The 72089-nt window shown below is 38.2% G+C and overlaps 7 protein-coding genes across 7 annotated transcripts in view; 6 read left to right on the top strand and 1 right to left on the bottom strand.

The window, feature by feature from the left end:
• The window catches only part of LOC124370605, a 9040-nt gene extending 5527 nt beyond the window's left edge, over positions 1-3513 (top strand). The window contains exon 4 of the mRNA XM_046828897.1: positions 1310-3513. Coding sequence (XP_046684853.1) covers positions 1310-3307 — 1998 coding nt within the window. The 3' untranslated portion in view covers positions 3308-3513. The remainder of the gene's footprint in view (positions 1-1309) is intronic.
• A 4309-nt stretch (positions 3514-7822) lies between these two features.
• Positions 7823-12506, top strand: LOC124370612 (piggyBac transposable element-derived protein 3-like). Its single transcript, XM_046828902.1, has 2 exons — positions 7823-8804; positions 12442-12506. The coding sequence occupies exons 1-2, from the start codon at positions 7823-7825 to the stop codon at positions 12504-12506; spliced, it is 1047 nt and encodes a 348-aa protein (XP_046684858.1).
• Positions 12507-12986: 480 nt separating this feature from the next.
• On the top strand, positions 12987-14055 carry LOC124370604. The gene is made up of 2 exons (XM_046828896.1): positions 12987-13172; positions 13581-14055. The coding sequence occupies exons 1-2, from the start codon at positions 13148-13150 to the stop codon at positions 14015-14017; spliced, it is 462 nt and encodes a 153-aa protein (XP_046684852.1). The 5' UTR covers positions 12987-13147; the 3' UTR covers positions 14018-14055.
• Positions 14056-16125: 2070 nt separating this feature from the next.
• LOC124370603 lies at positions 16126-19005 on the top strand. The gene is made up of 2 exons (XM_046828894.1): positions 16126-16603; positions 18146-19005. Exons 1-2 carry the CDS (start codon positions 16390-16392, stop codon positions 18841-18843), a joined length of 912 nt encoding a protein of 303 aa, XP_046684850.1. The 5' UTR covers positions 16126-16389; the 3' UTR covers positions 18844-19005.
• On the bottom strand, positions 16945-19291 carry LOC124370602 (protein ALP1-like). Its single transcript, XM_046828893.1, has 2 exons — positions 18999-19291; positions 16945-18003 (listed from the first exon to the last, which is right to left on the bottom strand). Exons 1-2 carry the CDS (start codon positions 19289-19291, stop codon positions 17118-17120), a joined length of 1179 nt encoding a protein of 392 aa, XP_046684849.1. The 3' UTR covers positions 16945-17117.
• Positions 19292-35796: 16505 nt separating this feature from the next.
• On the top strand, positions 35797-38399 carry LOC124370609 (zinc finger MYM-type protein 1-like). The gene is made up of 3 exons (XM_046828901.1): positions 35797-36072; positions 36297-38195; positions 38280-38399. The coding sequence occupies exons 2-3, from the start codon at positions 36807-36809 to the stop codon at positions 38397-38399; spliced, it is 1509 nt and encodes a 502-aa protein (XP_046684857.1). The 5' UTR covers positions 35797-36072; positions 36297-36806.
• On the top strand, positions 38387-41321 carry LOC124370601 (zinc finger BED domain-containing protein 6-like). The gene is made up of 2 exons (XM_046828892.1): positions 38387-40700; positions 40920-41321. The coding sequence occupies exons 1-2, from the start codon at positions 38958-38960 to the stop codon at positions 41163-41165; spliced, it is 1989 nt and encodes a 662-aa protein (XP_046684848.1). The 5' UTR covers positions 38387-38957; the 3' UTR covers positions 41166-41321.
• The last annotated feature ends 30768 nt before the right edge of the window (positions 41322-72089 follow it).

Below are 72089 nucleotides of genomic sequence, written 5' to 3'. Positions count from 1 at the left end.
AATCAACAGATAACTATGAATGAAAACAATCAACAATAACAATAACTAACGACAACAATAGAGCTCTGAAATAACAACAACAAAACTTAATAATAATAATTAATTGTATAATATATACTGTGACTTACATGTTTATTTAAGCTTGTTTAGTTCATCGTACGAGTCCACCTTGATACAGCGGTCCCCCTGACATTTCCTGACAAAAAACTTCCCCTCCTTACACCAAGCGTATTGGTACCCTATTTCTCTGCACTTAACTTTCAACTTAGAGAGAAAAATTTTGTTATCAGGAGTCAGGTGCTCGTTGACGTAGACGATCTTATCCGGGAAGGCGGAATTTATCTGTCGAGCAGTTAACCCTTTCTTGTCCTTATACTTGCTTAGTACTGTGTCCCGGATGAACCGTCTGGAGAACTGGACGATGAGGGGCGGTGGGCGGTCCTTTCCGAAGGACGGTACTCGGTGGGCCGTCGAGATGTCGCTCTCCTGGATCTCCACTCCCAAGGCAGCACCAACGTCTCTCACCAGGCCGACCACATCCTCCCTAGGAGTCTCAGGAATACCGTTGACTTCCACATTGTTCTTCCTAGAGTACTGTTCAAGTGCTCTAACTCTGTTCTTGAGAGAAGTCACCTCGGTATTAAGGGTGCTGTTCATAGCTGTTAGGCGCTCGTTTTCTTTCTTAACCAGTGCTAATTCTTCTTTAATAGTTTTCATTAGGTTCGTAGACTCGTCCATTTTATTAGACATGAACTTTACAGATTCAGCTAGGGTATTTATCTCATTTCTTGTAGTTTTCATTTCTTCAATCATCTGCATTTTAAAATCTTGGAGAGCACTGATGAGGTCGTTATTAGAAAATGTAGCCTTTCGACAAGTTTTACATCTCCAGTCTTTAAATGAACGAGTCTTTGTTCCCACGACGTCATCTTGGATGCACTTAGAATGAAAATACTTTTCACAACTTCCAGCGCACTTCACCCTCTGATCTCTTTCGACATCATTACAGTCTATACCACAGATGCCACAGACAGACGACATATTAAAAACAAATACCAAATATATTCATTAACACAACAGCGAACGGTTTAGGTTAAACACAGTCAGTACGGCACTACGAGTAGAAACACGCAAGGCACACAGTAGGTCAGAGCGTCTTATCAGCTCGCCGGTTGGAGCTAGCATGTGATTGAGCATCCAAGTAATTAAATCCATGATCTCTTAAACTTAAGTCCAAGACACTAACCATTAGACTAGCAAACTGCCTATTATGACCCTGAAGCTAATAATCTGTTTTTTTTTTTTTCAGAGTATGCAAGATGATGACCCACTAATTACTGGAAATCAAAATAATTTAATTAATGTTGGTGAACTAAATACTGAAGAACCGAACATTGAGGATCAAGTAGTCGAAGTAATTGCTGAACCCCAGATTGATAACAACAGAGCAGAAGTAGTAGACGAAACGCCTAGCATAACAGATGATAGCTCTTCTAGTGGTTCTGATTTTGAAGAAATTGACAGTTCAGGAAGACCAAAGAAAGGTAGGAAGAGAAAGTATGCACATCAATCTAGAGATATCAGAAAAAAAAGGAAAAATAGTAATAAAAAATACATTTCTCAAACAGGAAAAGTTGTGTACCCTAAAAACTTCAGGGATTTTCATTGTGCTTGCAAGTGTAATGAGAAAGTGTCACTTGAAGTAAGAAAAAGCACTTTTAAGAAATTTTATGATTTGGGGGACTATAATGCCCAAAACATGTTTATTTGTGCATCAGTACAGGAAGAAAAAACAAAAAGACCAACAGTACAACTATCTAAAAGACAGTTTACAAGGAAATATACAATTAACAATACTGTTATTTGCAGGAATATGTACGTACAAACCTTAAGAGTGTCCACAAAAAGAATTAATACAGCTCTTAAAAAGCTTAAAAACGATAATGTGAAAGATGAAAGGGGGAAATGTGGTGGCAGTAACAAGATTGAAGACAAACGGATTGAAGAAGTCCGAAACCACATTAAAAGAATTCCAGCATACAAGTCCCACTACTGTAGAACGACAACAGAATCATGCTGGTTACCCCCTGATATGACATTGCCACGTATGTACAGTTTGTACAAGGCTGAAGTAGAGCATCCTGTGTCCCAATCAAAATATAATCAAATATTTTATGCAGATTTTAACCTAAAACGGAAACCACTTCAGAAAGACACCTGCAGTACCTGTGACACACTACATGCCCTGGAAAATTCAACTACCAGTGATATAGAGAGAGATGAAATTAAAATAAAACATGAGGCTCATCTGAAATTAGTCGAAGAAGTAAGAGCTCAGTTCAAGGACGACTTACTAACGGCAAAAACTGTTGAATCAAAACAAACGCTGTCTTTTGATCTTCAAAAAACCCTACCATTACCTCGTCTGCCGACAAATGTCATTTACTATAAACGACAAATCATGCTTTATAATCTGGGTATTCATTCGGGGAAAACTGGTAAAGGTCATTTTAATGTTTGGCTGGAGAATACTGCTGGCCGAGGTACTCAAGAGGTTGGCTCTTGTTTGAAGAGGCATATTTTGGAAAATTGTCCTGGGATTAAGGAATTGACCTTGTGGTCCGATTCATGTGGGGGGCAGAACAGGAGCATAAAAATAGTTCTCCTCCTCAAACATGTCCTTAGCTTACACCCGACCTTGGAAAACATTGTCTTAAGGTACATGATTCCAGGGCATTCTTACCTTCCCAATGACGCAGAGTTTGGGGATGTCGAGTGCCACTTGAAGACACAACAGAGAATGTACACAGATTCAGATTACATAAGTGTGATGGAGAATTGTAGGAGAAAGAACAAGTTTATTGTAACAAGAATGGAAAAAGAGGACTTCTTTAGCACATCAGATTTAGAAAAGAAAATAACAAACAGGAAAGAAGATGTAGATGGAATAAAAGTTGGATGGCTTAAGTTCAGAGAAATTGAAATCTTTAAAGATAAACCTTTCTCAATATTTGTAAGGACAAGTCTAGGTGGACTGCAACAAGAAATTGATATAAAGAAAAAGAAGAAGGTAGGAGCTAATACGTGCTACTTGCGATTAGCAGAAAATTTACCACTCCTATGGCCCAATGGAAAAGGGATTTCATTGCCTAAGTTAAAAGATCTCAAGTCAATCATGAGTTTAATCCCATCAGATGCGAAGGAATTTTACAAACAATTTTCCTCTGACACCAACGTACAAGATGATATTGATGGTTTCAATGCGAATCTGGATTTTGAACTAGAGGCTGAGGAAAATATCAATTAAGTGAATATAGCATTATGTTCTAGTTTTTTTAATTTGTTCTACTATAAAAATAAATACTAGTGATGACGTATGAGAGATGAAAAGATCCAACTTTCATCAACGATGTAACTGATTGTTATAACGTTTTCCACACACTAAAAAATAATACAAATAGATATTATGTAATTTTATTAGTAATAGATTTTTTAATAAAGTTATTTTTAAAATGAGGTGTATTTTTAAACCTTTAATTATTTAGATTAAACAAGATTGCAGGATAATAACAGACATTTGTATCAATTGGTTCCCTTGTGTTATAAAGCTCAAATCATATTATTTGAATTTAAGCATAAGGGAACCAACCAACAATTTCCTTAATATATCAACCAATATTATATTTCTTGCTGTGGTATTTTATTTAACAACTTAATAAAGCCTTTAATATGTTTATTAAACACATCTGGAATATATTTCTTTGTTACTGGGAATGGGGACCCACGCTAAACTTTTAACCTCTTTTTCTCAGTTAGACATCATTGTGGGTTGGTTCCATTATGCATACATACGTCCAACTAATGGATTTAAAATAATTTGTTGTAATTTACATTTTTAATCTGCAGTCAAAATTTTTTCAGATAAGTTCAAATTAAGTAGCATACAAATCACATGTGTGAATAACTATTGTTAATAATGTAGGAATTGCTTTTAAATTAAATTCTGTTGGCCAGTTCTGATACTATACTGTAATTTTAAATAACTATAATGAAATTCAGTAGTTTAGATAGGTTAATCAGAAATATCAATAACTTGATTGTGATGGTGGCCGCTTATTATACTTCAGCCTTTTAAATAACTATAATCTAATTCGGATCGTCATTTTAGTAGTTTAGATAGGCTATTCAGATATATCAATAATTCGATTGTGATGGTGGCCCCTTATTATACTTCAGCCTTTACATAACTATAATCTAATTCGGATAGTAGTTATATAGGCTATTCAGAAATATCAATAATTCGATTGTGATGGAGGTCACTTATTATACTTCAACCCTAATGGAAAATCATCTAATTTGTTTGTTTATACTCCTGAAGGATTATAAGTGGCCACCATGCCACTTACTGTACTTCAGACCTGTAGGGAATACTTATTTACAGTGGCGAACAAATTAATCCGAACAAAGGGAAATTTTGGTCTATTGTTGGGAATTTTTCCCTCAGTGGCAGCCTGCTTACCCAGAATGCAATAAGTTCATGTTTGGTAATTGAGGTTATGTTGCTGATATGTACACATACTGATTTAAGTGTTTTTATCTGGTTATATAAGTGGATTTATATTAGTTTCTGTGTATTACCATATTTAGTGTATCAAGTCACAAAGACGTACAGTCTACAACAATGGATATTACTCCACGGAAACGCTTAAAAATTGTTGCATTGTCTCAACACACACAAATGACTCAAAGACAGATTGCTAGTGAGTGTAGTCTAGGGTTAGGTACAGTGAATTACATTATCAAACGTTTCCATGATACAGGTTCCTTCTCACCAAAAAGGAAAGGAAAATGTGGCCGAAAAAAGAAAACTACGCCAACACAAGACAGATTACTGGTAAGAAAAAGTAAAATAAATCCGAGAATGACCGCTGCGCTGTTGATCTTAGTAGGGATTTAAGAGCTAGTGGGACCAATGTTTCTGACATGACAGTTCGTAGGAGATTGCTCGCAGCTGGGAGGGTTGCTATCAAACCTAAAAAGAAACAGTTATTGACCAAAGCCATGATGTCAAAAAGACTCCAATGGGCAAAAAATCATAAAGACTGGACTATTGAAATGTGGAAAAATGTGATTTTTTCGGATGAGACGCATTTCTTTGTACAAGGCGAGAAAGTACCCTACGTCCGTAAGTCAGCAGATGAGAAGTTGTCGCCTGCCCATTTGCAACAAGCTCCTAAATACCCACAAAAAAATGTTTTGGGGTTATTTTACCCATGAGGGGACAGGAGCACTTGTACCTGTAGAAGGAATGATGAAATCGGACCAGTACATGGACATATGCCAACGTAGAATCGTCCCACTCATGCAAAGGAATCCAGATCTCATTTTCCAACAGGATCTTGCGCCATGTCACACTTCTAAGAAAATGAAAGCATTCTTCAGAAATCAACATATTGAGGTTTTGTCGTGGCCAGGGAACTCTCCCGATCTAAACCCAATAGAGAATCTTTGGGCATTATTGAAGAAAAAACTTGGGAAAATGGATTGTTGCAGAAAAGATGAACTAATCAAGTCGGTAATTCGGGTCTGGTTTCACGATGAAGACATTAAAAACCATTGTTCTACACTGGTGGAATCAATGCCAAAGAGGGTTAATGAGCTCATCAAAAATAAGGGAGGTCATATAAACTACTAATAGCGTGTAAGTTGTTTCATTGTATACTATACATGTACAAATAAAGTTTTCTGTCAAAATTCATCTTGTTCGGATTAATTTGTTCGCCACTGTAGTATATTAGATAAAATAAATTCTGTTGGCCAGTTCCGATACTATACTGTAATTTTAAATAATTATAATGTAATTCGGTAGTTTAGATAGATTAATCAGAAATATCAATAATTCGATTGTGATGGTGGCCACTTATTGTACTTCATACCTATAGAGAATACTTATTTAGTATTATAGATACCGTAGTCTATGTTGTTATACATTTTTATCTAGAAGTTACTTAATTAAAATTACATATTCAATAAGTTACTCATATTCATTGTGTACTATTATACAAAATTTTATTTTTACAGAAAAATGCCACGTCTTCGTGGAAGAGGACGAATAGTTATTCAATCATGTGATTTATATGCTACATAATTTGAACTTATGTGACCAAACTGTTAACAAGTTATTCACACATAGAAACACAACCTTTTGATTTGTATGCTACTTAGGTTATGCGACCAATATACTCACTTCGTTCAATGAATTTTCAAAATTAGTTCAATAACTTCAATAAATAACTATAGTTTTTTATGTACTTCAAACATCTTCAATCTCTATTAATGTAATATTACAATTAGCACTCACACAATAATTATACGATGTTACAAAACAACACACATATTTGATAGCAGCACAAACTGTCAGGAAAACCTGGAATTAAAATAGAAAACATTTGAACTGTGATCGTAGCGCATTCTGCTGGATACAATGTAAAACATTCCAAGATGGTCCACCCATTTAGGAGGAGTTCAGCTCCATACACACACACACACACACACACACACACACACACACACACACACACACGCACACACGCACGCACACGCACGCGCGCGCGCGCGCACACACACACACACACACACACACACACACACACACACACACACACACACACAAGAAATATAAATATAAAGATAATGAAATTCGGTAGTTTAGATAGGCTAATTAGAAATATCAATAATTTGATTGCGATGTTGGCCGCTTATTATAATTCAGCCTTTAAATAACTATAATCTAATTCAGTTCGTCATTTTAGTAGTTTAGATAGACTATTCAGAAATATCAATAATTCGATTGTGATGGTGGCCCCTTATTATACTTCAGCCTTTACATAACTATAATCTAATTCGGATAGTAGTTATATAGGCTATTCAGAAATATCAATAATTCGATTGTGATGGAGGTCACTTATTATACTTCAACCCTATTGGAAAATCATCTAATTTGTTTGTTTATACTCCTGAAGGATTAACAAAAAATATTGTACATTCAATGGCATTACGATAAATTAAGTTGTAAATTGAAAAAAATATACCTGTTATAAAATAGTTTGTTTCAACTTTTTTACCTTCAGATTAAGTAAGTTTTCATTTAAAACATCCTCTCTACATTTCACATCACTCATGTTATACTCACACACTATCGGTTGGTCGAAGTGTGATTAAATGTACATGTGATGAAGTTAGATATTGTAATAACTTTTTAATAGACATTTTTATCAAAACAGCCCAGATTGTTACAGATTAACCCTTTGAAGCACAGTGGCATCATAGTGAAACCACCTATGTTTTTATTTCTATTCCTTTCCCGCATAGTGGTGCATATACGAAACCACCTTCCAGAAGTGATTTAGGACGCATTCTAGCGGCAAATTACGTAACCGCTCCACTAGATTCGCCCAAATCCCGGCAGGAGCGTTGTTTGCCACGACTGGGTGAAAGAAAAGTCCATGCCTTGACTGAGTGTGACATATTTGTATTTCTTTTGTGCTTTGATCACTTTTGGTAAGTACAAACATATATTTTCAGTATAAATGTACTTAAATATATACATATAAACTATAATAATTAGATTTGAGATGCCAGGCGAATAAATATTAGGCGTTATTGTGGTGGTTTCACCACATGACCACCATGCATTTGGGGTCGGCCGTCGTTTATACTACGTACCAGTTGCTAAACCTGTTTTATATTGTTATTTTTACTATATAAAACTACTTATTACATTTTTTACAACTGCTTATTGATTTCAGGGGGTACTATAACCATGGAGAACAAATCCATAGAGGCTTGGCTGGCGGAAACTGAAGACATCCCATCTGACCCTGAATCAGAGGACGACGAAGATCAAGTATACCCGGATGTTGCTGAAGGAATATACACAGTTGCAGAAAATGGAATCTTAGAGGTAGATTATTTGGACCTAGCCCAAACAGCTGAAGGTAATGAAATCCCGATTTTAATTATTAATGAAAATGACTTTCAAGATAATCATAGTGCAGAGGGGGTAGAGCCTGGCATTCCCGAAGGTAATGCAGTCTTGGACGTTCAAAATCAGCCTATGGACGTTCAATTTGATGAGGACTCTGAGCCTTTGGCTAACAGACTTTACAAAGATAGTGTTACGTGGTATCAAAAGTACTACTCACCCAATAAGTCGTATGATTTCAATGAACGCACAGGTCCCCTAATTGACGCTTCAACCCCAGTTGATGTGTTTTCAGCTCTTTTTCCCGACGATCTAGTTGACAAACTTGTGTTTGAAACCAATGTTTACGCTACCCAAATAGGTGGGGGCGTTATCAGATTTCCAACAACAAGGAAAGAAATGAAAGTGTTTCTAGGCCTAAATATCCTAATGGGAATAAAAAAACTTCCCTCCTACCGTGATTACTGGTCTTCAGAGGCAGATTTGAGAGATGACTACATATCTTCATACATGTCTGTGAACAGATTTGGCTGGCTTTTAACAAATTTACATATAAACAATAATAATGACATGCCCGAACGAGATTCTCCTAATTATGACAAACTATATAAGATCAGGCCTCTCCTAAACAAGCTTCAAGAAACCTACAAAGCATGCTATGCTCCATCTCGATTTCAATCAATTGATGAGAGCATGATTCCATTCAAAGGTCGGAGTGGAATCAAGCAATATATGCCAGATAAGCCAACCAAACGTGGGTACAAAGTTTGGGTGAGGGCTGATGAAAAAGGCTTTATCAGCCAATTTCAAATCTACGAAGGTAAAAGGGCTGGAATAGTTGAAAAGAATCTTGGGCAAAGGGTAGTAACAGAACTCACTGAAGAATTAGTAAATAAGAATTATGTAATATATTGTGACAATTTTTTTAGCTCAGTCAATCTAATGATTTACTTACAGAAAAACAATATTCAAGCTTGTGGTACAACAAGAGCTGACAGACAATTTTTTCCAAAAGAGTGTTTGCCTGAAGGGAAACATATGAATCAAGGAGAACATGACTTCATGTCAACTATGACTGGAATTGTAGCTGTCGAATGGAAAGACAAGAGAGGTATCTACTTTCTTTCTAATTACCACAATCCTAACGAAGTGACAACTGTAAACAGAAAACAGGCAAACGGTGAAATTGTAGCTGTTCCATGCCCTATATTAGTAAAGGACAGACATGTTGAAATCTACCTACTCAATAGATCGCAAGTCCAAAAAGTGGTGGCACAGAATCTTCTGGCACTTTCTGGACACAACCATAGTAAACTCTTTTATCATATTTTCAATGCTATCCCAGGGAAAACCACTGACACTAAAAGAGTTTAGGAGAAGCGTGTCAAAAGCCCTTCTGGGAGTACCTCGTGGAGAAACTAGAGGAAGACGAAGTTCTTCAACTCCAATCAACAACTACAAACCAAAGGTTCCACAAGAACTTCGTTTTACGGAAAATGCACACATGCCAGTAAGAGGAACGTCTCGACGTTGTGCTCAATGCTCCAGCAAAGAAGAAGTTCATCGGTCGAAATGGGTATGTGAAACGTGTGGTGTTGCCCTTTGTTTGAGTGAACTAAAAGATTGTTTCCGAGCCTATCACCGAAAGGAATAAATAAAAAGTGTCCACATATGAAGTAATAATAACATTATCAACACAATCAGTTTTGGATTGTTAGAATAGTCATTTATTGATTGTATTAAATAAAAGTTGGTGGAGAAAATTTAATTTTATTTGCATACACCCAAAGACCGTACTTGCATAGTGGTTATGCAGTGAAACCACCTCAAAAATAAATATAAATTATGATTGACAAAATCTAAAAATAAATGTACTGTACTTACAAAGGTTATTTCTATAGGGAAACAATATAAAATCACTAAAATATTCATTTTTTGTAAAACGTGCTTCAAAGGGTTAATCAAAGTTTAAAATTTTCGAATTAAAGACGTGTGTACAGGACAACGTCTGTCGGGTCTGCTAGTATATATGTATATATATATATATATATATATATATATATATATATATATATATATATCATAACATATATTGTACAAATCATAGAAATGCTGTAAACTTACATTTACATCATCACTGACAAAAACAGGCATCCAATCAGTACGTATCAATAGTGTACGCAACTTTTTATAATCTAAACATTTGTATAAGGATGATTTTTGAGTACCAATACCCAATGGTCAGTTATACTTGCAGGAATAACATCTCACCTAAATTTGATATTTTTTGTGTTTCTAACTAAGACATGATCCAAAGAAGAAGAAAGACAATTACAAACCCTAGTAGGTGACTTTACATAGTTTTTAAATCCATAGGTGTGTGTGTGTGTGTGTGTGTGTGTGTGTGCGCGCGCGCGCGTGCGTAAGAGTTGTTTGTGAGTGAGTGCGTGGGTGTGTAGGATGTGCATGTGTGATCCAAGTCTCTCTCTACTTATATTGGTTAATTTTTAATTGTCTTTCTGATTGCTCTTTTTTATGTAAGCTACAAGTTTTTATACATTACCTTTTTAAGTCTTCAAATTTTATTTCCTAAATAAGTATATTCCTTTCAAATTTTAAATTTACTCAGGTATTCCATGCTCTGGCCTGGTTAATTCTTCATTTTTCATTTGTTAATGAAAATGTTTTTATTGATGTCAATTCTTTCCCTTATTTTGATTTAAGATTTTTGAGTGTTATTGGTAGTGCAGACTGATGAACTCGTTTACCCCACACACGGGCTGATGTCCATGTGGGGATAATTTCCTATAAATATATTTTTTATGTATTTTAATTACTCTGTATATAAATCAATCAATCAATCAATCAATCGTAGGTAGCAGCACAAGCCACCCTACAGCACAGTGGAAGAAACAGTTCATTTTCCCTCCATTTTTAGTCAGTCCAGCATTGTTGTTATTAGTAATTGGTTATTTTGGCAATTTCATAATCTTTTCCTGATTAATGACGAAATTTTATCAGGTAAAAATAACGTTTTGTTTTTAGGTAGAGTAGACCGGGGCTAGTTGTGACAGGGGCATGTGGTGACAAATAGTTTTTCAGACAATCCACAGGTAGCAGCACCACCCGGTCACGTAGACATATCGTCGTACTAATTAGCAAACCTCCTAAGTCCATTTCTTTGTTATTTTGACTTTTAATACCAACATTTCAAGAAAAAAAAATATCTTTTCTGTAATGCAAACCTCCTATGTGAGAAAAATCCCGTTAAATAATAAAAGTGAATACAGAAAACCTCCTAAGTCCATGATTCCATTTTGTGAATTGGCACACCTGCTAACTCCCAGTTGATCCATTGTTGGTGACCCAGGAAACGTGGTGCTGTGTTTAACATTAATTGTTAATGTGTTCCTGTGTTAATTCACTACTCACATGGAGAGATTTACAAAAAGTAAGTATTAAATTTTATTACTTACTGTAGTATAGTAGTTATTTTTTACATTACTTACTTAAATGGTGTAAACTTTTGTCTGGGACTTAGGAGGTATGCTAATATTCAGAATTTAGGTTATGCCAGTTGACTTTATGGAGTTAAGAGGTTTTCTGTTTGACATCAGTATGTTGTTTAACCTTATTATTTGGCTAATAATTATTACTCCCCAAAATAATTCTTGTATAATTCATTATTAGTGATGAATAATCTAAATTATATTTAGCTAATCGTTAACCTCGACTAGGTAGGCCTACTATATTATTCCCAGGACTAAATACAAAAGCAAAGGTCAATAACTACTTTTTTCATTGGAGATAGGTTTAAAAATTAAAAAACATTATCTTCAACAACTGTATTTATATTACAGAACATCAAGAAGACGGTGAATCTTCTTCGTCATCCTCGATTATTGACCTATCTACTTTGTCAAGAGGGGAAAGACTAGTGAAATTAGCTACAAACGTGAAACATTGTGAAGGGACTTTCGTGGTTAATAGTGATGGATCACTTTCAAATTTTGAACACGATAATAAACAGTTGATTTTAGATGTAACTTCAAATGTAGATGATGCTGAAACCAACTTAGTCCTAAGTACAGGCCCGTAGCTAGGCTGGGGCAACCGGGGCATTGCCCCGGGGCCCCCGGCCAGGGGGGCCCCCAAATGAAGGTGGAAAAATTGAAAATGAAATTAAAGTTTATGTGAAATTTATTGATTACTGTAAGGTCGTAGGGATATTTCATCGAATCATCAAAATGTCTTTATAAAAAAATATTTAAATAGCTTTTCAATATAAAATAATGGACAGATATTGTTCTCACAGAGATTTCGTAACAAAAATAGACAGACTATCAATCAGCCTGTCAGTTGTTACGCAATTAAAGAAATGCAGTTTGCACTTTTAGTTCACCTTACTCCCCCATCCCCAACAGTAATAAACTCGTCCTGACGTCGACGTGACGTAGAATGCTCCGTCTGCCGACTGCCTCTGCCACAGCTGACAGACGACAGTGAGAGTGACTACGACTAGTGAGCTAGTGACAGACAGCCCGGATAAGGTTATGTTATGTTGATGATAAACTAACACCAAAAACTGACGTTTTGGCGTTCGTCCGTTACTCGTTTGTTACGGTGTTAAAGTGTTATACAATTTGTATTCTTATTCTTGTATTTGTTAAAATGAAAAGAAGCTATGAAAGTGGGGCAAAGAAAAGGCAAGACAAGAAGAAAAGAGAAGAGGATGCTTCAAAGTGTTCTTCCACCCTATCTGCCTGGTTATGTCCTACCACTAGTACTACTACAACTAAAAGTACTAATGTCACATCTACATCTAGTACTGAAACTAGACCAATAATTGGTGAGTGGTTTGAATTTAGATACGGTATTTAGGCCTAATTAATTAGCTTGGCCAATAACTATATAATTAATATCTTAAAATTTAACTATGTTAAAATTAACTGTGTTAAAAATTAACTAGCCCTTTCAGGCCCCGACCACAATATTTTGTGGGTTCAGTTAAAAATTTATTCTTCACAGCATAGACCTTTTTACAAGTTGTGACCCACATCACAAGATTTTGTAGGTTCTACTGAACACAACCAGCTGGTCTGTTTGGTGCTACAGCCTGGTGGCGAGTTTGAGAACTATTTTGTATGTTGTTGTTTATCCAAGATGACGCTGTGTGCTGACGCTGCAGGTAAATATACAAGTTTTTTACATTAAAACTAATCAAAACCAACTTAGCTTGCCTTGTTTTGGTTAAGAAAGAAATGAAGAATACAAAGATAGTAGTTAAATGATGAAACACTGTTTTTAATTATCTGTAAAATGACAGTAAAAGTTAACCTACAAAATTTTGTTGTCTGGGCCTGCAGCCCTACTTTGTTATTTTTTAAGTACTGCTACGAAACTAAAACTATGTTGTATACTTATTTTAATAATAACTTAAAGTTATGCAATTTGATTATACAAAGTGGTACCTAAATTGTGGTTACTCTAACATGGTATTTACATAGGCCTAGTCCTAAAAAGTTGGTGCATTTGAAAATCTGTTGTAGGCCCAAGTAAATGTTAAAAATTGCTAATCAAAGTGGTATTTTTTTAGGAGTTGACAATTTGTCCTTTCTCAATGACGACCAGCTATTAGAGCTTTTGGAGAACTCTGATTTGGAAGATTTTGATATTGATGAAGAAGATGTGCCACAACTGCAATTAGCTGTAGCTAATGAAATGGAAGCAGACCCACAACGGTGTCCATCACCACTGAACTCTGACATTCCACTACAAGTCCGGATGGAACAAGAAAAGCTCAGACAACGGTGGAGAATAAAACCTTGGGAAACGCCAATTGTGGCACCCATCATTGAACTTCCAGTAAGTATTCTCGTAGCCTACATTATTAAACTTAGGCCAGATCAAAACTTAACTTTCAAGAATCAAAGTCAAGTTCGTGCAAAGTTGTTTAGTTTGATTATTGTTGATGTTATGTCAGGTACAAATGAAAGAACTACAAAAAATGTACTGCAAAAAATATTCTTTTAGCAGACTAAGATTTGTTTTGTTGTTACAGGTGGAGGAACTTCTAGGCCCTGGTGTGAGTAACCACACTTTGGACGGTACCTTACTGAAGAGCTGTTTGAGTTAATGGCTGTAGAGTCTAATAAGTATAGCTTGATGACTGCAGGTAAAGAGCTAAACACTTCACTATCTGAACTAAAAAAGTTTTTTGGGATCCAGCTGATCATGGGTACTATAAGATACCCAAGACTTCGAATGTACTGGGACCAAAAGTACAGACTGCCAGCTGTGGCTGATGCCATGTCGAGGAATAGGTTTACAGAGCTAAGGCAAAACTTACATTTGGTTGATAACAATACTGTAAACAAAAAAACAAAACAAAACAAGTTCTGGAAAGTCCAACCCATTATAGATGCTGTCAGAAACCGTTGTTTGGTATTGCCTCGCCAAACAGGAGATTACAGCATCGACGAGCAGATGATTCCATTTCTTGGTGCCTGCCCTAGTAGACAATATGTAAAAAATAAACCTAGACCAGTAGGTCTAAAAACTTTGTTTGCACAACATCAAGTGGTCTAGTTGTAGACTTTGAGATGTATCAAGGTAAAACCACTCCTTGGGAAGACAGTGGTTTAGGTCTTGGGGCAAATGTAATCCTGCACCTGTCCAAAACCTTGCCAGCTAATTCCCGACTTCACTATGACCGCTATTTTTCTACACTAAGTTTGCTTGATGCCCTTAAGGAAAAAGGTTTTTTTGGGACAGGAACTATAATGGGTAACAGAATTGGGAAAGCAGTCCAGTTTCCAAAAGACAGTGAAATGATTCGGGGGGAATCCGTCCAAAAAGTCAGAGGGGATGAAAGTGTTTGTCTGACTAAGTGGAAAGACAACAAGACTGTGCTTATGGCTTCAAATATTTATGGGGTGGAACCAGTACACGAAGTTAAAAGGTGGGACAAAAAAGAAAAAAAACTATTCAAATGTTCATTGCCCAAACGTCGTAAAAATGTACAATGAAAAAATGGGAGGTGTTGACATTTGCGACCAGCAGATGGAAGCATACAGGACATTTTTCAAGACCAAAAAGTGGCCCTTAAAAGTCATCATTCATTTTATGGATCTGGCAGCAGTGAACTCCTGGATGGAGTACAGGTCATCTGCTATAGCTAATAGTATTCCCAAAAAAGATCAGCTAGATTTAATGAAGCTAAGACTAGCTATAGCAGAAAAGCTCATTGCCGTGCCCACTTCCAAAAGGTATCAGGAAGCAGAGGAAGAGGAGGGACCTCCTGCAAAGAAGACTCTTTGTGCACCCCTACCTTGCAAAGAGAAACTGCAAGATGGGTTTTCGCACTGGCCCGTGATGGACGAGCTATCCACAAATAGAAACTGCAGGGCCCCAGGCTGCAAAAGCCGAACACGTGTCCGGTGCACTAAATGTAATATATATTTGTGTCTTTCTGTAAAAAACTCATGTTTCAAAGACTTTCACTGTAAATAACTATATCTGCCTTTTCTCTTCTATCTACCCTTTTTTAACTACTTTAAAACTAACTCTGATGTCATTAATTAAGCAAAATGTCAAGTCGTGAGCATTGTTTTAGTATGCGTGTTAATATAACATTAAGTGTGTCTGTTATATGAGTGTATAACAACATTTAATACAATACATGATGTTATTTAACTTGTTTTCTTTTTAACTTCCCATAATTAGTGCATAACAATGTGTTGCTGTTTACAAAGCATATGGTTGTTGTCTGTGCATAATGACGAGTCAGGTAAGCAGGGTTAAAACCCAGGCCACAAAATTTTGTGGGTCATAAAAAACCATAAAAGCATAAATAAATAAATACAAAAAAAATACAGTTATTTATTTGGCTCATAAGAAGTAAAGTTAACAATAAATCATAGTTTATTTAAAAAAATTACAAGGCTGGGCCTGAAAGGGCTAGAGTTTGGATGTTTGATTGAGTTTAGACCACTGTGTCTGACTCAGACTGCAATCTATTCTAATCTAATAAGCAATGTTTGTTTGTGAATTTATCACTAGTCATATATAGGCTACATATTGTCACGGAGCTGGCCGTCGCGCGGCGGCTGCGGTGGCGGCCTGGCTGTTGACGTAAGGCCCGGCCTCCACTTGCGATTTGTTGTCGCGCGATTGTTTAGTCGCAAAAATAGAACCTATTGTTTTAAATGCAGGCGCATCCACATGCGACAGAAATGCGACTGCGATTTAAAAAACGCAACTGGACCTATTTTGACCGCGACGCGACTGTCGCGGAAATAAAATGAGTCACACGGACAGGCATCGACATGCATCCACTGGCGATTATTTAGTCGCATTTTTGACTGAGTACTGTCGAGCGGTGGCTGTTTGTTAACTAAATAAATATGTCTGACAGTGAAACCTCTACTAGTAAATTAGTATTATCAGTCATTGATACTGATTTGCTAATTAGTGAAGTAGAAAAGAGACCGGCTCTTTATAATAAACAATTAAAAGAGTACAGTGACCGAAATATAAAAGAAAAACTGTGGACTGAAGTGTGTGGTAAAGTGATAGAAAACTGGAATGACCTTACATCAAAAGAAAAGAAACATAAAGGTGAGTGATTTAAATATGATAGCATTAATTGGCTAAAAATACCACCTACAGGATATCTAAAAAATGTAGCCTACACTAACTTATAATTTATATCTTATCGGATTCATTGCAGTTCTATATGTTCCCGATTATCAATTTATTTTCGTCTTTGATATTGTATTATCTTATAAATCTATTATATTATCGTCTATTAAAATATTGTATGCTTTTTTAATTTATTCCCAACAGTTTTGTTTATTTTTTATTATTATTTCACAAGAAACATTTTTTCAATATTTCATTTTAATAGGGTCTACCTAATAGGTTTCTGTAAATAAAACATCGTTCATAGTTTTATTAGCAATTTATTTAAACCAAAATGTAGTTTTGGCTAACAAGATATGGTTGTATAAATGATTAATAATGAAATTATTAAACTTTAGTTACTCTTAACATGTATTAAACAATTTTTTAAACAGAGGTTTCTTCTGTAAATCACTTCCATGTATTATTATGCCAACTTCTTCTTATTGATTTAAACATGGTCGTATTGCCAAGGTAATGAGCCTTGAGGTGAAATGAAGTAATCTGCCAAGTAGTCTCTTGCTTCGATACCTGAAGAGGTACCCCGTACACCGACTTGTTGTATACATACCAGCGGACACTCATAGCATTCATCTTCAACTCGAATACCATCTTTTCTTCTTACAAAGTTGTTGAGAACGCAGGATGATTTAATAATGTCATCCGCTAAGTTCGTTTGGACATTCAATGGCCGATGGAAAATTCGCCATTTGTTGGCTAAAATACCAAACGTGCATTCCACCATTCTTCGAGCACGGCACATTCTGTAGTTGTATACTCTTTGTTTCATGGATAAATTCTTCCTGGGATAAGGCCTCACTATATTTCTTGATGTAGCAAATGCTTCATCTCCAACTATAACAAATGGCATAGGTTTTCCATTTTCGTCATTAGGAAGAGTTTGAGCTTGAGGGATGTTCAGTTTGCCATCAATCAACTTTGCACCTAGTGCGGAGTTTTTCAGAATATTTGAATCACTGTTACTACCGTAAGATCCTACATCGATTGCTGTAAAACAATAGTCTGCGTCTACTACAGCAAGTAACACAATCGAAAAGTAATTTTTATAATTGTAAAAAAGAGATCCAGAGTGATTTGGCTTCTGAATTCTTATATGTTTGCCGTCAATGGCACCAATGCAATTTGGGAAGTTCGTTCGCAAGTAAAATTGTTTTGCTATCTCCTTCCAATCTTCCTCTGATTTGGTAGGCATGTGTATTGGTTGTAAACATGTCCACAATTTTGAGCAAGTATCTTTAATGATGTGACCAATTGTGCTGGCACCCAATAAATATTCAAAGTGTAACGAAATGAAGCTGTTCCCAGTGGCAAGGTACCTGAAAATAATAAATTCTGAAAATAAGGAGGTACTATATCAAAAGTGTTATGATGAAGTTATGGCATAGGTTTTACATTTGAAATCAATAAAATATAATTTTTAATTATTCTAGGGGGGTTAATACTAAATTTGTATTCCAGGTACAGACGTTCAAAAAAAGTGGAAGAATTTAAAGGACTGCTTTTTGAGGGAAATTGCAGCACAACGAAAAACCACATCAGGCCAAGGAGCAACAAAAAGAAGAAAGTATATCCATTTTGATGCGTTGCTGTTTTTGGTTCCCTTTGTAAAAGGAAGAGAAACTATTAGTAATATCTCCCTCAATGAAACGGATGGATATGAACCAGAGCAACCACATGATACATCTGATGACATTCAAGAAGGTAATTCTACTGCAAGATGCTCACTTGGCATTAATGCACAGACCGAGCGTGAAAGGCGTAAAAATAGTAAGAAACAAAATGCAAACTCATATGAGACATCTTTATTGAACATTTTGAAAGCAAGACAAAGTGACGAGGGTAATGAAGATAAACACTTCGCTTTAATGTTGGTTCCAATGTTAGGAAAATTAAATGAAGAGCAAAAGCATTATGCTAAGATAGAAATTTTAAACGTCATGAGGCAAGCTCGAAACATTAATCCACGCCCTGGTTACATCAGCTCTTCCCAACATACACAACAGCCACAGCATAGCCATTCTGCTTACGGACATAATTCTAACCAACCTGTGTATCCACAAAATACTGGGCCAATGCAGAATTTTTACAACGATTTTGCAGGAAGTGTTTTGTCATCACCCTCTGCAAGTGGAAGTGATCTTTTTGATTTATCGTAACTCTTTTAATGGGTAAACTACTAACCCTTAGTTATTCCTATAACATTTGATTTTTATTAATTTGTACTTGTGTTTTTTAAAATGTTTTGATTTAATAAAGAGTTTTTAATAGATAAACAAATAAGATAATTTGATTTTCTGTAATTATTACTCACCTCAAAGTCACTGATAGACGTTCTTCTGGTGGTATAGACAATCTCCATTTTGTGTTTTTATATGTAATTGATGGACCAATTATTCTCAAAAGTTCATCAAAACTATTTTTCGTCATTCGGTAATACTGAAAGAATTTTATAGGATGTTCACTCAAATCTTCAAATAACTTGTGAAACTGCCCTTTTAGTAATCGCTGACTTGTTATTGGGTGAACCCAGTAATTATGTTTTCGCCGTTTACGTCTAGCACGAAGTAAAAGCGCGATCACAACACTTGCTTCGATGTCATCCATGATCAAAATCTACAACGATTCTGTCGCAAGTGGATGCACCTCAATTAAGTTTTGCGACTGCGACAAAACAATCGCGCGACAACAAATCGCAAGTGGAGGCCGGGCCTAAGGGACCGCCATAAATCCTTCTGCGAGAGCCATCAACACCCTCATAAATGGCTGGGCCAGTCCTTTCTTCTGAATAGGCTGATGACAATAGAAAGTCTAGAGCAGTCTTCCTGGTAAAAGACTCACTGCCCATTGACTCCGGAATCTTCTAGACCTTCCAGAGCCCACCGGTATAGACCCTTCTAGCAAGAATGCTAGAAGGTTATATAAGGCCGTCTACTGGGGAGCCGGGGGAGTTGTGAGTACCAGTGAGGCAGTGTAGTGAGTGTCGTGACACGGATCCTGTGATAGTGAGTGCCTGCGGAGATACTGCTGTGGGAATCGTCGCATCGTGGGATCGACCGGAAGATTCAGCGCAGTATTGGACAACTCCTGTGGAAGGATACGACACCGGGGAAACCGTAAGCAAATTGGACTTAACCCTTTGCACTCCGCGGTCCGACATATCGGACATCGTAGTTTTAGGCTAAAAACTCCGCGGTCCCGAAATATCGGACATCGCAGTTTAGGCCATAAACTCCGACGTCCGATATGTCGGACCGTTGATAAGTCGCGTTTACTGGCTACATAAATGATCCAAATGCACCTAATTTGCGATATACGCAATCTGGGATAGTTATAGATTATAACGATGTACGGTAGTAAACTTTGATACTCTATGTTTTTTTTTTTGTAATGAATAATGCAACATCACTTTCTATGACGTATCAGCTGAAGTCAGGATATCAGCTGGCTTGTGTATTGCTTTGTTCGCTGTGAGTTCGTGCTTTGTTTGCTGTGAGTTCGTGTTTCAGATAACCTCTTTTTTCAGTGGATAAATCGTTTTCAATATAATTAGTGTTTTATATTGTTTATAAACAGTATAAAAATAAGTGTTCAGTATGAGTGAGCTTTCGTCTGACGAGGAGGAAATGTCTCGGAAAACGGGCTTCACCTGTTAGTGAAAACACGCTGATTAGGAAATGTTGTTGCTAGTGGTATGGAATACATCGGCGATCTTAGTGATAGTTTTCTTAGCAATATATCCGACTCAGATCAATCTGATGATACCGACAGTGAAATTCTTCCAGGCTATGATGATGACACTGACAATGATCCAAACTGGGAGCTATCAGAAGAGCCTAGCTCAGATGACGAACACCCTGTTTCTAACCAAATAAGTTCTAGGCGTGGTCGTAATAGTCTATCTATTGATGAAACTATTGCTGATGTTATTGCAGGTTCAGGTAGGCCTAATGATTTACCTTCTACTAGTAGTTGTGTTGTTGAAGCCTCTGATAACTTGCCAGAACTAGGCCATGTAAACAATAATGTCAATATGCCTATTTTGAATACAGTTCAAAATACGATTGAAGATGTAATTAGAAATGCTCAGTATTTGGAAATGCCTGTTCTAAAAATCAGGATATCCCTCCAGACTTGGATCCAAATAATCCTGATTATATGGAGTGGACTCCTGCCAATGAGAATGATCCTGGTTTTGACCACAATATAGGGTTTTTTGAACAACCCGGACCAAAACACTGTCCACCTCATGATGCTAAACCTTATAGAATACTTTTTTCTTGTTCTTTACTATTCATATTTTGACCAAATTTGTTAGTGAGGACCAATAGGTATGCCACCCAGTATATTGCTACACACGCTCACAGGTTTTCCTCCACACTCTAGGGCTCGACAGTGGAGATCTGTAAACGTTGGGTGAAATGAGAGCTTTTATAGCTTGTTATAATGAATATGGGACTCAACAGAAAGCCTAATCTTCAGAGTTATTGGGCAACTGCTGATTCACAACATTGTCCCTTGGTATGGGAAGATGTTTAGTCGGGCACGATTTGAAAGCATACTGCAATTTTTTTCACATGGTTGACAATAGCAAATTGGCTAAGGTTGGAGAGCCTGGTTACGACCCCTGTGCAAAATTTTTTACCTTTACTGGAAACTGTAAACAGACTATTTAGATTATACTACACTCCTCACCGTGAGTTATCAATAGACGAGAGTTTAGTGGGGACCAAATCGCATTCACAACTACTCCAATATTTGCCCAATAAACACCCACCATAAGTGGGGTGTCAAAATGTGGATGCTATGCGATTCTGTATCAAGATATTGTTTGGCTTTTTATTGTTATAAGGGATCAAAAAAGAGTGGTGAGATAACTAAGGGTTTGGCATTCAAGGTAGTAAAAAAAACTGTTGGAAATTGGCCAATATTTGAACAAAGGGTATCATGTATTTATTGATAATTTTTTTACAAGTATTCCCCTAGCAACCTACTTATATGAAAATCTTACCTTTGTTACTGGGACTGTTAGAAAAAATAGAAAGGGCATCCCACCTCAACTAAAAGAAAAATTTCAAGTCGGACAAAAAAAACTTATGTGAGAAAATGACAGCCCTTTTATTCTTAGGGTACCGGGAAAAACAATCCCAGAAAAAATCCTGTACTCTTGCTGTCAACAAAGCATACGGCCAAATCCACCCAAAAAATAATAAAAAGAAAAAAATCAAGAAGATAGAGTGAAGGAAATACCCGAAAATGATAGACTCCTACAACCACTTCATGGGTGGTGTAGATGGGTCCTGACCAAATGATCTACTGTTATTTGGACGAAAGGCGAACCCTCAAATATATTGGAAGAAGGTCACTTTCAATATTTTTGCAAGGATGATACTGAATGCATACATCATCTACTCTGAAAATACTTCTGGAAAAGTCCTGTCTAGATACAATTTTACTGTATCAATCGTTGAAGATCTGTCTAAGCAGTGGCTTATCGAAAAAAATGCTGGTCATCAAGGTGATGGTGATGGACCAAATGCCAACTTCCCTATTGGTTTTGCGACGTTTACCTCCAAAACAAGAAAGGAAACTGTTGTGTTTGCAGTCCAATCAGCATCAGAGCAGGAGGCAAAAGAAAGAAGAGTAGAACAGTGTGTGTACGGTGTGACAAGGGACTTCATGGCCTGTGCATCAGTCAACATACTTGCTCATAATGAACCTTTTCTGTAAATAGTGACTTTATTTTTTGTAACTTTTAAGTTTGTTCTGTTTTATAACATTTTACTTTGCAATTTTTGCTGTGCAATACAAACAGTAATAAACGGGTTGTGTGTTGAGAAAACATTTTTTAGATTTTATAACTTAGCTATTTTTACACATAAGTAAAATTCCATGAAAAAAGTAAAAATGCTATTTTTTCATAATCAGTGTTATCTAAAATTTGTATTCTTTACTTTGCATTCATACAGAGCAAAAGTTGTATGATTTTTATCTTTCGTGCCAAAACATAGACAATATGCCAGTATATCACAGACATTTCACGATTTGTAGAATTTGACACCAATTGATAAAGTGCCCATAACTTTTTGGATTTTCGAGGTAAGTTCATAAAATTTTGAGTGTGTAGATACAATAGTTAGATAAGAATTCCAAAAATAATAACAGTTTATAGGGGGTCAATGTAATTTTAGTCAGTTATAAGAGCTGAAAGTGAAATTTTTATAAATAATTTTTTACATAAATATATATAAAAAAATTAAAAAAAAAAAAAACAAGATTTTTTGGATCAGCATTTTTTATGTTCTTTTTATATGCAGAAACTTATAACAAACAAAACAAAACAAAATTGTTGGCTTTATGTACTAAAAATAAAAAAGTTATGATTTTTTTATGAAACCCTTACACTTTTGATCAAATGGCATTGGAGTTTTTCGCTAGTACACTTGCAATAGCCACTGGAGTTTTTGGCAGTGACACAAAATTTCACTCCGGAGTGCAAAGGGTTAAGCAGAAGAGACAGTATAGCCACTTGTTAATTAGCTATATTTGTGATTGCAAATAATATTAGTTTTGCAGAAGCCATCTTAGTCATTTAGCAAATATTAATAATAGTAATTGTAATTATTGGAGTTGTAATTAATAGTAATAATTGTAAATAGTAATTTCTTTCAATTAAAGTAATTATTTGTCCTTATTGTAAATTAGCTTTAATAAACATTATTAATTGTAACTAATAATCGTGTTGCTTATTTGTAAACCCACATAAGAATTATTTAGTTTGTAAAAACGTAACATTGGTGTCAGAAGTGGGATTGATTTGTTAAAGCAACACTTTAGATATTATTTATTATTTATTTATTGTATTAATATTATTTTAAAGTAATAATATAATAAAACGATGGCTTCTAGTGGGTTTAAGTTAGCAGATTTGAAAGTGGCTGATTTAAAACGGGAGTTAGAAGAAAGGGACTTAGATACTTCTGGGACAAAAACAGTTTTAGCTAATAGACTTAAACAGGCGATGATAGAAGCAGGTGAAGATCCCGAAATATTAATTTTTGAAACTGAAGCAAGTAAGCTTACCAAAGTGTTACAATCTAACTTAACTAAAACATTGGAAGAAAAATTAAATAGTAATAGTAAAACATTGGAAGAAAAATTAAATAGTAATTGTGAAACACTTCAAAATGACTTGAAAAGTATGAAAGATGAATTAGCTACAGAGTTTAATTTAAAAATTTGTAGAGTTGAAGAGGAATTTAAAAAGCAACTAGAAGCAGGTATAAATGGTTGCCCTAAACAATTAGAAGACAAGTTAAATGATTATTCAAAAGAATTTGGTGATAGAATTAGGATCTTAGAGGAAATAGCTCAGAGAAACAAGGGCTCAGAAACCTGCACAGAATCCATTGTTAGCCCAGAAGATGGAAAACCAGAATTAATTACGGAACCTCAGCTTAATTCATGTCCACCAATGAGTAATGCAGGGGTGCCAACCTTCGACGGTAAGATGACCTGGGAGGATTTTCGGACACTGTTCGAGACTGCTGCCGCCGTCCACCGTTGGCCGTCATCAACAAAAGCGTCCATGCTCTGCCTTTCGCTGCGTGGAGACGCGCTAAAGGTCCTGCAGACCGTGCCACCTGCGGAGCGCCAAAACTACGGAGAACTGGTTAGACGACTGGAGATGCGGTTCGGACATAAGCACATGGAACTGGTCTACAGGTCTCAACTCAGGAGTCGCCACCAGAAGTCCAATGAATCACTGCAGGAATTTGAAGCTGATATCGCACGACTTGTAAGAGGTGCTTACTCTACTTGTGATGAGGCTGTCTGCGAGAACTTATCCATCGACAAATTCCTCGACGGCCTTCGAGACGCTGAAACACAGCAGGCTGTAAAGTTGGCTCGTCCTAAGACATTACACGAGGCGCTAACACAAGCACTAGAATTTGAAGCAGTAAAAACAGTCTGTGCAAGGACATGCACGTCTTCGAGGGGTCTGCGTGGAAGAAGGTTTTAAGATAGAAGACGTAGTCCAGAGAGTGCTGGATGCGCTGAAGAACAGGAAGAAGGAAATCCGCTGCTGGAGTTGTGGAGAGTTGGGCCATCCCCGAAGCAAGTGCCCAGATAGAGCCTCTCGGGGGCAGATGCAGGAAAACTAAAAAGGGTTGACAGGAAGGGGCAACTGTCAACCCAGCAAACTGAGGCCCCAGCCGACAGCATTATTGTGGCATCTTTGTCAGGACAGACTAACAGCCTCTACATAGATGGATTAGTCAACGGGAAGCCCAGAAGCCTTCTACTAGACACTGGGGCAACGATGACCATAGTAAATAGAGATGTTTGTTCACCTCCCAATAAAGTCACTCCAACAACCTGGACATTGAGGACTGCGACTGGGGACTTGGCCAGTGTTCACGGGGAGACAGTTGCCACCTTCTGCATCGGGAGTACATGCTTTAAACATCACACTCTCGTTGCTAACATCGAGGAGGACGTTATACTCGGCATGGACGTAATGATGAAACTTGGCCTTCAATTAGACCTCAAGAAAGGGGTGACGACTGTTGGCGGAGAAGAAGTCGTCCTTCAGCTTAGAAAAAATCTTACTTCTTCGGTGCGGTTATTAAAAGATACCACACTGCCATCTCGTGCTCAGAAGATCGTGAGAGCAGAAGTCGACAGAACTGTACCGGAAGGACAGAACTTAATGTTAGACCCAGCTGTAAACGAAAAGGAGCTTGGCCGAGGTGTCCTTGTAGGGAAGACACTGTTTCAATCTTCCAGGGAAGTTCCAGTCTGCATAATGAACTTAAACGACTATCCCGTTACTTTAAAACAAGGCAAGCTCTTAGGTACCTGTTACTCAGTTTCTTCTGTATCGCAATCTGTTAGACAGACAGCATCCTGCCACAAGAATCTTCCAGAAGACATAGCTAAATTTGTGAGAGATGCTTGCAAGGGAATGGACTTGGAACAAACTAAACAAGTAGCTAAGTTAATAACAGAGTACCAGGATGTTTTCGAAACTGCTACAGGGCCAAGAGGCAGGACGACTGTAGTTCAGCACAAGATAAATGTTGGAGACGCACAACCAATCCGCCAAATTCCTAGGAGACTACCCTGGGCGAAGAGGGAGGAAGCTGAGCAAATAACAAAGGAGATGGAGCGAGATGGGGTGATCGAGCCTTCCAGCAGTCCATGGAATTCGCCGGTGGTACTAGTGAAGAAGAAGGATGGGACTTCTAGGTTCTGCGTGGACTACCGACTACTCAATAACGTCACCAAGAAGGACAGTTACCCTTTACCGCGGATCGACGACACACTGGATGCTCTGGGAGGCGGCAAGTTCTTCTCGACCCTGGACATGAAGAGTGGGTACTGGCAAGTAGAGATTGCTCCAGAGGACAAGGAGAAAACGGCATTTTCCATAGGGAATGGAAACGGACTGTGGCAGTTCACCGTGATGCCTTTTGGACTATGCAATGCACCAGCTACCTTCGAGAGATTAATGGAGAACGTGCTTAGAGGTCTAACTTGGGAAACCTGTCTAGTGTATCTGGATGATATCATAGTCATTGGAAAGACGTTTAAAGACCATCTTCAGAACCTGGAAAAGATCTTTATAAGGCTTCGTTCTGCCAACTTGAAGCTTAACCTGAAGAAGTGCAACTTATTTAAAAATAAGGTAAACTATCTCGGACATGTAGTCTCGTCAGAAGGAGTCTCTGTGGATCCAGAGAAGATACGAGCGATAAAGGAATGGCCCACACCACGTAACAAACATGAGGTAAGAAGTTTCCTCGGGCTGTGCACCTATTACCGCCGCTTCGTGAAGGGTTATGCCGATATTGCTAAGCCACTGACCAAGCTCACGGAAGAACAGCGCAAGTTTGAATGGACCTCAGAGTCGAGTGAAGCATTTGGGATACTCAAGACTGCTCTCTGTAGTGCTCCGATCTTGGGATTCCCTCGCTTTGGAGAAAAGTTCATTGTCGACACTGACGCCAGCGACGTGGGCATAGGAGGAGTACTCTCGCAAGTTCAGGATGGCCAGGAAACCGTGGTAGCCTATTTCAGCAGAACACTATCTAAGGCCGAAAGGAATTACTGCGTCACAAGGAGGGAACTGCTAGCAGTCGTGAAGTCCCTAGAACACTTTCATAAATACCTCTATGGACAACCTTTCCATTTAAGGACAGATCACTCCGCCCTGACTTGGCTACTGAACTTCAAGAACTTGGAGGGGCAGACAGCGCGATGGGTGCAGCGGCTTCAGGAGTACAACTTCACGTCTGAACACCGACAAGGGAAGAAACATTCCAACGCTGATGCTCTGTCACGTCGTCCTTGTCCAGAAGGCTGTAAGCACTGCTCCAAGGTAGAAGAAAAGAATCCTTCGGCAGAAGTACGTTGTGTCACCGTGGAGCCTGCTAGTGGATGGGAAATGAGTGAACTTCGGAACGAGCAGCTAGGAGACACGGAGATCGGACCACTCCTGCGAGAGGTGGAAGCTGGAACTCGACCTAGTTGGGAAGACATCGCGGCTAGAGATCACCTATACAAGAGCTACTGGGCACAGTGGGACTCTATGAAGATCAAGAACGGAGTACTAATAAGGATCTGGGAAGCTCCTAACGGGAAGAGGAAAATCGAACAGATCGTACTCCCAAGAAGTAAGAGGAGGGAAGTCCTTATGGAGTTGCATAACGGAGCGTCTGGAGGTCATCTTGGTGTCAACAAGACAGTGGAAAAGTTGCGACAACGGTTCTACTGGCTGCACCTTAGGGCTGATGTTGAGAAATGGTGCCGCCAATGTGATGTATGTGCTGGAAGCCGAGGGCCTCAAACAAGAAGTCGAGGCAGGATGCGGCAGTACAACGTTGGATCACCCTTCGAGAGGATCGCCATCGACATCGCTGGACCATTTCCCGTGACAGACGCAGGGAATAAATATCTCCTGGTGGCCATGGATTACTTCACGAAATGGCCAGAAGTATACGCCATACCAAACCAGGAGGCATCTACTGTGGCAGGATGCTTGGTGAACGACTTCGTCTGCCGGTACGGGGTACCCCGTGAGCTACACAGCGACCAAGGGACGAACTTCGGTTCTATCTTGATGAGGGATGTTCTTCAGCGTCTGGGAGTGCATAAGACACGGACAACCCCGCTTCACCCGCAATCCGATGGGATGGTTGAGAGATACATCAAGACTCTCGTCGGTCATCTCAGGAAAGTTGTCTCCACCAGCCAGCGGGATTGGGATAAGAAGGTGCCAGTTTTTCTGCTGGCCTACAGATCTTCTAGCCATGAAACAACTGGTGTTACCCCAGCAAGAATGGTCTTCGGAAGAGAACTTCGGCTACCAAGTGATCTCATGTTCGGCCTACCACCTGACAAGGAGAGGCCAGCGACTGACTTCGCCTCGGAACTCGTTGATCAATTGCACGACACTCACGAGTTTGCTCGCCAGCACCTGAAGGTCACCAGTGACAAGATGAAGGCTCGCTACGACCGACAAGCCAACTCAGCTAAATTCCAGGAGAACAACTTGGTTTGGCTCTACAGTCCCCTGCGGAGGAAGGGAAGGTGCCCAAAGCTTCAACAGGACTGGATTGGACCTTATCGTGTGGTGACACGAATCAACGACGTGGTCTACCGAATCCAAAGACACCCAAGAGGCAAGATGCTCGTCGTCCACCTAGATCGTCTAGCGTCTTACCATGGTTCCAACACTGATCGGGACGATCAGCCTTAAGGAGAGGGCAGTGTCACGGAGCTGGCCGTCGCGCGGCGGCTGCGGTGGCGGCCTGGCTGTTGACGTAAGGGACCGCCATAAATCCTTCTGCGAGAGCCATCAACACCCTCATAAATGGCTGGGCCAGTCCTTTCTTCTGAATAGGCTGATGACAATAGAAAGTCTAGAGCAGTCTTCCTGGTAAAAGACTCTCTGCCCATTGACTCCGGAATCTTCTAGACCTTCCAGAGCCCACCGGTATAGACCCTTCTAGAAAGAATGCTAGAAGGTTATATAAGGCCGTCTACTGGGGAGCCGGGGGAGTTGTGAGTACCAGTGAGGCAGTGTAGTGAGTGTCGTGACACGGATCCTGTGATAGTGAGTGCCTGCGGAGATACTGCTGTGGGAATCGTCGCTTTTTTTTTTTTTTTTTTTTTAATAAGGGCATAAAACACGCAGGTTATCAATGCCCGTAGGGTTAACGGACACCTACACTTTGAAATATGGTGTCACGTTATCAGTACAAGGAATAAATAGCGGATCGCTGTGTCAAATAACATTATCACATTAAGACTATAAGAAAAACAACAACAGTGGACGGAGGACTAAAACTAAATAACAAAATTAACCGAGGGGCTGTAAAGGGGCCCGATAGTTAAAATATGTCAGATAAATAATAACGATAATAAATATAACAAAATCTAATGCTAAAACTAGGTAAGTTAGTGAAGGAAGGTTGTAAAGGGACCCACCCTCACCAATAATAAATAACAAATCAATAGAAGGACAAAAGTGCCCGTCTCCTTACGTGACACCTACATATTAAGATAGTGGTGTCTCTCACCTCACAGAATTTTTTTTTTTTTTAATTTTTTTTTTACTACCCTTGATGAAAACACATAAATTTTCTAACGAAATTTAAAAGATTGCACCTAGGCGGTGCTAGTTAAAAGCCTTAAAACTAAATAACAACTCAGGGGTGAACTGTAAAAGGGCTCACCCTTACCTAAAACTAGCGGTTAAAATGTTTACTAAAACTAATCAGGTACTATATCACTCATATTCTGGACATTAATTTGGTGCTCTCCAGAAAACTAAAGAGCTTTGTTAAAACATCTTCTTTGTCACCAAGCAACTCATCTAACCGGCCTGGCAAACGATGTGCTCTCCTCTGCCCGGCGTAGAGGCGGCAGTCTATCAACACGTGGCTGACGTTTAACGCCATATTACACTCCGCACACTGCGGTGGATCACCACGACTCATTAGGAAACCGTGAGAGAAGCGAGTGTGTCCGATACGGAGTCGACACAGTACTACCTCCTCTCTGCGGTTAGTGCGGTAAGCAGTCGACCAAGGCTTTACTGTGTATTTAATCTGCCGAAGTTTGTTATTGGCCACTTGATCCCACGATATATTCCACTGATGTTGTAGTCGTGACTTTACAATTGGCTTTAGATCGGACGCGATTGATCGCCTAGTACATGGAGTCAGAGAGATTGCCTCCTTTGCTGCCCTATCTGCGATCTCGTTACCAGGTATTCCGGTATGTCCCGGTACCCATAGTAACGTAATTGCGATACCCCGCGACATCATCTCGCTCAAAGCGTAGCGGATCTTACGAACCAGGACATGTTTGGAGTACATGTCCTTGATAGCCAGAAGACCGCTTAACGAGTCCGAGCACACTACCACCCTATTTGTTCTTGGACATACAATATTTAACGCTTTCAATATAGCTGTTAGTTCTGCTGTGTATATTGAAGATTCAGGAGTGAGGCAGAATTTGTACTCTCTATTGGAAGTGACAAAGGCACAACCCGTTCCTGCCTCACTCTTTGAGCCATCCGTGTAGATGACATCGCAGGGTGAACAGGATGACAAAATTTCTCTACAGGCGCTTGTGGACAACAGTGATGCGTCTTGCTTGTCCAACTGTAATAACGACAGTATTACATTGGGAGTTCTCACTGTCCATGGTGGCCTATCCATCTCGTGACATACTTCAACATCAATCGCTCTCATGTCCACTTCTGCGAGATGTAACAGGATTCTAATGCCAAAAGGTGCGGGGGCATTAGGTTTATTGTGGTACAAGGGAGCAAGCGATGTGTCTAGGACTACCTCGAAGGCCGGATTTTCTGGCCTTGATTTTAAATTTAAAAAATAGTTCATAGCCAATTGAACACGTCTCAAAGATAGGGATGGCTCACCACTCTCAGCTAACAGACTGACAACGGGGCTGGAACGAAAAGCCCCAGTAGCCAATCTGATGGCAGAGTGATGGATTGAGTCCAACATTTTAAGGGCTGTTGGCTTGGCAGAAGAATAAACCTGGGATCCATAATCAATACAAGATCGAATATATGCCTTGTAAAACTGAAGCATGCATTTTCTATCTGCACCCCACTTCGTTCCGCTTAAAGCTCTCATCGCGTTAAGTCTCTTTAGGCATTTCGCTTTAAGTTCTTTAATGTGCGAAACCCACGTCAGTCTGTAATCAAACCACAACCGGAGGAATTTCACACAGCGACTCGCTGGGATTATTATTCTATTTATCCTAAGAGTTGGATCAGTGACGTTCCTCAGTCGAGAAAAAGTTATACATTTAGTCTTTGAAGGAGAAAAAGAAAATCCGGTTTGGTTGCTCCAATCTTCAAGACGGTGGATGGTGAGCTGAAGGTACCTCTCTGCAGTAGCCAGCCTCCTGGCAGGGACAAACACAGCAAAGTCATCTACGAATAGAGAGCATCTGACAGGAGCTCTGACGCAGGAAGTGATGCTGTTTATGGCCACAGCGAAGAGAGTACAGCTAAGGACACTCCCTTGAGGTATACCGTTCTCAAGAATTTTGATGTCGGACAAATGAGTTCCTAGTCTTACATTAAAAGAACGTTCATCCATAAAACCTTTGATAAAATATAATATATTACCGCCGACGCCCCAATTTGAAAGGGTGTTTATAACTCCCCTACGCCAAGCTGTATCATACGCTTTTGTTATATCGAAAAATACAGCAACAAGTTGCCTCCGTTCAAGGAAAGCATTCAGGATTGACGATTCCAGGCATACTAGGTGGTCTAGAGTTGAACGGCCTTGACGGAACCCACATTGCTGTGGAGACAGGAGATTATTGTGTTCTAGGAACCATACCAGTCTACGATTAACCATCCGCTCCAGTATCTTACAAAGACAACTGGTAAGCGAGATAGGCCTGTAGCTAGCAGGGGAGAACTTGTCTTGGCCAGGTTTGTATAATGGTACAACGTGAGAGTTGCGCCATGAACTTGGAAAGCTGCGTTCTTGAAAAATTCTATTGAAAAGGGACAAGAGGCACGCTTTAACCTCTACAGGAAGGTTTCTCAACATGGCGTAGTGGATGTCGTCAGCACCGGGAGCTGAGTTTATAATGGGAGAAATAGCGGATTCTAGTTCGTCAAGGGAAAACAATAAATTTAAGGGACTTATATAGTTATTTTCATTTATGGGCTGTGCTTCATGTTGTACTTTATATCGCTGGAACAAAGGACTGTAGGACGTCGTCCTCGATACGTTAGAAATAGACGAGGCCAGAGCGTTTGCCACATCTTTCGGCTCGGTTAATATGATGTCGTTCACCCTTAAGCCAAGAATAGGCAGAGGTGGCTGTTTTCCGCAAACTGCCTTTAGTCTCCTCCACACCAGAGATAAAGGGGTGGTACGGTTAATCGAGGAAGTAAATTCCTTCCACGAATTTCGTCGACATCTTTTAAATATGAGACGAGCTTTAGCTCTGGCAAGACGAAATCGTGCGAGGTTTTCCTCGGTCGGAGATCTATTAAATATCCGCAAGGCTTTCCTGCGCTCCCGAAGCGATATCCTACACTCTTCTGTCCACCAAGGTACGTTTCTTCTTTTTGTGATTCCTTTTGTTTTTGGAATACTTTCCAGAGCGGCACTTGAAATGGCAACAGTTATCTTGTTAACGGCGGAGTCTATGTCTATTGATGTTGAAACATCTGGTGCCTGTAAAACTTGTTTAAATTTGCCCCAATCTGCCTTATCAAGTACCCATTTAGGTCTTTGGGGAACATTACCTGGATTATCGAGAACTTTAATTATGACCGGTGCATGGTCGCTACCGTAAAGGTCAGAGGAAACTGACCAGTCGAAGCGGTAAGCAATTTGTGGTGTGCACACGGTTAGGTCTAATACTGACCAGGAACCTGTTCTCGGGCAAAGATAAGTTGGCGAGCCATCGTTTAATAAAACAAGATTCAGATCGTCAAGGACCTTGGAAACCATGTTGCCCCTTGGAGAGCAAGTAGTAGAGCCCCAAAAACGATGGTGGGCGTTGAAATCCCCCACAAGTACGAAAGGACGAGGCAATTGATTAATAAGGTCCGCTAGATCTTCTCTTGGAAGACATTCTGGTGGCGGGGGGACATAAACACAACAGATATGTAATTTAAACGGTATGTCAATCTTTATGCATATTACTTGTAGAGGTGTGTTCAAAGGTACCTCCACTGTATTCAGAGAAGGATTCGCGAGAACCATAACTCCTCCACATGCATGTCCGTCATTATGGTTGTCATGGCGGAAGATATCCCATCCCCTGATGGAAAATTGGCATGCACGGCGAAGCTTGGTCTCCTGAATACATATGATATTTGGTTTTATTTGTGATGCTAGTAGATTCAGGTCTTCCAGATGGCTTCGCAGTCCGTTAATATTCCATTGTATAATATTCATATAAAATTAGGTTTTAAAAGTAATTTTGTTTTTTGTTTTTCCTTGATTTTGTTTAAAATTTACAGTAGTTTTTTCAATTTCTGAATGTGGCCTAAGGTCGTCATCAAACAAATCCTCCTCCATTAGGCTGGATTTGGAGGACTGGTATGAGGGAGGGGTTCTGTTGGCACCCTTTGACCGTTCGACCACTTTAGAGGCAATTTTTTGATTTATTCCAGAAACGAGTTTTTGGCGTACTTCCGGAGATATATCTTTCTTTCCCGTCACGCTGGAACTTCCAGCGTTAGGGGTTTTTAAAAATTGAGCAGCAACCTGGCCTTCAGTAGACTGTTGCTTGTTTAAAGTGTTCCGTCCCTTGGGTTGACTAGGTATAGCCGGTCTTACAGACACAGAAGGTGCAAGGTCTGGTATATCAGTGCCTCCACTATATGGGAAGGACTTGGCACTAAGTTGTTGTACCAAAGCAGCAACCTGTTGGGTTAGTTCTCTAACCATGCCTTCCAGAGCTGAGCAGGAAGAACACGGTTTCGGTTGCACAGGGACAGAGGCAGCTTGAGAATAGGATACGTCCTTCTTCGGGGTTTGCCCAAGTCGTTTCCTATATTCTTTACGAGCATCGCCGAAAGATAATTTCTCGCTAGTGACTATTTTTAGCACTTCCTTTTCTTCTATGTATACTTTACAACTGCGAGAGCTTGAAGGATGCTTGCCCTTGCAGTTGACGCACTGTTCTTCGCCACCGGCACAGTCCTTGTCACTGTGACCACTTTTTCCACAAAGACTACATGTTTCAGGGTTATTGCAAGTTTTGCTCGAATGCCCAAAACGTTGACATCTATAACACCTCTGAGGATTTCTAAAGTATGGGCGAACTTGTAGAGAAATATATCCTGCTCTAATTGTGGCTGGTGGGTGAGGAAGGGCAAAAGTCAAAATGTGACCTGGTGTAGGTGTCGGTACACCGTGTTCAACCTTCATTATTCTCACCACATCAGTCACAAGACAATCTTTCAGTTCTTCTTTCAACTCTTCAATTGAGCAACATAACATATCGCGACAGAATACAATTCCTTTGCAAAAGTTTAATGTCTCATGAGGATGGACAACGACTTCTACTTTGTCGTAAAAGGATCTCATGGAGAGAAATTTCTGAGCCTGTGGAGCGTTCGCAGCCTCTACCAAGATGCTTCCATTACGGAGCTTCCTAACAGAAGACGGCGAGCCGCCCACTCCGACTAGAGCCTTGTTAACAAGGAAGGGGCTCACCTTTGCCAAGTTCTGAGTATCGTCTTTGTGTTTGAATACTAGAAAAAGTGGGGTGGGAAGATTTTAAATATTAGTTTTCTTGTCTGCAGTTTTTCTCTGTTTGTTTGTTTCCTCTTCAGATTCTGAAGAGAGAGCACGCTTCTTTTCCAGATCCATAGAATCTCTTTCTACAACTCTATCATTTGCTTGAGAAGGGTTTAATGTAGCCATTCAATATTTGAACCAGCGCATCGTGATTAAAGGTGCAGGCCGAGACATCGGGAACGGGTATACCCTCGGGAACCTGTCAGCCAAAGCTTGGCAGGGCACCCTACCCCAGTTCCCCGGGGCCCGATGTTATCTCGTTTAACCGAGTCGGGAATTCACGCACGACTCGGGCTCGCACGTGGCAACAGAAATCTCCGACATTTCTGTCCAATAATCACTTCCTGACCAGGGACCGAAGTGGCTGGCACCAGGATTCATACTACCGTTTGCTTCGGCAGAGCAAGCTCACATCAGCTCTCTTCTGCTACACCTTCTCAGAGTGTAGCAGTTCAAGCACTCCCCGCAAACAATAGCACGATCCAGTCAGGAAAAGGGAGGAATTAGGAATAGGTAGGATTTATGGATGGGACAGGGAAAAGTGCCAGGATTGGAGATGTGTCTGGCACTAGCTCGGGGTACGAAAGGTCGCCAACCTTTAAACGTCAGAGTAAGACGTCCCCCTACGGGCTGGGAATCGTCGCATCGTGGGATCGACCGGAAGATTCAGCGCAGTATTGGACAACTCCTGTGGAAGGATACGACAACGGGGAAACCATAAGCAAATTGGACTTAAGCAGAAGAGACAGTAAAGCCACTTGTTAATTAGCTATATTTGTGATTGCAAATAATATTAGTTTTGCAGAAGCCATCTTAGTCATTTAGCAAATATTAATAATAGTAATTGTAATTATTGGAGTTGTAATTAATAGTAATAATTGTAAATAGTAATTTCTTTCAATTAAAGTAATTATTTGTCCTTATTGTAAATTAGCTTTAATAAACATTATTAATTGTAACTAATAATCGTGTTGCTTATTTGTAAACCCACATAAGAATTATTTAGTTTGTAAAAACGTAACAATATTACCTACTATTGTGTAGTGGTCATTTAATTTTTTATGTGATTTTTATGATTCCTTTGGTTTCTACTTCTTTCTGTGTAGGTATTTTATTTGTTTATACATGCACAGCAGCACAGCATGAATATCTATCATAGTAATTTTATATCTTTTTGTGATAATATGATGTAAAAAATGCACCACACTCGCTTGCACATTCATTATTTATGAGGCCATGTATCTACTCTTTTTATATTTTTTTATATATTTTTTTATATATTTTTATATATTTTATATATTTTATTATATCTTTACAATGTTATTAAAATTGGCTTTAAATTATATGTTATATGTAACTTAATGTTATTTTGACTTGCTATTTTTTATTGCAGCCTCAGTCCCAGGAAATGAGATTGAAGAGGAAGTTACAGCTCAAGATAACGCTGAAGAAAGTATTGATGAAGAAGTAACATGCCTAGGGCTAGGGCATCAACAAGAAAATTGTGCCAAACCTCCAACAAGTCCTACGTCAAGCAGTGAACTGATCGGCGTAAATGATCAAGTAAGTAGACATGCCAAGTACAGAATACTTATATTATATTTTTCAACATAACAACATATGCTGTTTTATCGCCCTAAACATGGAATCCCTACGATAAAATATTCCATGGTTACATGGAAGTAAACAGTATTACTTCCATGTAAACATGGAATTACAGTAAGTCCCTATTGTTATGATCATGTTTGAAAGAAAAAAATACTAATGCATTGCAATCTACTTAACAGGTGGAATGTAGCCGGACGAATAAAATTAATGAAACTTGTTTAAACACCGGAGAACCCCATTTTCCAGACCAGATCATCGATCCAGAGGTGAAAAAACGAATAATTGAATTAGGACTAGGACCCTATCAACCAGTTGGCCCATTTCCATATGATGGAAAACAAGGTAGGTCCTTTTCAGACAATTATTTTACCCTGAAGTCAAAGTCTGGGCTCAAACTGAAAAGAACTTGGTTGTGCTATTCGTCCAAATTGGATTGTGTTTATTGCCAACCTTGCTGGTTGTTTCCCCAGAAAGGACCTGTAGGAGGATGGGATTCAGGATTAAGGGACTGGAAACATTTGTCTGATCGCATAAAGACACATGAGAATTCACAGCACCATGCTGATTCCTGCTTGGTTTATGAGCAATGGCGACGTCATGGCTCAATAGACGATGCACTAGAAAAAGGTTTGAAGGAGGAGCGGAATTTTTGGAGGAAAGTTTTGAAGAGGGTCTTAGATGTCTCCCTTATGTTGGCAACATGCAACCTTCCTTTTCGTGGAGACAGTTGGCATATCACTGATAGAAATAAAGGTAATTTTCTATCATTGATTGAATTGCTGTCAAAATATGACACTATCCTAGAAGATCTAATTACAAGGCCAAGTGGTACTGTTAATTATCTCAGTCCAACAATTCAGAATGAAATTATTTCTCTGATGGCTAGTGAAGTGCTTAGTGGAATTAATGAAGAGCTTTTGAGTGCGCCTTTTTTCTCCATAATTTACGACACAACACAAGATGTAAGTAAAGTAGATCAGCTAAGCGAAGTTTTTCGCTATGTAAAGATTGACCATGACCAACTCGGAAAACCTTGTGAGTTGAGAATTTGTGAAACGTTTACATCTTTCACAGCAGTTACTGACCAAACCGCTTCGGGGCTAGAAGACGTCATCATAAAATCAATTTCAGAAAAAGGCCTTGACATAACAAAATGCAGAGGACAAGGATACGATGGTGCATCGGTCATGAGTGGTGTGTATAATGGAGTACAAAAGAGAATCCAAGAACTTGCACCCCATGCCTATTTCATTCACTGTGCCAGCCATAATTTGAATCTGGTTCTTAAAGATGCCGTTGAATGCAATCGAGAAATAGCACAATTTTTTGAGACGGTGCAAAATATTTACAGTTTTTTTGGCCACAGCATTGTTCGGTGGCAAGAACTAAAAGTCGTTTCTGGTTGTACAGAGAATCCGAAGGCTCCTGTTCCTAAAGACAAGGTAACATTAAAGACTTTAAACCCTACACGTTGGGCAGGGAGATATGAAGCTGTGTACGCTTTAAAGGAAAGGTTCGGTGATGTAATGAAAGCCTTAAATAAAATAATTTTGACAAACAAAAAGCCAAAGGAAAGGAATGAAGCTGAGGGGCTCAAAAAAAGGTTAGAATCTTTTAGTTTTGTTTTGCTCTTGACTGTCCAGTGCAAAATATTAGGGGAAATAAACATTGCCTCAAAATCCTTGCAAACGGAATCTATTGATTTAATGACAGCGTACGATCTCCTAGGCAATGCTTTATTGAAAGTAACCGAACTTCGTTGGTCCTTTGAAGAAGTCTGTAGTGAAGCAGAAGAAGTATGTTCAAAATGGGGGATTACGATTACCCATGAATTTATTGGCCAACGTGCAAGAAAGGTAAAAAAGCACTTTGATGAACTTTGTGAAGACCAAAGACTGACAGATCCTAAAAGCAATTTCAGAGTGACAATATTCTTCCCAATGGTTGATACTATAGTGCCACAAATTGACAACCGTTTTAAAGGCATGAAGCAAGTGATTGATGCCTATAAAATTGTTCACCCTTCTTTCCTGGCCTCATGTTCAGATGAAGAACTGCGTTGTGAAGCTGATAATTTTGTAAGCAGATTTTCAGATGATGTAACGCCATTGTTCAAAGCTCAGATTTTATCAGTAAGGAATGCTTTTCAATCCAAATTAAAGGATTTCAAAGAAGTAAAAGAAGTTGCAAATCTCCTACTCATTGAAAACAGTTCCCTAGCATCAACCTACCCGGATGTACTAACAGCATGCTTTATGTACCTCACAGTAGAGATGCGCTAAACGATTACTTTGCCGTACCGATTACAACGATTACTGGTACAGCTTGGTACCAGTTACTTTTAGTGATTACTTTGTAATCGCGATTACTCTTGCGGACACAACTGCTATCGTAGACTGGGGAACCAGGAATCCGTTTTTGTCCGCCTGTTCCAACGAATACGATTACATCCTGTACTCACGTTTCCACCCATGACTCAGTCTGCATTCGTCATTTGGTGCATTGACCCCTATTTCAGTTCAGCAGGTTACAAAGGATGGGGGGAGGAGGTTGGTTGGGGTTTCCAGGAATATGTCTTAGTCATCAGCGCAGCAACCAGATTGGTCGGTTACTCGGTTTATCCCGCGCCCCTTAGGAGGGGGAACTAAACGAATTCCCGTTCCATAAAGTTCCATTATATTTTCATTTCGTCGTCAATATAAGTATACTTCTTGGCTCTCTTGTGGTAAACGTGTAGTAAGCTTAGATTGTAAAACATATTGTGTGTTGTGCAATGTTTATAAAGTGTTAGTTAGTTGCATGGTTATTTCATTGTGTAATAAAGTGTTGTTTGAAATTAAATGGAGCCTCCAGCAGCAAAACGTAAGAAGACGAGTGAGATTTGGAACTTTTTTGATCCAGTAGGTACAAATCAAGCAATTTGTAAGCTTTGTAAAAGGAAATTTTCTTTTACTGGTTCTATTTCTAATTTAAAAAAACATATGGGAAGGAAGCATCCAACAGTTTCATTGCCTGCCGCAACAGTAGAGTTACCAGCTACCAGTAATGAAGACAGAACTAACGTTATTACTGAAGAGACACCTATAGTTATCGAGTTTTCACAATCTCAGCCAGTAGAGCTTCCCGACACAGCTAGACTGTTGCCTTCAGTGATGTTTCCGAGTACGAGTACAATAACAAGTAAGACTACCACAGATGTAACAGTCCCTTTGTACACGTTACCATCAAAGAAAAAACAAACACCAATTACGTCATTTGTGCCTAAAAAAATCACACCATCGGATAAAAATAAAATTGACTTGGCCATATTAAAATTATTTGCTTGGGATTTTCAGCCATTTTCAATGGTAGAGGACAGAGGCTTTAAAAATCTCATGGAAACTTGCTGTCCTTCCTATAAAATACCTGGTAGAAAATATTTTTCTAACTCAATGATGCCAGCTATTTTTGAAGAAACCCGCACTACACTTAAACATACTTTAGAGAAGGAAGCAACAAGTGTTTGTCTTACAACAGACATATGGACATCAAGTAAAAACGACAGTTATATGGGCATCACAGGCCACTACATAACTGAAGATTTTTCAATGAAAACAGTACTTTTTCAATGCTCAGTTTTCGAAGAAACCCATACTGCTAAAAACTTAGCAGACGAAATTTTTTCAGCTATAAATGAGTGGGATATAAAAAATAAAGTATCCATGATAGTTTCAGATAATTGTTCAAACATTACTAGTGCAGTAACAAAAGTGTTGAAGATGAAACACTATGGCTGTTACGCTCATAAGTTAAATTTACTTGTCCAACAATCATTACATCCTGTTGAAGACCTGATAAAAAAAGTCAAAACTATAGTCTCCCACTTTAAACGTAGTAACAAAGCATCACAAAAACTGATTAAGTATCAGGAGTTGCAGGGAGCCAAACAGCCTAAAAGGATCTTGCAGGATATTGCTACAAGATGGAACTCTACGTTCTACATGTTACAAAGGTTCGTAGATTTGGAAGAGGCTATAAAATATTCCCTAGCAATCCTGGATACCGATTTGACCCCATTAAGTTCGGATGAGTGGGAAATTTGTAAGCAGTTGTGTGACGTCCTACGCCCATGTGAAGAAGTTACCAAAGAGATGAGTAGCGAAAAATATTTGAACGCCAGTAAAGTAATCCCAATAACAAGGGGTTTGAAGTCTGCTCTTAAGAAAATTTCTGTTAATGTTACTAAAGAAAGTGTGAAAGACGTGCTTAATTCCATGCTCAAAAGCTGTGATGACAGATTTCCGAACTTGGAAAAAAGTAAAACCTTAAGACTTTGCACATTCCTCGATCCCCGCTATAAACATCACATGTTTCTAGAAGAATCTACAACCATTGAAATCAAGAAAGACCTGTGTGATTTATTAGTTGGAGTCATAAATCAAAAAAGAAATGAACAAAATCCTGAGGACCTCAGTGATAATGAAGTTGAACCAGACCAAGAAACAGAATCTACCGAGAAAAAGATTTCAGTTTGGGATGATGTTGAGGAAATAATTGCTAAAGTGAAACCGAAATCCAATCCCACTTCAATGGCAATCCAAGAGGTAATTAATTATTACTTTTTTATATTTTCAAAAATTACAAAAGTTACATTTGTAACCCCCTTTGTTCATTTTAGGTTGAACGACACAACGTACATTTTGTTTACTTTTTGCATTCCAAGCTAACCTAACCATTAAATTCATTGAAAAAAATGTTTTAAAATAAACCCTACAGTTTTTAACTTTTTTTAAACCTACAAATTTTATTCTAAATTGTTACAGATACAAAAATACATGGATGACAGTCCAATATCTAGGAAAAAGGATCCACTGGAGTGGTGGAAATGCCACAAAAACATTTATCCCCATCTAGCCACAGTATTTATTCGGAGCTGTGGCATTGTCGCAACATCCGTCCCTTGTGAGAGGATGTTCTCTAAAGCTGGTTATTTTATAAGTGACAGAAGAACCCGTTTAACAACAAAAAAAGTAAATGAACTGATGTTTTTAAACACAAACCTAAAGTAGACCAAGACTTTTAAAACTGCAACTCTGGTGAATCGAGGGTAGGCCTACAGTTCTTCGAAACTCATTGTTTTGTATGTAATTACACCTACATAATTAATATTAATGACTCTAGTTGATCTTTTGATATTTTTTCTATTATGATGTTATGAAGTACTATCTTATTATAATAATGTCATTTCTGTTAATTTGTTCCTATTTCGTATTTAATGCCTAAGTATAAGTTACCTGAAACAAAACAGACTGATACATGTTATTTTTTCTTAATTTAGATGTGTTTTTTATAATGTTATTCGATACAAGAAATATTGATTCTCGGAAATGATTTTTCTTTATATAGTTTGTATATAGTTAGTTACAGTTATCTGCAATATGTTTTTTCATTTAGGTTATTTGCACATAAAGGAATCCCAAAGACTTTTGTGATGTTAGCAATCATAAAAAGATTAAATAGATGGTTTGTTTAAGATTGTTGGTATATTATTTAAAATATACTTGTTACTCTCGTAAATACGAAATAAACAACAGCTGAAAACCCTAATTGGAATTTCTGAGTTTTTTTATGAACCTGACTTTAATCTGAATATTTCTGAGTCACAATTTTTTTACCATAACGTTTTAACTACTGTAAGTAGCAAATGGAAAACTCACACATTTTGTTTGCCATTCAGTAAGTTCAGTAATATGATAAACCAGTACTATTTTTAATGCCTGACTTTAAACATTTAATTCTGTCTTGATTATATTTTTGTTTTAATATTTAGATAATAAGATACGGTAACTCAAATGATTATTTTAAATACTGATTCTCGTATAATTGAGTACAAAAAAATAGAGGCTATCAAATATGTTGTACTCAATGCTTGCTATGCAATTTACTCAGTAGTACCATTGAATTTTAGTTCAGCTCGATTACTAATACAAGTACTATGCCAAGTAATCGCTTAGATTTGCAGTAGTAGGGAGGGGCTCATCACGAAAACTGTTACACGTAACTGTTACTGCTAGACAGTAGCCGCGTAGCCGCGTTCGGTGAGGAAGTGATTACTTTGTACCTGGTACTCGACGCCTAGAGTAATCGATTACTTTTTGAGAGGCGAGTACCAGTTACAAAGGAGCGATTACAGTTACTTGGACCCACCTCTACCTCACAGTCCATGTGACAGTAGCCAAAGCAGAGAGATCATTCTCAAAATTAAAACTCATCAAAAACTACCTGCGAAGCTCCATGTCCCAACAACGTCTCACTGATTTGGCTCTTTTGTCTATTGAAAATGACAGAGCCCGAAAAATAGATTTTGACCAAATTATTGATGTTTTTGCTAGTGTCAAGTCAAGAAGAAAGTCTTTTTAGTAAGTTCAGTTGCATTCTCACTATCAAACTAGTTGGGCAATTTTAAACTTGAGAATGAGTGGGTATTACCACCATTGATCATATATAATTAATGGTATTACCATAAACACCATAAATAAATATACAATTTATTGTGTATTCAAAGGTATTACATAATTAATGATATTACTTGTATGTTTATCTACTAAACTACATTGCTTGGATGTAGGCCTAAGAAGAGACTAAAAAGTTTTAAGACATCAGCACTTATGTCTTTATTTATTTATTATCTATTGTGAATAAAATTTGAAAAAATAATTATGTTTTTCATTTTCCTTTCAGCACTATAAATAGAATACCAATCACAATGGTAAGCTGAAAAAATAATGGCTCTAAAAACCAAACTAATGGCACCAGGGCCAGGAGTCATACAAATTTGCATATAAAATCATTACCAGTTTATGACTTACCGTAGAAATTTGTAAACATAGTTTAAGCAAACAATTAAGTATTATAGATTTAATAAGAAAAATTTTATTTATGGATAGCTGCCTTTGTCCCCCATACGATATATATATATATATATATATATATATATATAATAAGAAAAAAAGGTAATAATAATAATAATAGGATAATAATAAAAAAATGCACATAAATTCTAAGCCTAAAGATCCAATTACTGTATGCTTATATCTATTAATTAATAAAAGTGCGAAATATATAACAAAGGGGGCCCCGAATGGACTTTCTGCCCCGGGGCCTCCAAGGGCCTAGCTACGGGCCTGCCTAAGTAATAATGACATTCATTTGAACTTACTAAGTAGTGATATATTAATATCGGTTCCTTCTCCTCTCCCAAATGAACCCGATGATTTTTTAATGGACATTGCTACTACTGGTAATATCTCTATTGACCCTGATACGATACAAAATATCAGTGGTTTGTTGGATCACATTGAAAATGAAGATGAGGAGCAATATAATGTCGATGATGAATCAAAAATATGCAAAAATAATTGTGAAGAAAAAATTGTTGAAAAAATACAAGAAAAAAACCTATGTCTGGAGTTGATGGATATTTAGAGGATTTGACAAATAAGCTTGGTGATTCTGATGATCAAATGGAAATCGAAGATACACAGACCGATGATTACCAACCAAATGAGAGTGATCTAGAAGAAGATAGGGATGACAGAATATTAGAGAATGATCCGCAGTTAAAAACACGCAAGAAGCGGCACCAAGTAAAACCAGAAGATTGGAAAATCAATATATCTAAAACAGGAAGAAAATTAGGACAAGAATATTTAGGAAAAAAGAAGCTTAATGATGGAAAGTGGAAGTATGACATAAAAAAAACCAAGAGAAATGAAGCCCAGATGTTTATGCAAAAGTAAGAAAAACGGGCAAATACAGTGCTCTTCAATTACAGAAAATGACAGAAAACGAAATTTTCATGAGTTTTGGAGCCTAGATTGGCAAGCGAAAAAGATTTTTGTTCAGTTCTTAACAAAAAAGACAGCAACTGTACGACCAAGAAATAGAAAAGAAGTTGACGAGAGCAAAAGAAAGTTTTCAAGTATGTATTTTCTAAAAAAAGGAAATTCTACAGTTCGTGTTTGTAAAACACTTTTTTTAAACACTTTAGCTATTGGATCTTGGACAGCACAAAATTGGCAAAAGGCGCCTAATGAAGACTCAGAAGATGGTAACATTGATGAGCCAGAATATGGAATCTTTTACGGCAGGGATCAAGAGAATGACAATGTAAAAGTTTCAAGGCCAAAGAAAACAAGAAAATCGAAAGAAATTGAAAATCTGGAAGACTTCTTCTCAACATTGCCAAAACTTGAGTCGCATTACTGCAGACAGTCATCTAAAAAATTATATGTCGAGCCTAATTGGACATCAAAGAGGGAATTGTATATGTTCTACAAGAGTGATTGGTGCCAAAAGAAAAATGTAGGCCCAGTTTCTATTTGTACCTTTTCCAATAAATTTGATGATAATAATCTGGGATTATTTCGACCAAAAAAAGATTTATGTGACAGATGTGAGTCTTTTAAAACAGGAAACTTAGAGGTGACAAAATATGAAGCTCACATTATAAGAAAAGAAGAGAGTAGAATGGAAAAGGAAGAAGACAAAAAGAACAGTAAATATCTTACTTTTACCATGGACTTACAATCACTATTGATGGGTCCCAAATCAAATGTTTCATCTTTATACTACAAAATGAAACTATCCATTCACAACCTAACCTTTTTTAATTTAGAGACAAAGGATGGCTTCTGCTTCCTTTGGAATGAATCAGAAGGAAGCTTATCATCAAATGAATTTGCAAGTATTACATCAAGCTTTGTTCTCTCGCTCCTTCCTTTGCCAGAAGGTAAGGAGAAGATAATCCTATACAGTGACGGCTGCTCATATCAGAACCGGAGCACTAATATATCAAATGCCTTGCTCCACATTGCAGTTAAGAAGCAAATTGTCATAGAACAAAAGTACCTCGAAGTTGGCCATACGCAAATGGAGGCTGACTCCATCCACTCTACGATCGAGCGAAGGCTACGACATAAAAACATCAACGTGCCAGCGGAGTATATTGCAGTGGTCAAGGAGGCTCGAATAGCTCAACCGTACTCCGTAGAGTACATTGAACATGGATTTTTCAAGTCCTTTGATGAACATTTGTTCTATAAAAGTGTCCGACCAGGAGTGGGCACAGGATCATCCTGTGTTACTGATATAAGAGCGTTCCTGTACCTGCCAGAGGGAATTATTAAATTCAAACTCAACTTTTCTGAGGATTGGACTGAGCTTCCGCAGCGAAAAAATCTCGCAGTGTTGCCGATGGATTTTGAAAAATTACCAAGTCTCCACAAAACCAGACTCAAAATTAAAAAACGAAAGTACAACGATCTTCAGGACTTGAAAGCCATCGTACCCTCTGATTACCATCGATTTTATGATGACCTTCCTTTCATTGACAAGTAAAATCAGCTGTATATATATATATACGTCTATAATTCCTGTTCAAAGGAGTTAATTGTATATAAATAAACAATGTTTGTGTATAAAGTGTAACTTTTGTTTCCTAATATAATCCTCTAGTCCAATAGTTTAGTAAAATATGTTACAGTATGAAAACCTCCTATCTCCAATGCAAACTGTAGGAAAACCTCTTAACTCCTAGGAAATATATATAAATATTAAAATGTATTGAAGATTAATCAGAATCAGGTTTAAATGGTTACTATTAAATAAAATACTGTATAAATACCATTAGTAACAACTATAACATTTTCTACGCGGTTTATAGTTCACCCTGTAAAATATGCCATTTTGGACTTAGGAGGTTTGCTAATTAGTACGACGATATCCTCCTTCTTACGTGCATGTCTCCTGGTGTAGTTTGACAGTGATGCGTTGTGTTTGTGCTAGTCTTTAAAATTTTTTGTAATTTCGTAGTTAAAAATTAAAATTTTGCCGTTGTCTTAGATTTGGTGTATCTCTCACATACCACAAGTTAAGGAACCCATTTTATTTTTATTAGATAGCTTGTTTATTCTCCCTACGTACGGTATTGATACATTTTTCCTACTATTGGTTGAGTTGCGTGCAGGTCGCATATAGTAAGATGGCGGACGGTGGGGCTAGTTGTGACGACGGGCTGGGGACACATTGTGACATGTTTCAACATGCCCCCAATGTATAATAATACGTGTTTTATTGGGTTTGTTGCAGATTGCAGATAATGGTGATAAATTACAAAAAGAAAACAACCCGTGGTCAGTGTGATATAAAGATCTACGAGTCAGCATCGTTAGATGTAAAATCTGGAATAAATAGCTTTAGAGAAGCAGCTGAGAAACATGGTGTTAACCGAGTGTCATTACTTAGGTTTATTAAGAAACAAGAGAGTAACCCAGATAAATGTGTTAATATGGGGTACAAAAAACCTAGACTGATATTTTCGGCTGAACAAGAAAACCAACTCTCTGATTATGCTGTTCAGGCAGCGAACATATTTTATGGTATCAGCCCAAAAGAATTGAGGAATATAGCTTTTGAATTTGCTATTGCCAACAAAGTTGCTGTCTCTGAGAATTAGAATAGAATAGAATAGAATTTATTTTTGAAAATATTACAATAACACATTATATACATTGGTATACACAATGTAATACATCAATAAAGTAAGTAAACAACCAAATGCATACACAATGTACAAACCTAATGAGCAAACTTAAATAAAAATGTAACATTCTTGTAAATAAAATTAAAACAAAAACACTCGTAAATTAAAAGAAATATTTTCAAAAATAACTAGGGCCTCTAGAGGCAAGTGCCTGTGGAGAGGTTCCTTTTATTACAAAAATATTTTTTAGCTCAAAGAAAATTTCAATAAAACTTTGATTTTTTTATAAGCTCCTAAAAAAATTTATTAAAAGTGTGCTGCTGCAGTTACAAAGCAAATGAAAATCCACTTAAATAAATTCAAACTAAAATTTACTGTTACTTTCTTTAATTAACTAGGAATCTAAGCAGAGAAGAAAATCTAATTTATCAAAACCTAATAACCACTTCTTTAATGTTTTTGAAAATAACTTTATATTCTCACAACTAATAATTGAAGAAATTATACTAAACATTTTAGGTCCCAAAAAACAATAACTATTTGAAAAAAATGCTAGGTTAGGCTTTGGAACTGGTATTGGTTCTTGCTTTCTTAATTTGTTTTTGTAATTATTTTTTAATTCTGGTAAATTGTCACTTATGACATAAAATATTTTTAAAACTTTATAAACAAACATATATTTAAGGGGAAGAATATTTAAATCAACAAAAAGAGGAAAAGATTTCTCCATTCTTCGTTTTCGTTTAATCAACCTTATGAATTTCTTTTGTTGAGTTAGAAGTGGCTTTAGATTTGTTTCATAGGCTCCACCCCAACAAAATATTCCATAGTCAAGCCTACTATTGACCAAAGAGAAGTACAGCATTCTTAACACTTCTTCAGTGCAAATGTATTGTAAAAAATAAAAAAATCTTAAAATATTGTTTAGTTTGCGTTTTAAAATTTCAATATGTGTCTTCCAGTTGATTTCTCTATCTAGCATGACTCCTAAATATTTTAAATTTTCGCACTGGGATACTACAGCACAGTTCTGTTGGCACTGACTGTTACTACACAAACAATTGACACATCGATACAAAATTGAATTACTAAAAATTTGCTGATCTGTTTTTAAACTAAAATTGATGTACTTAGTTTTCTCTGGGCTTAATAACATGTTATTTTTTGAAAACCACCACTGCAGTGCTTTAAGGTCTGAATTCATCTCTTGCTCTATATCATCCCAATTATTTTTTACATACGATAAAGCTGTATCGTCTGCAAAAGATGTAATATTTCCATTTAAATTTGAATCACAAAGATCATTTATGTAGATTATAAAAAGTACTGGGCCTAAAACTGACCCTTGAGGTACGCCACATTGTATAAACCCGATGTCACTAAAAGAATTATTAATTTTGACGCATTGTTTTCTTTTTGTTAAATAGCTAACAAACCAAGAATAAATATTCCCCCGAATACCACATCCGTATAACTTTTGTAAGAGAATTGTGTGATCTACAGTATCAAACGCTTTTTTAATATCTAAAAATAAACCACTAACTTTCTGCCCTGAATTTATTCCTGTATACACATTATCTATGAAGCTTTTTAATGCTGCTTCAGTATTTAAACCTTTCCTAAAACCAAATTGATTGTTGCTGAAAAAATTAGTTTTTTCTAGAAATTTAATTAGCTTTTTCTTCATTAACTTTTCAAACACTTTAGCAAAGGTAGAAAGTAAAGAGATTGGTCTGTAGTTATTACAGTCGGTAATTAGGCCACTCTTATGTAAAGGAATCACTACAGCTGTTTTTAAAATTTCTGGAAAAATACCTTTTTCAAAACTTAAATTTACTAAATACAATAAAACGTTTACTAATTTTGGGTATATTAACTTAATTAAAAAAGAATTGATGTTATCTATTCCTGGTGAAGTACTGTTTTTTAAATCTTTTATTACTGCACTTAAATCTTCAACAAAGACCATGCCCATAAACATAGAGTTGAAAGAGTATTTTGTTTCAAAACAATTTCTATAGCATAAAGAGTCGAAATTTGCAGGTTTGACTCTCTGTATATTTAATTGATTTACTATAGATAGAAAGAATGTATTAAACTCATTACAAATAACTTTAGAATCATGTACTAAATTACCATTTATATTTAGAGTTTGTATGGGAGTTCTTTTAGCCTTCTGTCCTGTCACCTCATTTAAAGCTTTCCATGTAGCTTTGGAATTACCACTGCATTTCATAAAAATATTTTCGTAATAATAATTTTTTATAATTCTTATTTCCATTTGTAATTTATTTCTGTATTTTTTGAAATGTAATTTCAGCTTTTCATTATTTGGATGATTCTTTACTAATTGATACAGTTTGTTTTTATGTATGATTTTTCTGCAAATGTAGTCGTTCATCCATGGTTTAATTTTAGAATAAATTTTACGATTTTCGGACGTTTGGATTTTACTTTCTGAAATTGATCTTTGAATAATATTATGAAACGTCTCAAAAGCGGTCGATGGGTTTTGGTCATTATAAACCTCCGCCCAGTCGAGTGAATCGAGCCGCGCTAGCAGATTGTCATAGTCTAAGCGGTATGCCGGTGGGGAAGGATTGGCAGAATCAGCTGTTCCATGACTGTCCTCTGCTCCCACACGCACACGCATGTTCACAATAATTAACCTGTGATCCGTTATGTTGGCGTCTATAACCTCAACGTGAGGTAGCGTTCTGTCTTTGTTTGTTAGCCTTGCATAAACATGATCTATACAAGAAGAAGAGTCAGGTGTTGCTCTAGTTGGCTCGTTTAACAAACACTCGAATCCGTTTGAGGAAAGAATTGAATTATATTGATCTACAGCAGTATTAATTTCAAGCAAATTCAAGTTGACGTCTCCGATAAAAAGGAAATTCTTTTTTGCATTAAAATTATTACTACTGTAAAAATGAGTATTTAATTCGTTCAAGAAAAATTGTTTACTAAAACTATGTAACCTTGGGTTGCTAATAGGCAAGCCAGTAATGATTGGTTTACAAAGTTTATGCAGCGCAACGAAAGAGTTCCTGAGGCCACCAGCTTAAGTCGTAGTACAAGCTTCAACAAACATAATGTCGATCTGTTTTTTCAAAACCTGGAGTTAGTGTTGAATCATAACAAATTTACAGCTAATGACATTTGGAATATTGACGAGACAGGGACTGAACGGTTCAAAAACCGGTGAAAATTATCGCACAGAAAGGCGAGAAAAGAGATGGAGGTATGACTTCGGCCGAGAGAGGGACTAATGTGACTATGGTTCTAGCTGTAATGCAGAGGGCAATTCAGTTCCTCCAATGTTTGTATTCCCTAGAAAGTTTTACAAGGATCATTTTGTACGTGATGGACCAGTAGGTTGCTGTGGCACTGCTAATCCAAGCGGTTGGATTACAGGCCCTGACTTTTTGTTTTACATGAAACATTTTGTCAAAAAGGTTAGTTGCTCAAAAGAATCACCAGTATTGGTGTTGATCGACAACCACAGTGCTCATCTGCATATAGACGTTCTTGACTATTGCAAAGAGAATGGTATTACTCTGCTGTCGTTTCCTCCCCACACAACAAACAGACTTCAACCACTCGACGTATCTGTTTTTGGTCCATTAAAGAAATTATTCAACGATACTATGTATGGGTGAATGAAATGTCATCCTGGAAACACAGTCTCTATTTATGACATCCCAACTATAGTGAGAACAGCATTGCCAAAAGCGGCAACACCATCAAACATACAGGCAGGATTTCGCTCTACTGGAATATGGGAATGCAATAAAAATATATTTACTGAAGAAGACTTTCTATGTTCTTCAGTAACCGACCGTCCATTGAATAGCCCTATTGTAGAAGTGGGCCAATGTGAGGTCGCAGAAGGTAGGCCTAGAGATGATGCCACCATTAGGGAAACGGAAGAGTCTCAGCATCACCAAGAATCTCAACCCAGCACATCATATTATGCCAACCAACCATGTCCATCTAATGCCCAGGTTTTGTCATTTACTTCTGTAAAAAATTTATACTTCTGTCTTGGATGATAGTGATATTGCCGAATACTTGGAATTACCTAGTGAGAATTTTATTCCATCTGGGTCAGAGGATGAGGAGTGTAGTTTATCAGGACGAACTATTTGAAGTTGATGTTGCCCAACAGACTATTTTAGAAGGTATTAAAATACCAGAAGATCTTCCTCAAATTTACCCGGTTTTTACAAAATGTTCCTGAAAATGATGGGCTAGCTAATTTTTATGATCAACCGGGGCCGGCTTCAGTACCTCAACCAGTGGCAGCACCTATGCTACGCTTACCCCCCCCCCTGATGAAATCATTGAGAATAATGGACCTATTCCACTTGCAGATGTTACTTGGGAAGCTGGTAAGGACAACCAATTTGTGGTAGAGGATAAAAATTGTGCTTCCTCCTTTCTCGGACAGCAGGTTGTAAATATAACTGGTGCAACTCCTTATGAGTTTTTCAACACTTCTTCACTGATGGGCTTATCGAAAAAATAGCTTTGCTCCTCAACATAGTAAAGGACACTTCAAACTCACAACTAAAGAGCTAACGATATTTTTGGTAACGAACATAAGTCATGATTGTTCATTACCCGAGGTTTTAATTGAACTGGTCCTCGTTGTCAGCTTTTAGATTTTCATTAGTTGCTGATTCCGTGTTAGTGAACAGATTCAAAGAAATTAGAAGATAATTACACATTGTAAATAATGAAGAACCCAGGGTAACAGATTTTGAAGTCACAATCAGTTATAGAAAGTCTACATGAATCATCCCACAAAGCAAAAAAAGAAGAACATGTAACAATAGATGAGATGATGATTCCCTTTAAAGGTCGCCATAAATCTAAGTAGTATAATATAAAGAATAAGCCTCAAAAAATGGGTAAGGAGCAAGCAGAAATGGCTATGTTCATTGCTTTGAGCTCTATGGAGGAAAGAAACATGCTGTTACAACCTTAAAACCAATTGCAGACATGGTTGTAAGATTGTGCCACGACATCAATAACAAAAACCATAAAACCATTTTATGGGTAATTATTTTGTGATACTACCTCTGCTGAGACAGTTAACAGAAAAGGGAATATATGTATTGGGTACAATGAAACTTAACCCGATCAAGAATTTTGCAAAGACGTTAGTATCAGGCAAATTACTAAAGCGAGACAATTCCTCAATATCCACATCAAGTGACAATATAACTGTTGTTAGGTGGTTGGATAACAAGGAAGTTCATATTGCCTTTACTTATGCTGGAGCAATCCCAGAAGATACTGCGAAACGTTATGGCCAAAGAAGTTATAACGATCACTCGTCCTCATGCTATATCCGAGTACAACACCTTTATGGGAGGAGTTGACATGGCGGACAGAATGATAGCACATTACCATCATGGCATCAAATCTAAGAAGTGGTACCTTAGAGTATTCTTTCGTCTCTTAAATGTGTACCTAGTGCATGCCTGGTTGTGCTACAGGAAATCGGCATTATGCTGTCAACATTGTAATTGTCTACATTCAACAATTATGCTGTCAACTGCCATGTGTTGAAACGGAATGTCCTTTTGATAGTGCGAGGTGTTATCACATTGGCATGAATTGTTCGGGTCAGGAAAGTAATGGTTACTGAATACAGCCACTTTTTGCATACGCAACACCGGAATTTGTTTTTCATATGGGCCCAATTTCCTTTCTGAGTCAAAATAGATGAATTCAAAAGCATGATGTACCACGTGCACCTTTAATAATTGGTCAAAAATACGTCTCGGTAAATGTATTGATTTATCAATCCAAGTACGTTTTGTATCATAGATCTCACAATACCTCGCAGCACACAAGTCTACAAGCGAAGGTATCTGAGCCATTTCTGCTACTGAGAGAGAGAGAGAGAGAGAGAGAGAGAGAGAGAGAGAGAGAGAGAGAGAGAGAGAGAGTGAGTGTGTGTGAGAGGGGGGGGGGAAGACTCTCTCTCTCTATCTCTCTCTCCATGCGTTCCACGTGACTCTCCCTTCCACTAGATACCGCGCTCCTGCACGGCTTACTGCATTCAATATTCAATTCAGTTACAAATGTTAGCACTGGTGATGAACATTTGTAGTTCGCTTCTGGAGACACCGCCGTCTCCTCAACCGACTCCGCCTCCTCCTCAGCACCCACCACCATCACCCCCAGAGTCTCCGCAACCATCGCAGCCCCCGACACCGTCTCCGCCACCGATTCCCTCTGAAGGTAATATTATTTTAAAGAATTATTATTATTACTGAATTTGTTAGTCTAAAAATACAATATTTAACTTCTAAAGGACAGGTTGGTTATCATTTGTTTCGTTTCAGATGATGATGATGATGACAGCACTTCATCAACACCTGCCCCTTCGGAGGAGGAGGAGGCGTCTGGAAAGGTACCTCGTCATCATAATTTCGTATTTAAGTACGAGGAGGGACCCGTCGGACCACTGGGACCCCAGACTATTTGCGAGGGGGTCGTTTTCGGTGAAGGAATTTGACGTCGGGTGGCTCGAGGGTTTCGACACCGACTCTGACTGGTGAGATCTTTAAATGTACCCGAAGGTAGGGTTTCATACTTACCTTCAAGTTTACGCTTAGGCCTCGTACACATGGACGCGACATGCCGCGCGACTTGAGCCGCGCGACGTGCTGCGCGACTCAACATACTCGTAGTTTAAATGGAAGCGTACACATGCGGTCGCCTATTCGGTAATGACGAGCGGCTCGTCGCGCGACTCTAGGTTTCCGCGTCAACCGCTAGGTTGCAGCGCGGCTCGAGTTCTATTGTTCCATACGGAAACGTACACATGCCCTCAGTCTGTCGCGCGACCTGAACGAAGATGGAGTTACAGCAAAGTTTTGATACCGAGCTTTTCATTGATGAAGTTGAAAAACGGCGTGCCATTTGGGACTTTGAGAGTGAAGATTACAAAAATCGGGTGTTGAAAAGGTCGGCCTGGGTAGAGTAAGTGGCAAAAAACGCTGAGGTTATCATTGCCCTCAAGAAAGAATTGACACCTACTCGTATTTGGTAGTGTCAATTAGGTACATAAAGATTACATTGTATATAACAAAAATAGGAATTAGGACAAGTAGGTAAGTAAATAATTTATACTTAAAACTAGATAACAATAAATATAACAAGGGAAAGACTGTAGAGAGGTCTTAACCTATATAAGGACTAAAAGATAAATAAAACATTAATAAGGACAAGGTAAATAACAGTAATTAAATAAACTGTAAAAACTTAACACAATTTACTGCCACCAAGTTAGCTGTAAAGGGGCTAATTTGGCAGCTGTCAAGATAATGATACATAAAATTAAATTATAAAATTTATAAATATTAACAACAATAGATAATCTGAATAAATAAGTTTTACATTAAATTATATAACAAGCACATGTTTAACAGTAATGACAGTGTAACATGTGTCACAGACCGGAGGATCGTCTCTACTCATGAGGAAGCCATGTGTGAGAAGCGTGTGGCCTAGCCGCAGGCGACACAACACAACTTCCTCACGTCGACTCAGGCGGTTCGCTGTTTCCCAGAGTCCAACGCAGTCTTTAATAAGCCGTAACTTGTTGTTGACGACTGCCCGCCAATCGCTATTCCATTTGGCTTTCAGTTTGCCCTTCACTACCGGAGTAATGTCGGAAGAAATCATCCGTGCGGTGTAAGGCTGGAGTTGTAATGCTTCCTTAGCTCCTCTATCTGCCAGCTCGTTTCCGGATACTCCAATGTGTCCAGGTACCCAGACAAGGAAGACAGCAACACCTTCGGACTGAAGGGAAGACAAAGAGTGCCATATTTCGCGGATGATGATGTGTTTTGAAAACATGTCGCTGATGGCTTGTATACCACTAAGGGAGTCGCTGCAGATAACCAAATTTTTAGTCATAGGAAACGTTATATTTAGGGCCTTTTTGATGGCTGTTAATTCGGCCGTGAAAATGGAAGAGTCGTCGGGGAGACGAAATCCGTATCGTCTTACCCCAGTGACGAAAGCACATCCAGTTCTACAACGTTCCTTTGACCCGTCAGTATAGACAACATCGCAAGGTGCGAGGCTGCCTAGTATTTGACGGAATTCTTGTTGGTAGACTGTTTCTGGAGTGGAGACTTTTTTAAACCTAGAGAGATTTAAAATAATTTTTGGCATTGAGACGCTCCAGGGTGGGATATCACATTGATGAACGATTTTAAACTGGTAATCGTTTAGGCCTATTTCATAAGCGTAGGATTTGGCCCTAACGCCTAAGGGTGAAGGAAGATTTGGTCTCGCTAGGAAACAATTATAGAGTGGATTTCGCAGGACCGGTTCAAACGCAGGGTTTTCTGGCTTCCCTGAAAGAGCGTGAACATAGTTTAGGGACAGTTGTTGTCGTCTATGCGAAAGAGGGGGTTCTCCCGTTTCTGCGAGAAGACTGTTAATAGGAGAAGATCGAAAAGCTCCAGTGGCCAGTCTTAAAGCAGAATTATGGACTGGGTCAAGCATTTTGAGAGCACTGGGTCTTGCGGACCCATATGCTTGACATCCATAATCTAGACAGGAACGAATGGTGGCTTTGTAGAACCTGAGCATGCATGTCCTGTCAGCCCCCCATTTTGTTCCGCTTAAAGCTCTCAGTATGTTCAAGCGCTTCACGCATCGATCTTTTAGGTCTTTCAGGTGAGGCACCCAAGTTAGCCGGGTATCAAATGTGAGACCCAGGAATCTGATATTGTCACAAGTAGAGATTCTCTGACCCAGCAAAGAGAGCGTTGGCTGCTCAACGGTACGCATTCTGGAGAAAACGATGGCTTTTGTTTTAGGTGGCGAAAAAGAAAAACCCGTAACTCCGCACCACTGCTCAAGCCTGTTGATGGTAAGCTGTAAAGCTCTCTCCCCCACCGCTAGCTTCTTTGTAGAGATGTAAATAGAGAAATCATCTACAAAGAACAGCGCACAGGAGGGGTAACGCAGGATGAGATGTTATTGATTGCAATGGCAAAAAGGGTACACCTTGTGGAATACCATTTTCCAGCGTGAATAAATCGGAAATGGTTGTCCCAAGTTTGACCTGTATGGTTCTTTCCGACAAGAAGCCCTGTATGAAAGAAACCATGTGGCCCCCTACACCCCAAGATATTAAAGCATTTAATATCCCCCTTCTCCAAGCTTTGTCATAAGCCTTGGAAATGTCAAAGAATACCGCGATCAACCGTTTTCTTTCAATAAAGGAATTCAGGATTGCCGATTCCAAGGCAAGTAGATGGTCACTTGTAGACCGGCCTTGTCGGAATCCGCACTGGGAAGGTGAAAGAAGGTTATTTTTCTCCAGAAACCAAACAAGACGTCTGTTGACCATCCTTTCGAGTACTTTGCAGAGACTGCTAGTAAGCGAAATTGGTCTATAGCTTCCTGGAGAAGTTCTATCTTGGCCCGGTTTTTGGAGAGCGATAATGTGTGAGCGACGCCAAGAATTAGGGAATGTGTGTTCTAAATATATTCTATTATATAATTTTAGAAGATCTTGTTTTCCATCCTCCGTCAGGTTCCGCAACATGGCATAATGTATGTTATCGGGACCTGGAGCAGAATTTGATGTCGCCTTTAGTGATGAATCGAGTTCATCAATGGTAAAGGGAAGGTTTAAAGGAGAGTTGTTATTAATATTTAAATTTAGATCATGTCTTTCTGTATTTGTTTTGAAATTTTGAAACTCCCTATTGTAAGATGACGTTTTTGAAATTTCCGCAAAATGTGAGCCGAGTAAATTAGAAACTGTCAAGGGATCAGTTACCACATCGGTACCATTTTTCAGAACAATAAGAGCAGGTGGGGAGGTCTTACAGCAAACAGATCGAAGCTTCCTCCAAACATGAGATGCAGGAGTAGTTCGTTTTATTTGATCTGTGTAGTCCAGCCAGGACTGCCGCCGTCTTTGTCTAAAAACCTGTCTTGCTTTTGCCCGTGCTCTTCTGTACCTACTTAAATTTTCTTCATTCGGTGATCTGTTGAATTGTCTTAAACATTTTCGACGTTCCTTTAGAGCCGCCGAACATTCTTCAGACCACCAAGAAACCTGGCGTTTGTTTGGTGAACCCGAGGATTTTGGAATGCTTCGCTCTGCGGATGTTATAATATTAGATGTAAATAATTCAGTGGCTGTATTTATGTCGTTTAATTCGATATTAGTAGTTTGAGAAACTATGTTCTTTTTGTACTCGTTCCAGTCAGCCCTCTTAATTTTCCACCTGGGACACTTGCCTGTCAAAGACGGAAAGGATTGAAAAGCCACGGCAATGGGCGCATGGTCACTCCCTGACAGGTCGGGAAGTACGGACCAATACACTCGAGTTGCCACGACCGGACTGCAGACTGACAGGTCGATTGCCGACCATATGCCAGTCCTAGGGCACATGTAAGTGGCCGACTCGTCATTGAGAATGACCGCTGCCACTTCATCCCACAATCCCGCAACCATGTTACCCCTCCGATCAGAATTGCTGGAACCCCAAGAGCGATGGTGTGCATTGAAATCACCAACCATCAAGAAAGGAGAAGGGAGTTGGCTGTACAGATCACGTAGATCATCAAGAGATAAATCAAAAGGGGAAGGTGGAATATATATGGAGCAGATGGTTAACTTAAACGGAACATCGATTGATACTGCTACTGCCTGGAGGTTTGTGACAATGTTCAAGGCTCTAGCATTAACAGAAGAATCTGCTAGAATAGCCACACCTCCACAGGCAATTTGTTGGTGATGATCTAGGCGAAAGATGTCATAACCATTTTGTTTGAAACGAGTATGAGGAGACAATTTTGTCTCTTGTAGGCAAATAAATTTAGGTTTTTTTGTCTTTAAACGTAATTTGAAGTCTTCAAAGTGGCTTCTCAAACCATTAATATTCCATTGTAACAGCATTTTATATTATATTATATATTTTATTTTGTGCTAGTTCATCGTAATTTTTTTTCTTTGTTTGGATACAGGACGAAAGTTACCTTGAACAGTTTGGAACTCTGTCTGTATCTCCAAAGGGTCCTCAACCATATCATCATCAAGTGATAATTGGGAGGATCTGGACGAGGATGGATTAGTCTTTTTCACTAAGAATTTAGATATATGTTCTGATTTTGCTTGAATGTTCTTTTTTAGTTTGTCGGCGAGTTTTTTCCTCTCTTCCAAAGATAAGGCGGGTTTCGTATTTTGTTGCACCTTATCTCTGAAAGTAGGAGTAACTGTTGAGCGAGCTTGAATCTGTGTGCTGGACTTTGTATGGGGCATGTGGACTGCTTGGGAAGGATTACTGGTGGATGCCAACGGATGTTGTCCGGTACCGGCTGCAAGCTGCTTAACCAAAGCGGCAACCTGCTCTGTTAAATTGAGCACCATACCCTCCAAGGCGGTACATGACGGGCACTGAGCGGATTGGACTGGGGCTGAAGCAGCTTCGGAGTATGAGACTCCCTTTTTTGGGGTTGGAGCGATTCTTCTCCTGTACTCTTTGCGGGCTTCGTTAAAGGAGAGTTTGTTAAGAGTAACGATCTTCAATACTTCCTTTTCCTCTAAGTAAACTCTACACTCCTTCGAAGTGGCAGCGTGTTTGCCCTTACAGTTCACGCATCTGACGTCGTTCTTGCAACCTTCCTCTTGGTGGCCTTCATCGCCGCAACGGGAACAAGTCTCAGGGCCCGAGCACGTCTTAGTAGAGTGCCCGAATCTCTGACAACGGAAACACCGCTGCGGATTTTTAAAGTATGGCCGTACAGTCAGGGAAAAGTACCCAGCCTTAATAGTTTTTGGAGGTTGGGGAAAAGCAAAGGTCAGAATTAGACCAGGAGTAGGAACCTTTTTCCCATTCTCCGTCCGAAGCATCCTGACCACATCGGTTACCATTTCGCATTGCAGCTCGTCCTTGAGTTCTTCCTCACTACACTCCATCAGGTCACGGCAGAAGACGATCCCCTTGGAGGTGTTCAGTGAGGAGTGCGGTTGAACGACGACTTCCACCTGATCAAAAAAGCATGTCATCTGAAGTAACTTCCTGGCTTGGATGTAGTTTGCAGCCTCCACCAAGATAGTTCCATTTCTCAGTTTGCTTACAGATTTAGGCTGACCGCCTGAGGAAACTAAAGCTTTGTTTATTAAGAAAGGACTAACCTTCGTTAGAGTTTTGCCCTCATCCTTATGGCTAACGATTAGGTATAGTGGAGTTGGAACGTTCATATTTTCTGCGTTTATTTTTTTCTTCCACTTTCCTTTGTTTTATGTATGATTCATTTTCAGAATCCGACAACTGTCTCTTTTTCTCTGGATCGTTATCTCTTACTCCGAATTCTTGCCCTAAGGGTGGGGTGGTTTGAGTATCCATATATAAGGTCACCAGCGCATCGTGTTTAGTAGTGCGGGCCGATTCACCGGGAGCGGGCATGCCCTCGGGTGTCCCACAAACCGTAGCTTGGGGGACAACCCTACCTCAGTTCCCCGAGGCCCGGTTTCCATCGATTACCAAGTCGGGAATACGCGCACAACTTGGACTCGCACGTGGCAACAGGGGCTCCGACACCCCTGCCTACTGAACACTTCCTGACCAAGGACCGAAGTGGCTGGCTTCTGAACCAGTACATGACCTACGCCTCGGCAGAGACAAGCTCACATCAGCTCTCACCGACACCAGATAGGGCATCTAGTGCCGGCTTAAGCACTCCCAGCGAGCCATGCACTGGAACGGTCAGAGGACGGGTACTTATAGACCCTGGAGGGGGATTTGGTAGGAATTAGGGAATGGTTAGGTGGGAAGAGGCAGTTTAACGTCATACCCAGGACGGTTAGTGGACTTGTTTTTTGAGAAGGATGCTACAGTGGAACAGAAGAAGATTTACGGTAAGTGGTTTTTAGTTAACCCTGGAGAGGTGGATATAATGTATTGATTTGGCGTTTCTTTTCACTCATATATTGTTAAATAAACTCATATATTGTTGTTAAATCATCACTTTTGATGATTATTATAATGATTATTCGTACATAGGTTAATAGGTCTGGACAACACAGAACACATCTAAACCTTTTAAACCCCATAATGTTCAGTTACAAACTTGTTAACGTTTTTTATTTGTAATAAAATCTGCATTCTATCCCTAAACTTAATTTAAATTAGTCTAACGATAAAATAATGTTATGAGGAATACAAATGTATTTATGTATGTAATTTTCTTATTAAAACTGTAAATAAAGGTTTAGCACATCAAAGGATTCATGAAAAAAGATAAGTAGAACAACAATAATATTGTAATCTAAAATTAAAAGGTCTACAGGTTGATTATATAATGGCAATTAACAACATCACAAAGCCAATATTCGTGTAATAGGTAACGGGCGGGTGAAACTATACATAATTATGGCTCAAAACAATGTATCCTATTTTAGTTGCAACATCATTTTACTCCAAGGGTGACTATATAACGTATGATTCACAATTATTTTTACACTACAGGTCATTTACACCATTTTGTCTTGCCATGGTAGTCTTCCCTCAGTGATGAAGTAATGACGAAATCTATCCCTTACTTCTTTCGCGTATGTGTTTGGGCGTTGTACTACGTTTTTCCACATTGACAAACGGTGCTGCATACAAGGTATCTTCGTATCTACAACCATCTCGCTGACGAACATAGTTGTGTAGCATACAACACGCCAAAATAATGTTTTCTGCAAAGTCTACGTTCACATTAATAGGCCTATGGAAAATTCGCCATTTGTTTGCTAAAATTCCAAAAGTGCATTCTATGTACCTTCTAGCCCTGGAAAGTCGGTAGTTGAATATTCGCTTGGAGTGTTCTAACATCTTTCCAACGTATGGGCGCATGATGTTTTTGCTGAGACCAAAGGCATCGTCACCAACCAATACATATGGTAGAGGTGTTGCGTCTCTATTTGAAATTGGTTTCGGATCAGGAATATTCAACTTGTTTTGTATAAGCTTTTTGTAAAATGTGGATTCTTGAAAAATAGAAGAATCATTACTTTTTCCGTAGGCTCCAACATCAACAAACAAGAAACTATAGTTTGCATCGCAAACAGCTAGCAGGATCATTGAGAAATAGTGTTTGTAGTTGTAGAAAAGTGACCCCGTATGTTCAGGTTGCTGTAGTCTAATGTGTTTACAGTCTACAGCTCCAAGACAGTTAGGGAAATTGGCATAGCGGAGAAATTCGTCACTTACTTCTTTCCACTTCTCTTCTGTGGTTGTTGGTATGCAAATACATTTGAGTTTGTTCCAGATTACAGCACATACTTGCTTGACCACGCTGCATACTGTAGACTTTCCCAATCTATAGTTGTAGTGCAGTTCAACGAAAGAACATCCAGTAGCTAAATACCTGAAAATAAACACACTCGCATTAGTAAAGAAATGTTTCTAAACAATTATGTTAGTGTATGTGTTTTTTTTTTTTAGGTGCTTCACTTCAAAAAAGATGGAAGAATTTGAGAGACAGTTTTGCAAGGGAGCTGAGAAAGAAAAAGACGACTAAGTCAGGGTCAGCAGCAGTAAAAAGCACACCTTACATATATTTTCAAAGATTGATGTTTTTGGAAAACACCATGCGAAATAAGGAAACTCAAAGTAGCATCGAGGAAGATGAAACCACCGTCTTGCAAGATGTAGATGAACGATCAGACAATGAAGATTTGACCATGCCTCAACGACCTCTTAGCAGTGGAATTAAAAGACCTAAAATGAACCCTGTGGACAAGCACTTCTCTGATATCTTGACCAAGAGCATTTCCTTGAGAGAAAGTCAGACGTTGCCAGAAGGTGATGATGAAGATAAGCTTTTTTGCTTGTCCTTGTATAAAGAACTAAAAAGAGTACAACAGCATGTAAGGATAAGGACTAAGATACAACTACTAGAAGTAATTCAACGTGCACAAGACATTCACACACAACCACAAGCATACGCTCCTACTCCACATAACCCACCCTACAACCGCAATCCGTACAGCCAAGGTCCATCAACGACAGGATATGCCCTACAACGTACAGCACACAACTTTATGAACCCTCATGTACCAGTCTCCCATAACTTCAACGAACCACATCCCACACAAGCTACATCACCTACAGACAGTGTCATGTCACAGGAAAGTTTAATGGAACTGTACGAGTAATGTCAACTACAACACACGTGTTATAGACTTTTCATTTAGTGTGACTATGTTCTTTATTTACATTATCATACATTTACATATCTCATTTGTTAATTAATTAAAATTCCTAAATAAATACACTTACCTCAATGTAATCACTAGATTTCTTCAGGTGAAACACAGTCCCTCACAAAGTTTGTGGAAGGTTTTAAATCATCCTCAACAATATTAAGAAGGCCATCAAATGATTCAACTGACATTCTAAAATAATTAAAAAACTTTTCTCGGAAATTCCTCAGCTTCGGATACAGAGTAAAAAAAGCACCATGACTAAATCTATCTTTCAAAATTGGATGCACCCACTTTTGTCTTTGTCTTCGTCTCCGTGACTTGTAACGTCGATACAAAATGTAAAGACATACTGCCTCTTCAACGTCCATTTCAGTTCTGATCATTGTTGTAATATTTTCCTGCCGCGCGACACGTCACCATTGCAGCGCCCATGTGTACGGACTTGCTTATCTTGTCGCGCGGCACGTCGCGCGGCGTGTCGCGCCCATGTGTACGCGCCCTTAGGTCCGGTAACTTTAAAAACTTTTGCTTCTTCTACAGTAACTAAGTTTTGTCTTTTGTCCGCCTTATTCTGTTTTCTTCAATATCTGCTGCATCTGATGAACTACCAGGACTAGTGCTTTTAGAGTTTCAGAATTCAATTGTTTGCTTGTTTTTAGATTTAGCGTTAGCCCCTTAATTTTACAAACTTCAACGAGAGCGTTCTTGTTAGTGGACCACACTAGATATGCATACGTTTTAGGACCACCGGAAACAAACTCTGTTATATACGAGCCCGGGCCGTAGTCGGACAATTCGTCTGTCATTTCGCCCAAATAATCCCCTGTGGGGACTTTGTGCGTGCCTTCCTTGTACACATACAGACATAGGCGGCTAGTACGGCGTTTACCGTTCTGAGAGACTCACTGACCTCATTTATGTACTGCCAGCTGACGAGCAGAACCTCGTTATTAATTTCTTGTATGGTATTTAACTGGATCCCCGGACTTGTTAATAGTAAGTAAAGTGCGTCTGGTTCTCTGATTATTAAATTTTTAACCCGAATCTCTCGTTGGCCGAATTTACCCCAAAATGAATTTAGCATCAATTTAGCTAAGGAGCGAAGGCCTCCGTTCTTTTGAATTTTGGCCGGGTCCAGTCTAATGCCTTCGTGCTCAAAGTAATTTTAAATATATAGACACCAGGAGGGGTAGCCCGATGCCTCTTGCTTAATTTTTAGAAATTTGTTGATGAAGTCGGTAAACAGTCCTCCAGTCTCGTACCGTGCCACCTCGTACTCCCATAGCTCAAACATATCCAGGATTACATAGCCCTTACTCATGTAGTGGCATCGTCCTTGGGGACCATCGCCGTGTCCGCGGCCCTGGTAGCGGTCCTCTGCTGCACACGCCGGCCTCCCAAAGTTGGCAACACTCCCTTGGTGCTGCTCCTGGTGAGTCTCCTCGCCATCGCTGCGACCCTCGCTGCTGCTGCTGGTGACGACGAGCCGCCTCCACGGAAAGTCTCTCGATTGTTGGTAATGTTTATTAATAATAATATATTTAAATATTATCTTCTAGACTATCTTTCCTTGAAAGGTTTTTTATTTATTTCATTTCGACTGTTGTTAATGTTTATTAGTAATTTAATAATGTTTTCCTTGAAATGTTTTTATTAATTGCGAATTCTGACAATGTTTATTAGTAATTATTATAATGTTTTTACTTGAAAAGGTTTTGAATGGAGTGTACTTTTAATTTAAGGACCTTGACACTCAGGACTCTCCAATGCCACCTATTTTCGTGGAGACTAAAACAGAGCCTGAGGACGACGGTGAGGATGCTGACGATGATGATGAGGTAAATATATGAAAGTGTGCTTGTGCGTGTAAGTGACTGTTTGCGCTAGGGACATTAATAAAATAATTTGTTCGTTACTTTCAGGCCTATGATTCCAATGCTACGACGTTGGTGGAAAATCAAAAACCAGATGTAGATACATTCAGATTCTGATGTTTATACGCTATAACAGTTTTTCCACGTGCTAAGGTTTCTTTATTGTTCACAGTCTCCGGATCCTTGGGCATTCACCCCCCCCCCCCAGAGCGAATCGCACCTACTTGACTTTGGAGCCGGATCTCCCGGGCCCCTTTGAAGCCATTGAAGAGGAGCTAATACTGGGGGGGAAGACGGCGGCAACCCCTTCGACCAATACTAATACCAATACCAAATATCAACTCGCCTTCTCCATTTTTTAAACGTAAATAGCTTAATTTCTTCAAGACATCCTTTACACAACACTCCATGATTTTGGCCGATTTTTTCTTATTTTTAGAGTTTGTCATAACGATATTCCAGGGAATTATTTAAAAATTCATTTTTTATGTTTCCTGAAAAATTTGCTGGAATGGAGAAGACGAGTTTTGACATGGGACGCCTCACTTTCAACACTGGTGGCCAACCAATTATAAAAATACGTGTGTCGAAGAAACGAGAGGAAAAAGAGTTCCTTCCAAAGATAAAAGCTCATTCGGAATCAGTTCACTAATGCAATTCACCTATGGAACGGCTCAGGGGGTGATCGTATGTAGGCCCTTTATAGATGGTTTGATGGAGCTGACTTACAAACTTTCACAAATTACTAACCAATGAATTGATTTTCCAAAAACAATTTGTTATGCATTGGGTAAAGTGCCACTCAAAAAAGTCAAAATTCAAGACATGAACAAGCTTATGCCATATCTCCCGGAAGAGTTCAGAGTTTTATGAGGAGGTGATGGATTGGCCAACAACCAACGAAATCAACACGTGGGAGGACGAGCACGACATTGAATAGACATAAGCATTCAGGAAAAATCAACCAGATATATTGTGTAATTTGCTTATAATCCTTAATTTTTTGCCCAGACTGGTGTTTTAATTGTAAAATAAATAATATAAAAATAATATAGTGTTTATTTCGTTCCAAAATATGGATGTAAACAAAAACGTTCTAGGTCCAACGTTTTGAATGATATATAAAAAATATACAAATGAATTATTTTGGTCTACAATTTAATTTATGCACCATCTCAGTGGCCAAAAGTCGTATCACTGTCCAGGCATTCACTAAAGCCCTATTCAGTTTTTCCTATGAATTATGATCAATTTAAAGGCTGGTCAAAATTTGAAGCAGAATCTAAATGCATACCACAATTATCTAAGCCACTATGTCCTCCAAAAGAATCTTTACCTGTAAAAACACTGAAATTATGCCTAATGAAGAGTTGACTTTTAAGGCAACAGGAAATTCAACCACAAAAAGAAAACGTGATGACAAGAGTTCTGAAGGAAAAGAAGTTGTAAATAAAAAGAAAAAGGTAGGTAAATCTAAAAATCTTTTAATTAGGTAAGCTTTATCCAGATATTCTACATTATTGACGGATAAATATTATTTTAGAGGCCGTGAGGAACGAGGCGGTCCCTGACCTTGAGCAGAGAAAGCAGTTAGAACCGGATTTGCAGTGGTGGGGACGGCAGACGCTTAGTTCGCTGCTATCTCTTTCGCAGTAAACACCGTTCCATACGCGCCTTACTAAAATCATTATTTCTCGTGATATATACGTGAAGTGCCAATTTCATAGTATTTAAGTACCGTAAGTTTAGTAAAACGTGTTACGTACCGTTACAAGTGTGTATTTTACAATTTGTATATACTTTGTAAATATTTTTATTATACATTTGTGAATAGTGTCGAGGTGGGTGACAACAGAAAAAGCAAGGTCGGTGGTAACATTTTACACAGCCAAACTAGAGAAATAATTTTTAACTTGTACACTTTTATGAAAAGGGAAGCAGAACAGTTTGACAGAGTGTACACACCAAATACAGTACAATGAAATCATTGAAAGTGCCAAAGTGAAAGATCCGAAGTTTGTCGTGAAGAGTTTACAATACAATGACTTTATTGAGTTAAAAAACTGGTGGCCTACAGTTTTCAAGAAAACCACAAAAAGTATTGACAAACTTGAAGACTTCTCTATCAGTAAGTACAGGCACTTTGAGTACAGCTCTAAAAGACCTGGATACGTTATAGCTCGCCCTTTCATTGATTCAATAGCATCTGGCACCTTCCAGCTAAGAAAACCAGGATCAATAAACTTTCCAACCGCACAAGCATACCAAGGTATGTTACCAGTAAAGGCCAAAAAAGTATTGGATGTTCAAAAAATAGTTCGCTATGTTCCGGAAGACCATCTCACATTCTATCAGCAGATCTTGGCTTGGGACCAGTCCATACCTTTGGAGGGGAATGTGGAGGAAAACCACAGTGAAAGTGACTACGATGAATATGAAAACTTGACTATATAAAAAAATAAAATTTTCAAGCATTTAAAAAATAGGTCAAACAAAAGTATTTTTAAAATAGATTTAAATGTAATATACTTGCTGTTTTAGTACACAACATAAAGTTTATTGTAAGTAAAACAATGTTTTTTTTTTTTTAAAGATTTTTTTATTTCATTGATGTCTAAAAGGATAACATTCCAACCATAAAATACATAATAACTAGGTGACGATCTTCAAAATCAGATATTAGTATATGGAAAGTTAAATGTGAGTTCAATATCTACATCTTTCTAATTAAACATGTTTTCCTAATGTAAACAGAAAAAATGTTATTCAGTTTAATTGACATGCACGAAAATGGACTAAATGGAATGTTATCCTTTTACATGTTACCGATTCAATTGATAAAAAGTATTTTATTGGTTATTACATAAAAGTGTTGATGGAAATAATATCAGTACAACTTATTTCACACATTTAAAACCTGAAGATAACGTCCTTCAAATGATGTCCTTCTTTGGCCAAGCATTCTTCAAGTCTTGTTGGGAATTGTTGGGAGGTGATGCCTTTTTTGACAACATAGTCGAGTGTACGAATGCGTATGCTACTAAAAAACAAGATGCTGTAAACAAACTTGACCCACATTGGGCCACGGTTTCTAGAGATGAAATCAAAGATTTTGTAGGAATAGAAATTTGTATGGGCTTATATAACCTACCAAACGTTGATGAATATTTCATCGGTGATTTTGTAAAATGTCCTATAGTTCAGCAATGTATGTCAACTAATACAATAATAGAGTTCATTTGACAATACCTTTATTTTAAAACCACATAATTCATATTATATACAGTTTCTCGTAATAGTCTTACATATTTAAATTTCAATTGTTTTTAATAAAATATTAGCACCAGAAAATGTGTATATTTAATTATTTTCTATATTTTACAGATTACATTAAAAAGATACATAGATAATAAATAACAAATACTGAGGGATGTTTCAAATGTTTGGAACATCAGTGAAAAGATCATACTTGTTGTGTCTGACAATGCCAGTAATGTTACAAAGGGTATAAAAGACATCCTAAGCTGGAAACACTTGGGTTGTTATGCACATAGCCTAAATTTAGTTGTCAAGAGTGGCCTTAAGGAGAGTGATAATATTACTATATTATTAAAAAATATAAGAAAAATTGTATCATATTTTAAAAGAAGTGAAAAAGGAATAGAAAGGCTCTTGACATATCAAAAACAAAACAACAAAAATAATGCACCCAAAAAATTAATTCAAGATGTTTCAACAAAATGGAACTCCACGTTCTTGATGCTTAAGAGGTTCGTGCTCCTCCGAGCCTTTAAAAGCAACCATAGCTCTCATCGATAAAGATCTGCCCACTTTGTCACAAAATGAGTGGAAAATGGCATGTGAACTAATGATATGCTTGAAACCATTTTTGGCAGTGATCCAAAGTGTAAGTGGTGAAAAATATGCCACAGCATACCTCATGATTCCTGTCACAAACTCTTCAGCATCAATTTGTGGGAAATTAGCAGCCAAGGATTTCTCTCCAGATGTACATGAAGTAGCTAAAAACTGTAGGATTCATGTATATCGTTATGCCTCGGCAGAGCTAGCTCACATCAGCCTTCTGCTACTACACAGCCCCGAACACGGGCATGCTCGAGGATCTGTGTAGCAGTTCCGGCACTCCCAGCAAACAACAACACGACCCAGTCGGGACAGGATTAGGAATTTTCGGTTATATAGGGTGAGGTGCCAGGTTCGGACAATAGTCTGGCACCAGCTCAGGGGTACGAAAGGTCGCCAACCTTAAAGCGTCCGGGCAGGCCGCTCCCCTACGGAGAAAAATGGAAAAAGAAGATAGAACGTGGATAGGAAAGAAGTAAGAAAAATGAGGGCTGCACAAAGAAAGAAGAAATGCAGACCATAGAATAGACCCTGGTGCGAAGAGAAGGGACACAGGGTAGGCCGTTTAAGGGATTGGGTAGGAATTGGGGGAACGGTTTGGTGGGGGTGGGCAGTTTAACGTCATACCCAGGACGGGAATTATATAGTGGGAAAGATTATTAGACTGTATGGGATAGGGATGGTGTTCCATTTACTGAAATTGGGGATCGAGTTAAACAAAGAGTTATCAGCAAGGTTGCCTCACAATTAACAATTTATGAAAACAGCAATCAGAGATCACCCAACAATCAGGACATAACAACAGACGTCAAAGATGCAGATGAACTTTCTGTGTTCAAAAACTTGGGACGACATTCTGTCTAAAAAAAAAAAAGAAGAAAGGGACGAATATGTCTAGAGCCATTATAGAAGTAGACAGGTATTTGGTAGATGACAATTTGCACAGGAAAGGTGATCCCTTGGTTTGGTGGAAAAAGAAGGACAAGAGTATCCACATCTTCGAAATACGTTCAAAAATATATGGCTGTTGTCTCGCTACCTCTATGCCTTGTGAAAGAGTTTGTTCAAAAACTGTTTTTTCTGTTTTTTTTTTCAGAAAGAAAAAACCGACTGTCAGGTAACGATGCCAACTGGTTAATATTTTTAAATCAAAATGTACCTTGCAACAAACATATCGAAAATAAACCAGATGACTTGGTGGAACTGAGAAATACCTCTTTTTATGATTATCGCGAGGAAGAACTCATTTCTAAAAAATTATGTAATGGAAATGGAAAAGGCTGAAAGTGCCAAAAAATTAAAAATCGAGATTTTGCGTGAAGTGTGTTGTATGAAACATAGCCAATAACCTAGGAAATGTTGTAAGTGCCTGACAATTACCACGAGGTTCCTAGAGCTGCCACAAGAAGCAGCAGTGTGTAAGGGCCAGCTGACCGCCAATAGAAAACGCTGAAAGTGCCGCCCGCCATGATGAATGTGCATTGGCAATTGCAGTCTGCTTTGTTGTGCGTATTGAGTAGCTCTGTGCAGTTTTTGCTGTGTGTGTTTTGTTATTTGTGTTTGTTGTGTGAAGTTCATTGAAAATAAGTGAAGATCCAGCCCTAACGAAAACTCTTCTTCGAAAAGAACGACAGAAAGCTCGTGAAAAAGGACAGCCTTAAGGTTGGGACACACATAACCGCACCGCGCCCGACACGTCAGTCGGCCGTATGCTGGCCGTCATACGGTGAAAGAATTGCAGCGCAGTTTTCAACCTGCAAGTCCACACATGTCCGCACCGACACCAGACCGTCGTGGCCGCACCGTGCCCGCACCGTCACCGATATGTTTAGTTTGAATTTTGACGGGCACGGTGCGGTCTACGAGCGGCATCATATGTTGTTTACTGTTGCGTTCTTCTTTTTAAAACTATTTAAGTAGTCTACACGTTCTATTTTATTGAATTATTTAGTATAGCCTACTAACTCTACATCCTGTGTTCGCGTATAAAATCATATTTATTTATAGAAGTATTACATTTTCTTACCGTAGAGTAAACTAGTCATATTTTGTTATTGTGCTAAAATTACAACAAATTTGAAAACCATGTTGTACATTAAGTGATTTTAAACAACTAAATTCGAATTATGAAAAATCTATAAACATTTTTCATTAATTAATAAATAACAAGCATGTAATTATTTGCACAAAAATCTATTTTTCTTTGATGTATTGAAGTTACTTGATAAATTTATTCCGGTATTTTTAAGGGTCATATTTAGAATGTTTCTATGACATTTTTATTTTTTTATTCTTTTCACTTCATTAAATAAAAATATTTTATTTACAATAAGATTTTCAAGCAAGAAAACCCCATGTTAAAATAAATAATAATAAGAAATAATTTATTTCCCCAAAATAACAAACTGAATACTACAAATAAATATTATTGCCAGTGCTTGATACTAAATAATACTATGACATAACGTATTTACAATAGCAGTAATATAAAAAGTAGGTTACATCCTTATAGGTTTTTCTTTCTTTTTTTAAACTAATAATTAGGCCAATAGATTTACAAAATAAGGGAAATTTAGGTACCCCATAAGGCTGTGCCTGTGTTGGGCATACTATATACAAAAAAGGGTAAAATATAAAAATAGCGGAAACGAGCAAGAATGAAATGATAAAAATGAGTTATTGTAGCTCTTATGTAGTAAATAATGTAATATTACGTTTCAAAGTTTAAATTTAGTATAACTATTGTGTTGTATTAAATACAAAGGATTTATGCATGATTTACAATTCAAATATCAGGCTTTATACATGTAACATTAAATATTATATTATAAATAATTATTTTGTAATGCACTAACGTGTCTATTTAAATATTATTATAACTTAGCAGACAAGACTATTATAATACATTAGTGTATGGTTAACACTAATGTATTATCTTAAACAAATACTCAATATCATTTTGACCGATCAACCATACTCTAATTTCTTTAGAAAATATATTTATGTTTCTACTATTTTTGACTAATTCTGGCAATAAATTATTTGTCCTCGGAGCTATAAAAAAAACATTTTGTAAAATCTGTTTTTTGTAAGTTCTCCAGTATATATTTTACAAATATTTACTATGTTTTACAAATTATTATAAAAGGGCTTGCAACATGGCAAACTCTCTGGCATCACACTATAGCTCTTGGGTTTAATACAAAAAACACTAAATATACTGTTTATAGTGTATTTGACCGAAATTCACTGCAATGAAACACAATGAACAAGAATTATAGGGATAAAAATATATAACCAAGATAATGATATTTACAAATTTTACATACTAGCTGATTGTACAAAGCTTTACTGTACCATTACAATGTTTCATTCACCACAGCGATTAATAAAAATAACAACAATGATATTAACAATTTTCTCAAGCAATACTTAATCTTCCGAATATTTTTTAAGTATCTGTCACTTCGAATTGAAAAGAAACATGCTCTAGTACAAACAGTGAGATTGTTGCGCTCGGACTGCATACGGACATGTGTGGCCTCACGGTAACCGAGCCGAGCCCGCACCGACAATCGGGCGACTCACGTGTCGGGCACGGTGCGGTTATGTGTGTCCCAACCTTTACTCGACAAATAAAGGAAGAAACATACTAGGTAAACCCGCCCTTCTGGTCTCGCCTCTTGCTCATGCAAGTACTCGTGTAAAGACTTGACTCATGAACAAAAACACCTACTATTCATTGAATTTTACAAAGTAAGTGAAGAAAACAAAGGTACCTACTTACTAAACCATATGCAACTTATACCTTGCCCGTAGGCGCCATGGAAAGTATGATAATCCGGAAGAAAGTAGGCGTTCTTGCAGTTTTACTTACAATGCGCCTGATAGTTCGGGTACAAATGTTTAAGTGTGCAGTAAAACATTTCGAGAAATTTTTGGATTAACCCTCAGGAAACTACAAACTCTTCAATTAAAAAAGAAACAGGGATGCTTAGTTTACAATGACTCTAGAGGCCACAATCCGAAATCGCACGAACATAAAGTTAAGATCACAGAAAACGACCGGAATCTAGTCCGTCACCACATTAATACTATTCCCAGGTCTGAAAGCCACTATTCCCGTAAAAGAACAACTAAGGAATTTTTATCCCCCGATTTAAACAAAATCCGTATGTTTTCAGCTTTCAAAGCCCAAAATCCAACAAGTAGAGTAACCTACAAATTTTATTCTCAAGTTTTTCAATGTGACTTTCCCAAACTGAAATTTAAATGTCTAACATCAGACACTTGTAAAAAGTGTGACGTATTCAAAGTTCAAATCCAAGCAGCTGCAAGTGAAAATATAAGGAATGCCATAAAAGTACAGCAGGAGTTGCACCATAGAAAATCAGAAAAGCACAGGCTTGTACTCATATGAAAGAAGACATTGTATCTTCACAACTTTCTAGTAGTACTT

The sequence above is a fragment of the Homalodisca vitripennis genome, unplaced genomic scaffold, assembly GCF_021130785.1.
Source record: "Homalodisca vitripennis isolate AUS2020 unplaced genomic scaffold, UT_GWSS_2.1 ScUCBcl_315;HRSCAF=2044, whole genome shotgun sequence".
In the NCBI taxonomy this organism is placed as follows: domain Eukaryota; kingdom Metazoa; phylum Arthropoda; class Insecta; order Hemiptera; family Cicadellidae; genus Homalodisca; species Homalodisca vitripennis.
The sequence above is the reverse complement of the archived record's forward strand: the minus strand, read 5'-3'. Positions and strand labels throughout refer to the sequence as shown.

Coding starts and splice junctions, on each gene's coding strand:
- LOC124370602 (XM_046828893.1), bottom strand. CDS start 19,291: ATGGATGACATCGAAGCAAGTGTTGTGATCGCGCTTTTACTTCGTGCT. Junction 18,004..18,998: donor CGTCTATCAGTGACTTTGAG/GTGAGTAATAAT, acceptor TATTATTTTCAG/GTACCTTGCCACTGGGAACA.
- LOC124370601 (XM_046828892.1), top strand. CDS start 38,958: ATGGAGCCTCCAGCAGCAAAACGTAAGAAGACGAGTGAGATTTGGAAC. Junction 40,701..40,919: donor CTTCAATGGCAATCCAAGAG/GTAATTAATTAT, acceptor AAATTGTTACAG/ATACAAAAATACATGGATGA.
- LOC124370612 (XM_046828902.1), top strand. CDS start 7,823: ATGGAGAACAAATCCATAGAGGCTTGGCTGGCGGAAACTGAAGACATC. Junction 8,805..12,441: donor CCAATTTCAAATCTACGAAG/GTAAAAGGGCTG, acceptor GACGTGACGTAG/AATGCTCCGTCTGCCGACTG.
- LOC124370604 (XM_046828896.1), top strand. CDS start 13,148: ATGACGCTGTGTGCTGACGCTGCAG. Junction 13,173..13,580: donor GCTGTGTGCTGACGCTGCAG/GTAAATATACAA, acceptor GTATTTTTTTAG/GAGTTGACAATTTGTCCTTT.
- LOC124370609 (XM_046828901.1), top strand. CDS start 36,807: ATGTTGGCAACATGCAACCTTCCTTTTCGTGGAGACAGTTGGCATATC. Junction 38,196..38,279: donor GTTGTGAAGCTGATAATTTT/GTAAGCAGATTT, acceptor TCCAAATTAAAG/GATTTCAAAGAAGTAAAAGA.
- LOC124370603 (XM_046828894.1), top strand. CDS start 16,390: ATGTCTGACAGTGAAACCTCTACTAGTAAATTAGTATTATCAGTCATT. Junction 16,604..18,145: donor AAAAGAAAAGAAACATAAAG/GTGAGTGATTTA, acceptor TTTGTATTCCAG/GTACAGACGTTCAAAAAAAG.